Source organism: Loxodonta africana, chromosome 7 (assembly GCF_030014295.1).
Source record: "Loxodonta africana isolate mLoxAfr1 chromosome 7, mLoxAfr1.hap2, whole genome shotgun sequence".
NCBI classification, from domain to species: Eukaryota; Metazoa; Chordata; class Mammalia; order Proboscidea; family Elephantidae; genus Loxodonta; species Loxodonta africana.
In genome coordinates, this window is record NC_087348.1 from 29885369 (window position 1) to 29941189 (window position 55821).

At 36.1% G+C, this 55821-nt stretch overlaps 2 protein-coding genes and 1 pseudogene across 2 annotated transcripts; all 3 read left to right on the forward strand.

The window, feature by feature from the left end:
• Nucleotides 1-7524: 7524 nt before the first annotated feature.
• Nucleotides 7525-8559, forward strand: LOC100658277 (olfactory receptor 5T9-like). The gene has a single exon (XM_003423717.4). It carries the CDS (start codon nt 7615-7617, stop codon nt 8557-8559), a length of 945 nt encoding a protein of 314 aa, XP_003423765.4. The 5' UTR covers nt 7525-7614.
• Nucleotides 8560-28501: 19942 nt separating this feature from the next.
• LOC135231910 (olfactory receptor 8J2-like) lies at nt 28502-29487 on the forward strand. The gene is made up of 2 exons (XM_064289120.1): nt 28502-29301; nt 29340-29487. Exons 1-2 carry the CDS (start codon nt 28502-28504, stop codon nt 29485-29487), a joined length of 948 nt encoding a protein of 315 aa, XP_064145190.1.
• Nucleotides 29488-47188: 17701 nt separating this feature from the next.
• On the forward strand, nt 47189-48836 carry LOC135231911 (olfactory receptor 5T2-like; annotated as a pseudogene).
• Nucleotides 48837-55821: the final 6985 nt, after the last annotated feature.

Sequence of the window (55821 nt, forward strand, 5' to 3'; positions counted from 1 at the left end):
GAATAGCTGAAAGTGTAATCTGACCATTAGAATGTCAGTAAATCCCTATTAGTCCTTAAACTACGCCAATCCAGATTTGGCCCACTCGTGTATACATAGAAGGGCCAGATGTGACCACTGGCTGACCTCAAAAGACGATGCAGCAACAGGTGGAACAAATCAGAAGGAAAACCATTATCCAGACCTTAGTCCGAAGCAAGAGGTCCCACAAGAACCACATCACCTCCTATTTCCTGGCCACCTTCTAGAATTTTTCCTCCCCAGTATGCCTGCATGGCTGACTTCTTGCTGCACATATCACATATAAGCCCTGCTTCCCCATTTTCCCCATAACTCCGAGAGTCAAATCTGAGAAACTTCCTCTGAGCTCCTTGCTCTGTGCATTACTATAAAGTTCCTTTCTCTGTCTCAAAGACCAGTGTCCAGATCATTGGCAAGTCTGAGTGCACTGGACAAGGGCTCACCTTCCCAGGTTCATAAAAAAGTGATGCAAATCAAAATAAGTGATAGATATTTCCAGTCTCAAGAGACAAAATCAGCTATAATTTGATCCCAATAATCTTTAAGATTTTTAGGTTACTGGCTTATGTGTTTGTTTTCACTTTATTATGGGTGTGTTTGGATTCACCAGCTTGCAGTTAGAGACATTTGTTTCCCAGTAGAAAACTATTCTGTGGGTCTGACTAAAATAATAGAATAAGAGCAAAAGGGTAAACTCACATTAGAACACTTCCAATGAAATTAAAAATAAATGACTTGATAACTAAATGTAAATAAACAAACCTGTTGTTCTCAAGTGAATTCTCACTCATTGTGGTCCCATATGTGTCAAAGTAGAACTTCCCCGTAGGGTTCTCATTGACCTCTCAGAAGTAGATCACCAAGTCTTTATTCTAAGGCATTTCTGGGTACGTTCTAACCACTAACCTTTCAGATAGCAGTCAAGTGATTAACCATTCGTACCATCCAAAACTCTATTCCAGTGTAGTACATTGGAATAGACTATACAGTTTTGTTCAATGCTAAATATTTTATTAAATTAATTAAGATCAAAATGAGAACTGCAGTGTTTTCAATCTTTTAATTTGGTTTACACATACCCATTTTCTGTAAATAATCACATTGTCTCTTATATTACTTTCATATTGCTGTAACAAATTGCCACACATTTAATGACCAGAAACAATGCAAATGTATTATCTCACAGTTATGGCGATCAGAAGTCCAAAATGAGTCTCATTGCACTAAAAGCAAGGAGTCAGCTAGTGGTATTCCTTCTGGATACCCTAGAGGAGAATGTTTTCTGGCATTTTCAGCCTCTAGAGGCTGAAAATCTTCCTTGGCTACTAGCCCTTACAGTCATCTATTGTATCACTCTCACCTCTCATTCTATCTCCTTCTCATATTCTCCTACACGTCTTTTTGCCTTCTAATAACTCTTGTGATTACATCGGGCCACCTGGACAATCCTTGAATACATTATATCAGAAAATCCCTTTTGCCATGTACATAATACGTTCACAGTTTCTGGGAATTAGGATTTGGACATCTTTGAGTGTTCATGAAGTTGTCTTTCACATCACATTGGAAATTTTTGTGAAGTTAGACAATGTAAAATCTTGCATCTGTCTCATTTAATAGAGATCAGTACAATAGTCCCATTAAAATGTACACAATATATACCTGTTTTACATGATTAAGCTATGAAATTTGTTCTATACGAACTATACACAGTGACCTCTTTGAATTAAGGGTGAATGATAAAATATTTGGCTCAAAGATTGCAGAAAGCGTGTGCCCATATACACATACGCTCACATATCGTTTCTTACACTTCCCTGAGAAATTCAGAATCAAGTCGTATCTGTCAAACACACATTTTAAATGAAGTAAGGTATGAAAAGCAATCTATCTATCAACTCCGGCCTGTTTTGCTCTAAGTTCACCCCATTGGGCATTAACGCTTCCAAACATCCGGGTAATTCCTCTCTGTGTGCTGACGTGGTGCCACGGCATCTTGTGCCTGAGCAGCCACAGCAAAAGCATGGATGTGGTCAGGCAGGATAGGAGATACAAGGCAATCATGAAGCAAGTCCCCATCTGGGCAAACCTGTGAAGGTTGGGAAAGGCTTCATACAGCTGCCACTGGAGGCCACATTTTGCACCGCAGGAGAGGCTAGAACTCTCCCCCAACTCTACCAAGGCAGGGTTATCCTGATGAGACAGCACCCCAAGTGAGTAAACGTTGGCTGGAGCACACAATGAATTCCTCCAGAAGCCTGAGAATAAGAAAAGTCAATAAACTTTTCCAGATTCAGAAAAATCATAAGCATCATTATACAACCTTGCAACCTAAACCCATCTGATTGCAAGTCCTTGTTATTATGTTCGCTAGTTATTTCTTAAGAAATTTAATTGTTTTCAAGGCCTATGATCATGCATCTCATTATATTACATATATCCCAATTCTCTCTGGTTTTAAGGACTTTTCTGCTGCATCAATAACTAAAAAAGAGGAAGAGAGCAATGAACATTATTCAACATTATTTTAATTAAAAAAAAATCAAGGAATTGCAAGGTCTCATAATTTCTATCTAACACATAATAGAGATGTTCTTGTCCCGCAATGTCTAGATAAGCTTGAGGAGCCTCATCTCAGACATCTGCATATTCATAGGCAACAAAAGCACTGCATTAACAACAATTTCTTAACAACCTATTCTAATCAAAAAAGCCAATTGAGCAATAATGGTCACATTCTTCAAGATTAAAAATAGCATACTTTCTAATACATATGTATTTCAAAGATCTAATAGAATTTTGTTACTGAATAATAATGGTTATTAATGTTTACCCAATCACAGATATAATTGATTTAAGACCTGGACTCATGAGATTATGTATGTATGTATGTATGCATGTATTGCTTCTTGGTCACCAATTGATCAATAGGGCTACAAAGAGACAAGTTCTTTCTTGCTGTGGTATTTTCTATTGTAAACATTTTTTCTTATTTTTTGATCCTCTCTCATGATTATTCAATATTATATTATGTCTTCTCTATATAGCTAACATATTTTTGTATTTCTTATCAGCTGAATGATATGACTTTTAATGAACTCAAAATCTATGCCTTATTTACTTCAAATGCAATTTAATTTTAGCAACATAGAAATATCATGAATAGAGATAGATGCCTATAAACCCTTGTGGTATATTCTGGAATTGATATCACAGTTTCACTTCTTATATTTCACTATACATATTATTTTTTGCAATATAAAATTGCCGGTATGAGGACACTGGGTCTCAGAGAAGTTAAGTGCTAACCCACTATCAGAGCTATGATATAAGATTATGTCTAATATCTTAAAATTTATTATCCAATATTAAAGCATATTTTTCCCTAAGGCATCATTTTATATCAGACTCCAAAGAACTTTATTCAGTTAATAAATGTCAAGATTTGGTATATTATTCAAGAACAATGTCCTTCTTTATCATCGAGTAAATCATTATGTTGCTATTTTGAACCAGAAGAGAATTGGGGAATATTCCCCTCTGGGCACCTCCTATGGGTTTCATTAACAGCCAAGCAAGTGGATATAAAAGATCTAAATAAAACATATTTCTGGTGTAGCTAAAGCTGCATTTGCTATTCTACAGGTAAGAGGAAATATCAGATCATTTGCAGAATATTTAGGAGATAGATCTTAGACTATCAAGGTAGAATATGGTGTGAAGTCTCCAGTGTTTAAAACTTTATTTCTTCCCTATTGCATTGGTGATTATTATATATCTGTCAAAATCTGATTTATTCAAATTTCTACCCAATAATATAAAATCCATACTTCCTAGAAAAGTACAGTGAAAGTATGAGCTATAAGCTTATAGAGGTAAATAAGAGACCCCAAATTGAATGTATGCTTTAATTTTCCTGATCGAAGAAAATAGTCCAGTTCAAATAAGATCAGAAGAAAAGCCTAAATTTAATATGTCAATAGAAAGCGAGAATATTTGAATTATTCAAGTGTCTGCAGGCTTATATTTGGGTATAAATAATGAGGGAGAAATAAATAATGGACTTTATTATGCTATCTCTTAAATCTAGAAGTCATGTCAGATTATTACTTCATTCATAATATTTCTCTGGTATTGATGTCTTGAAAGATACCCAAACACTGCAGGAATTGTGTTTGGTTCTGTTTATCATGGGGGCAAGCGGCAGTTGCAGAATTAAGCCATAGTGTAACAGGAGGCAGTAGAAAACCAAAACCAAACACATTGTCAATGAGTAGATTTGGACTCATAGTGACCCTATAGAACAGAGTAGAATTGCCCCATAGAGCTTCAAAAGAGTGACTGGTGGATTTGAACTGCTGACCTTTTGTTTAACAACCAAGGTCTTTAACCACTTCCCCAGGGTTCCAAGAGGTAGTAGAGAAGGATGGAAAGTACACACACTTTTGGACCAGGGAGAGGTTGGACTGAATCTTGATTCTGGTACTTGTTAGTTGTGTGGATTGCTCTAAATACACTACAAAGTAACATGCAGAAAATTCCATTCTCACACCAAGTGCTCAACAAATGATAGCTGTTATTATTTCTCTCCTTTGCATTATAAGTCTTTCAACGTTGGGCCCAAGAGATGTAGAGTTAACTCCTTTCTCTTAAAATGGTGTATTTGGTAGTGACTTTACATTAATTTCTTAAGATTGAGTCTATTAAATTCTTCAATAATCATAATCACTTTCTCTTTACAACTATGACCCGTGTCCAGATGTGCTAACATAGACTTAGTCATACTCAGTATAACTTTTCTTTTGACATATAGCAGAAAAGTGTTTCCAGAGAAGTTTAACTCAAGTGCTTAACATTTCTTTTTTTTTTTTACGATTTTCTTTATAGAATGCCAAATTAAGCCCACTATAATGTAACAAATTTAGTTGTTGTAATCTGTGTGACTTTTATTCTTACCACTGGATCACACAATTCACAAAATTCCTACTCGCTAAAGAATAAGCTTATTTCACATTTATGAAACTTTACTAATAAAAATTGTACCTCTTTTTTTTATATATATGAAAACGCAGAAGAACATGACCAATTCCACCTTTAGAGGACTTTTTAATCATAATATGATTCCTTTGATTTGATCCTGACAAAATGTTTGAGTGCATATTGATATTATTAGTACTTAAATCTCTGAGTACATACATATTTCAGTGTTTTCATTAAAATGTGAATTTTGTGGCCCAAATTTAATTTTTAAAATAAACACATCTTATTACAAAATTTCAATTATATTTATCTGTTTCATTTATAACCAAAAATTGAAATATTTAAAGGAACTCGGTCTGCATGTGTGCATGTGTATGTGTGTTTGTGTGTGTACACGTGTTCAAATTGTGTCTGAATAACTTGGTCATTAAACTTTTTTGTCAATTTAAAGAGGAGTAAACTTTAGAGAGAAAATCTAACATCACACACAGCTTCTAATCATAGGCCTGGGTGACGAGCATGTATTTTCAGATTCTAAATCCTGTGTTATTTACCTTGTACCACTGTGAATTCAGGCACAGTGTTGAACTGATGTCAATAGTTGTATTAGAAATCACCTTTTTCCTTAGACTCCTAAAAATATTTTCTTTAAAATATGACGTGTTGATTTCATTGGTTATTCATCAATGTTTGCATTTGATTTCTATTGAATGTTTTTATCTTATTTACATAAACACTTTTGTCTCAATATCCCGTTATTAATACCCTTGTTCACCTCTGGCCCACCCATGACATTTCTCAAACTAAGAAATCTGCTTAGGAATTTCTATATCAGTGAAACAGCTTTTTTAATAAAACAATATATTTATAAACATTTTATGGTGCTATAGGCACTCAAAAAATTAAGATAATTATATAATAAATGGGTTATGACTTCAAGTCTGTTTTGTCTTAAATTTTTATTTCCAGTACAAATAACTCAATCTAAAACAGATAGTCTTCTCTGTCGAATTATTTGAGTATTTTTTACCATAACTTTATTCTTTATAAAATTCTTAACGAAATGTTTTCTCTAAATACTGACAATTTTTTGAGATAATTCTGACATCTTCCCAAGGATACTACAGATATTTGGATTTGTTCTCCTTTAGTCGCTCTAATCTAAATGTCTCTATCTCTTACCGAGAGACCCTTATCAAAGAGCTAAAACTGTAACTTTATTTGGTTATTAATTTAAATAGTTCACAGATTATTATTTGTAGCAGATTATGTACCCACAAGACTGATTCAAAATTCCTAATCAATTATACAGTAACTTAAGATGAAGTGTGGAGAGAATCAGTAAAAATAAAAATTATAATCAAATAGTTTTATAATATTTGTCCTCCAACCAGGTAACTCTTTGACTTCTATTTGTTTAGCCATGACACCATTCAGAAAATAATTTATTCTTTCTACAATTCATCATTTTCTTTCTTTTTAATCTTAAAACTTGTCTTCTATCTACATGAATGATTTTTTTAAATATTGTTTTATGAACTACTTTAATGCCTATTAATAGTTCAAAAAAAAACATACTTTGCTGTTATTTCACTGAGTCTACAATCAACACTTAAACAAGTATAAAACTTGAAAGGAATTTCCTCATAAGAAAATACTTTGAAATCGTGAATGTCATGATATTTTTTTTTTTTAATTTTTCCAATAATTTCTTACATTTTCACCAGAAATACTTGAGGGGGTAGAAAAACACGTAAATTGCAAAAATACAAATAGTCGAATATGTAGTCAAAAAAGGACAAGACAATATATTGAATTTAAGAAAGATATTTGAATGAAACATAAGCTGTCATATACTTTTTTCTTTCAGTCATAGTGAGTCTTTCCCCAAAAAGCATCTTGATAAAGTCTGTTCTGCAAAACCCAAGAACGACTAATGGAACTGGAGACTATCCAGAGAATACCTCATTAAATATTCCAATACCACTTAGTGCTACTCCATAGTACCAACTCCACTCAAAACATCTTATATTTTAAAAGGTTAAATTTCATTAAGTTATTTTTCTCTTTCAATGTTTATCCCAATCTTGAGAGATAAACATTAATATCCTCATTTTATGGGTGAGAAGATTGTAGCAAATAATTTCACACAATTGCTGAAGAGCTCTGATGTTCTACTCTAAGCCCTGTCTATTGATACGCAATCTTAAGTATTTGCATGTAAGAAGAAAATTTCTTTGAATAAATAATTGCCTTTAATAAATGACCTAGTTAACCCAATTGTTTAGGAAATGACATGATTTCAAAAATGTCTTTTAATAAATAACAGAATGTAATAAATAAACCAGTTATCCCAATTAATTTGAGAATGACATGATATCAACCAAAGACTAAATGTCTTTATCTTCCTTTTGACTCTGCAGAGAGTGGTACTGACTATTCATTGTCTTGTCATTGTCTTAGGCATCACTGCTGAGAAATCATACATTTTTGAAAAATCAGTATGAGGATGGATTTAATATTCCTTTGAGTCACAATATTGTGCATCCCTGTCTTAGAAATACAAACTGTGATTACATAAATATTTTTAAGTCTGTTCCACAAAGTGTCAGCATGAAAAATGACACAGAAGTCAGCACATTTGTACTGAAGGGCTTCACAGACAATCATGAACTTCAGGTCATCTTATTTTTTCTTTTTCTAACAATCTACCTCTTTACTGTGACAGGAAATTTAGGGTTGGTTGTTTTGGTCCTTGGGGATTCCCGGCTCCACAACCCCATGTACTATTTTCTGAGTGTGTTATCTTTCTTGGATGCCTGCTATTCCTCAGTGATTACCCCAAATATGTTAGTAGATTTTATGTCAAAGAATAAAGACATTTCATTCCTTGGATGTGCAACACAAATGTTTCTTGGTATTACTTTTGGGATCACAGAAAGTTTTCTATTGGCGGCAATGGCTTATGATCGCTATGTAGCAATCTACAACCCACTTCTCTATTCAGTTAACATGTCACCCAGAGTCTATGTGTCACTCATCACTGCTTCGTATGTTGGTGGTATTGCACATGCTACTTTACACACAGTGGCAACTTTTAGCCTCTCCTTTTGTGCATCCAATGAAATCAGACATGTCTTTTGTGATATCCCTCCACTCCTTGCTATCTCCTGCTCTGACACTAAAATCAACCAGCTTCTACTCATCTACGATGTGGGTTCTGTTGAGATATTCACCATCCTGATTGTCCTGATCTCCTATGGTTTCATTTTGTTGGCCATTCTGAGAATGCGATGTGCTGAAGGAAGGCGAAAAGTATTTTCCACCTGTGGCTCTCACCTAACTGGAGTGTCAATTTACCATGGAACAATCCTCTTCACGTATGTCAGGCCAAGTTCTAGCTTTTTTTTGGATCATGACGTGATAATGTCAATATTTTACACTGTTGTGATACCCATGCTAAATCCCATTATCTACAGTTTGAGGAACAAAGATGTAAAAGAAGCAATGAAAAAAGTGTTTGGGAGGAATCAGTTTATCAATAAAGTACACTTTTAGAACCAAAATGAAAAAAATCAAGAGTGATGGGTTATGCCTCCATATGAAGAAGATATGACAAAGATCAAATTTTTTTTCAGTTTATTAATGTCTTTCTATTCTTCTTGAAAATTTTGAAATAAAAATCATAGTCAAACCTCAACCTAGGCTGTTTTAACACCTACAGAAAAACTGGGCCATCAGTTTGCTTCTGATTATGTTCATACTGATACAGGTGTATATGTGCGGGTGCACATGGGTATATATACATATACATATACATACACATACACATAATGGTTCTCATACATATACACACACGTATGTATATAATATTTTTATATTATTGTATATTTTGTTCTTTTGCTTATAAATATCAATTGGGACATGGAAAAAACAAAACATACTTATTTAGTATGTTATCATTGTCATTATGTGCCATCGAGTCAGATCCCACTCATAGTGACCATATGTACAACAGAATGAAATACTGCCTGGTTGTGCACCATTCTCACAATCGATGTTATGTTTGAACCCATTGTTGCAGCCACTGTGTCAATCCATCTCTTTGAGGGTATTCCTCTTTTTCACTGACCTTCTACGAAGCATAACTTCCTTCCTCGGGGACTGATCCCTCTTGATAGCATGTAGTACGTATGTCAGTTGAAGACCGTTCATGCTCGTCTTAATGGCCTACGATGGTTACGAGGATATCTGCAACCTCCTGCTTTACATGGTGGTAGTATCGCCACAGATCTGTCTTCTGCTTGTTGTTGTTGTTAGATGACATCAAGACATAGCAACCCAATGTGCAAGAAACGCTAACCCTCTACTTTACCTAGCATGGTGTCTTTCTCCAGGGACTGATCCCTCCTGATAATATGTCCAAAATTTTTGAGACTGAGCCTCACCATTCTTGCTTCTAAGGAGCATTCTGGTTGTACTTTTTCAAGACAAATTTGCTCATTCTTTTGGTAAGTCATGGTACATTCAGTATTCTTTGCTAACCACACATTTCAAAGATGTCAATTCTTCTATCTTCCTAATTCATCGTGCATCTTTTGCTCCCATAGGAGGCTATTGAAAACACAATGGCTTGCATCAGGTGCACCTTAGTCTTCAAGGCAACATCTTTGCTTTTTAACACTTTAAAGAGGTCTTTGGCAGCTGATTTGCCCAACTCAATGGGTGTTTTGATTTCCTTATGAGTGTTGATTGTGAACCCAAGTAAAATGAAATCATTGGCAACTTCAGCCTTTTTTCCATTTATCATGATATTGCTTATTGGTCAGGTTGAGAGAATTTTGTTTTCTTTATGTTGAAGTGCAATCCATACCGAAGGCTGTGGTCTTTCATTTTCATCACTAAGTGCTTAAGGCTCTCTTCACTTTCAGCAAGTAAGGCTGTGCCATCTCCGTAATGAAAGTTGTTAATGAATCTTCCTAAATTTCTGATGATGCATTTTTCTTCTTATAGTCCAGGTTCTCAGATTATTTGCTCAGCACACAGACTGAATAAATATGGTGAAAGGATACAACCCTGAAGCACACCTTCCCGGACTTTAAACCATGCCCCTTGTTCTGTCCAAATGATTGCCTCTTTTTCTATGTACAGATTCCTCATGAGCACAATTAAGTCTTCCTATTTTTTGCAAAGTTATCCATAATTTCTTATGGATATGATCCACTAAGTAGAAGGCCTTTGCATACTCAATAAAACTTAGGTAAATATCATTCTGGTATTCTCTGATTTTAGCCAGGTTCCATCTGACATCAGCAATGATATCCCTGGTTCCATGTTCACATCTGAATACGGCTTGAATTTTTGGCGGTTCCCTGTCGATGTACTACTGCAGCTGCTTTTAATGATCTTTTGCAAGGTTTTACTTGAGTTTTACATTAATGGTAATGTTCGATAATCTCCACATTTGTTGGGATCACCTTTCTTTGAATAGGCATAAAATTGGGTCTCTTGCAGTCAATTGGCCAGGTAGCTGTCGTCCAAATTTCTTGTCATAAAAGAGTAAGCACATCCAGTGCTGCTTCTGTTAGTCGAAACATCAAAACTGGTATTCCGTCATGTCCTGATGCCTTGTTTTTTGCCAATGACTTCAGTGCAGCTTGGACCTGTTCCTTCAGTACCATCAGTTCTTGATCATATACTACCTCCTGAAGTGGTTGAACATTGACCAATTGTGTTTGGCATAGTGGCTTTGCATATTCCTTCCATCTTCTTTTGATACTTACTGCATCGTTAATATTTTCTCCATACAATCCTTCAATATTGCAACTCGAGGCTTGAATTTTTCAGTTATTTCAATTTGAGAAAAGCCAAGCATATTCTTCATTTTCGGTTTTCTAACTCCAGGTCTTTGCACATGTCATAATAATTCTTTACGTTTTTGGAGTCACCTTTTTAAATCTCCTGTTCAGCTCTTTCACGTCATCATTTCTTCCACTTGCTTTAGCTACTAAAAGTTCAAGGACAAGCTCAGAGTCTCTTCTGACATCCATTTAGGTCTCTTCTTTCTCTCCTGTCTTTTTAATGATCTCTGTCTTTCTTCATGTATGATGCCCCTGATGTCATTCCATCAGTTGTCTAGCCTTAGGTCATTAGTGTTCAATGTATCAGATCTATCCTTGAGATGGTCTTTAACTCACATGGGATATACTCAAGATCATATTTCAGCTTTCATGGGCTTGTTGTAATTTTCTTCTGATTTAACTTGAACTTGCATAGGAACAATTGAGGGTCTGTTCTGAAGTCTGTCCCTGGCCTTGTTCTGATTGATCACATTGAACATTCCCATTGTCATTTTCCACACATGTACTTGATTTGATTCTTGTGTATTTCACTTTGGAAGGTCCGTGTGTATAGTCACTGTTTTTGTTGTTGGAAAAAGGTATTTGCAATGAAGAGATTGCTGGTCATGCAATATTCTGTCATGTGATATCCGGCATAATGTCTATACCCAGGGTCATATTTGCCAACTACAAATCCTTCTTCTTTGTTTCCAACTTTGGAATTCCAATCACCAATAATGTTCATTGCATCCTGATTGTATGTTCCATCAATTTCAAACTGCAGAAGCTGGTAAAAATCTTCCATTTCTTCATCTTTGGCCTTAGTGGTTATTGTGTAATTTGAATAATAGTCATATTAACTTGTCTTCCTTGTAGCCATATGGATATTATCCTATCACTGACAGCGGTGTACTTCAGGCTAGATCTTGAAATGTTCTTTTTGATGATGAATGCGATGTCATTCTTCTTTAAGTTGTCATACCCAGCATGGTAGGCCATATGATTGTCTGGTTCATAATGGCCAATACCAGTACATATCAGCTCACTAATGCCTAGGATATCAATCTTTATGGGTTCCACTTCACTTTTGATGATTTCCAATTTCCCTAGATTAATACTTCCTACATTCTAGGTTCCGATTATTAATGGATGTTTGCAGTAGTTTCATCTCCTTTTGGGTATTGCTGCATCCACAGATGAGGGTCCCAAAAGCTTGACTACATCCATGTCACTAAGGTCAACTTTACTTTGAGGAGGCAGTTCTTCCCCAGTTGTATTTTGAGTGCCTTCTGACCTGGGGGGTTCATCCTCCTGAACTATATCAGACAATGTTCCGCTATTATTCAGAAGGTTTTACTGGCTAATTCTTTTGAGAAGTAGTTTACTGGGCCCTTCCTCTTAGTCTGCCTTAGCCTGGAAGCTCAGCTGAAAACTGTCCACTATGAATGTCCCTGTTGGTATTTAAATACCTGTGGCATAGCTTCTAGTATCACAGTAACACTCAAGCCCCCACAGTTTGACAAAGAGACATACACATGGGGGAATATCTCAGTAGAACCCACAGCATAGAAGAATAGAAGCTGTTTGATGTGAGTGTCAGAACAGGAGATAGCAAGGAGTGGAGGGATATCACAAAAGACATGTCTAACTTCATTGGACACACAGATTTAGAGGCTAAAAGTCGCTACTGTGTTTAACGTAGCATGCAAAGTGCCACCACCATGTGAAACAGTCATGAGTGACACATAGACTGTTAAGTGGCACATTAATTGAATACAGAAATATGTTGTAGATTGCTATGTATTGATCATATGCCATTGCCACCAAGAAAACAATTTTGTGGTTCTAAAATTGACAACAAGCAGCATATTTGCAGCACATCCAAGGAATGAAATGGCTTTATCCTCTGACAGAAAATTAACCAACATTTTGGGGGGCAAAAGCTGAAAAACAGCAGGCAACCAAGAATGATATCACACTCAGAAATAGTGCACGTGGTTGTGGAGTCAGGAACCTATCATGACTAATAAAACCAGTCCCATATCTTCCACCAGAATAAAAATACAGACTACAAGAAATGATAAAAAGAGATAAAATTATAGCTCAAGGTCATCTGTGAAGACCAGCAATGTAAACACAGTGAATTTAGTGTTGCTCTCCAAAAGAATCTTGTATGGATCCTGTCATGATGACAGCACTGGCATTTCATTTGATATTTATAGAGTCTAAATAAAATTGGGTTCTTTTGTTGGTGTAAAGAATTAACACATTTGCTGCTAATTGAAAGGCCAGTGCATCAATTCTACTCAGAGAAATCTCAGAAGAAAGAACTGATAATCTACTATAGAAAATCAGCCTTTGAAAACCCTATGGAGCACAGTACTACTCTGACACACTTGGGATCTCCTTGAGCTGGAATCTACTAGGCAACTAGATAGCAACTGGTACTTACAATACTCTGTGAAACAGAGTGCACTCAATTACATCTTCAAGTTTGTTTCTGAGAGGGGCATAATAATATCCTAGGCAACGATGGGGCTAAAAACCAAAAATCAAATCCATTGCTGTCTGTTGAATCTAACCCTTAGTGACCCCGTATGACAGATAGAACTGCCCCATAGGGTTTCCATCTCTGTCACTACATTCTGCCTTTGGGCATGTCAGAAAAATAATAGTGTCTTTTGCTTAAATTCTCTGGATATTCTTGGTGATGTAATTTTCAGGCAACCCTTGATGACCTGCTCTTGTCTGTAGAGCAAGAATGTGATTTAATGAATGAAAGTATATTTTATACCAAATCTGGTCCTGTGAGAGCAATGATCTTCTTCACTATAGGGAAATGGAGAATTTATAGAGGAGGAAATCTTCTTCAAACAGGCATTCCTGTTAGCTAATCTTTAAGGAAATCAGAGCTGTTAGTGTTTATGACAGAGTTCATGATTGACGCAAATGTTTAAAACACTTGGCTGCTAATCGAAAGTTTAGAGAATGAAGTCCACCCAAGGTTCCTCAGAAGAAAGGCCTGGTGATCTACTTCTGAAAAATCAGCCACTGAAACTTTATGGAACACAGTTCTGCTCTGACACACATGGCGTTGCCATGAGACAGAGTCGACTAGACGATAAATGGTTGGCTGTGTTTATGACTAGTTGATTTCACTTCAAGAGGCTGTAGAGACTAAGCCAATAAATAAATAAATAAATAAAAACATTGGCTTCTAGTCAATTTCGAGTCATAGTGACCACAAAGGATCGAGTAGAACTGTCCCACAGGGTTTCCAAGGAGATGTTGGTGGATTTGAACTGCTGAATTTTAGCAGCCAAGCTCTTAACCACTGTGCCATCAGGGCTCCCTATAGAGGCTAAAACCAAAATATCAAATCTATTGCCATCCAGTCGATTTTGACTTGTAGAGACTCTGCAGGAGAGAGTAGAACTGTCCCATAGGGTTTCTAAGAAAGGCTGGTAGATTTGAACTGCCAATCTTTCAGTTAACAGCTGAGCTCTTAACCACTGTGCCACCAGGGCCCCCTATAGAGGCTATGAACAAGAAAACATAGATTCTATTTTTTTTTTTTTAACAAAACATGTTCCATCAGTATGACTAAAAATATATCAGTTCATCAACTCTGATACAGTCACAAAGTCAGGAAACAAAAAGGACCAGGTATCCATCAGAACAATACTACAAACACTAGGCTTCAGAAGAAAGAATTCCATGATAGCAGCTACCACATATTATTAAGTGGATTTAAGGGGTTAGGAATTTTGTCTGCATTGCTGTACTGTCTTAGTTATCTAGTGCTGCTGTAACAGAAATACTACAAGTGGATGAACTTAACAAAGAAACTTTTTTCTCACAGCCTAGTAGGATAAAAGGGCATCAGCTCCCGGGGAAAGCTTTCTCTCTCTGTCTGCTCTGGAGGAGGGTCCCTCTTGTCAGTCTTCCCCTGGACTAGAAGCTTCTCTACACAGGAACCCCTAGTCCAAAGAATGTGCTCTGCACCTGGTGTTTCTTTCTTGGTGGTATGAGCAGCTCAGCTCCCTGTGCCCTTTGTTTCTCAGCCATCAGGCCGCACACCCACATCTGACATACTGGAGCAAGTGTTCCAAAGCTCAGTAATTTCACCAATAAATACTCGGAGGCACCCCACTCCACCAAGAAGCCTCCTGAGCACAGGCACTCAGCTCTGTCAATCTGTGGGTCAGCTCCAACACCGTGTGGCACTGGACTTCTGGTTCTGTTGCTGCCAGTTCACTGTTGCTGCCAGTCCTCTGTTGCTGCTTTTCACCATCTGCACCTTCTCTGTTGTTAATAGTTCTCCTCACTTCCTTCTGAGTCTTCTATTCATTCACAATTTCAAAACCAGTTCCACATTTTAGGTATCTGTTAGAGCATCACCCCACTCTCTCGGTCACAAATTCTGTCTTAGTTATCTAGTGCTGGTATTACAGAAATACCAAAAGTGAATGGCTTTAATACAGAGAAATTTATTTTCTCAAGTCTAGTAGGCTACGGTTCAAATTCAGAACATTAGCTCCAGGGGAATTCTTCCTCTCCCTGTTGGCTCTGTAAGAAGGTCCTCCTTGTCAATCTTTCCCTGGGCTAGGAATATCTCTGCACAGAAATCCCCATTCTGTGTCTGAAAGGACATGCCCTGCTCCTGATCCTTCTTTCTTGCTGGTGTAAGGTCCCCTCGCTCTGCTTGCTTCCCTTTCCATTTATCTCTTATAAAAGGTGGTGCAGGCCACCCTCCAGGGAAACTCTCTTTACACTGAATCAGGCATGTGACCTTAGTAAGGGTATTACAATCCCACCCTAATCCTCTTTACATAAAATTGCAATCACAAAATGCTGAACAACCACACAATACTGGAAATCATGGCCAAACTAATTTGACACATATTTTGGGGGGACACAATTCAATCCATGACATGTATGTACATAGCACTCTGAAAACTAAATAATTTAGTGTTGTTTTATAGATGAGAGAAAGAACTGAAGCCTAGCTAGACATAAACTTGACCAAGGTCACACAGATAGTTACTAGTCAAGCGAAGATTCACATCAGATTGGACCATATTAGAATCCTGTGGTGCCATGTCATTACTCTGGAATCATCGGCCCCAAAAGTAATACAAAAATAACATTCTCATATAAACGAATTAATTTTAAGATCATCTATCTTTAAGAGACATGAAATTGGAAAATGTATATATACCGAAAATGACTTCAAGAGAAAAATAAGTTTTAAAACAGTTTATATCTCACCATAAGAAAAAAAAATTAATCACAAATTAAGCATATAAACAAATGCTGGTTGAAATTTCAATTTCTTTGTTCTAATAATTTCTAGGACTTTTAAATTTGTTCCTGTGTTTAGGTGCATGGAGTCAATTTTAACTCATAGTGACTCTGAGTACAATAGAAGGAAACACTGACCACTCCTGGTCCATCCTCACAATCATTGTTTTTTGTTTTTTGTTCTTTTGCTTGTTTTAATAATTTTTATTGTGCCTTAAGTGAAAGTTTACAAATCAAGTCAGTCTCTCACACAAAAACTTATGTACATTTTGCTACATACTCCTAATTACTCTCCCCCTAATGAAACAGCCCGCTCCCTCCCTCCACTCTCTCTTTTTGTGTCCATTTTGCCAGCTTCTAAGCCCCTCTACCCTCTCATCTCCCCTCCAGGCAGGAGATGCCAACATAGTCTCAATTGTCCACCTGACCCAAGAAGCTCACTCCTCACCAACATCCCTCTCCAACCCATCGTCCAGTCCAATCCATGTCTGAAGAGTTGGCTCCGGGAATGGTTCCTGTCGGGGACCAACAGAAGATCTGGGGGCCGTGACCATCAGCATACTTCTAGTCTCAGTCGGACCATTAAGTCTGGTCTTTTTATGAGAATTTGCAGTCTGCAACCCACTGCTCTTCTGCTCCCTCAGGGGTTCTTTGTTGTGTTCCCTGTAAGGGCCGTCATCAGTTGTAGCCGGGCACCATCTAGTTCTTCTGGTCTCAGACTAATGTAATCTCTGGTTTATGTGGCCCTTTCTGTCTCTTGGGCTCGTTATTACCTTGTGTCCTTGGTGTTCTTCGTTCTCCTTTGATCCAGGTGGGTTGAGACTCGTTGATGCATCTTAGATGTTCGATGGCTAGCAGTTAAGACTCCAGAAGCTACTTTTCAAAGTGGGATGCATGATGTTTTCTTAATAGATTTTATTATGCCAATTGGCTTAGATGTCCCCTGAAACCATGGTCCCCAAACCCCTGCCCTTGCTACAGTGGCCTTCAAAGCATTCCGTTTATTCAGGAAACTTCGTTGCTTTTGGTTTAGTCCAATTGTGCTCACTTCCCCTGATTGTGTATTGTATTTCCCTTCACCTAATGTAGTTCTTATCTACTATCTAATTAGTGAATTTCCCTCTCCCATCTTCCTCCCTCCCCCGTCTCGTAACCATAAAAGAATGTTTTCTTCTCAGTTTAAACTATTTCTCAAATTCTTATAATAGTGGTCTTATACAATATTTGTCCTTTTGCAACTGACTCATTTCACTCGGCATAGTGCCTTCCAGGTTTCTCCATGTTATGAAGTGTTTCACAAATTTCTCACTGTTCTTTATCGATGCGTAGTATTCCATTATGTGAATATACCATAATTTATTTATCCATTCATTCACTGATGGGCACCTTGGTTGGTGCTAACATTTTTCTATTGTAAACAGTGCAGCGATAAACATAGGTGTGTATATATCTGTTTGTGTAAAGTCTCTTATTTCTCTAGGATATATTCCAAAGAGTGGGATTGCTGAATCGTGTGGTAGTTCTATTTCTAGCTTTTTAAGGAAGTGCCAAATCGATTTCCAAAGTGGTTGTACCATTCTACATTCCCACCAGCAGTGTAGAAGTGTTCCAATCTCTCCACACCCTCTCCAACATTTATTCTTTGTGCTTTTTGTATTAATGCTGGCCTTATTGGAGTCAGATGAAATCTCATTGTAGTTTTGTTTTGCATTTCTTTAATGGCTAATGATCATCAGCATTTCCTCATGTATCTGTTAGCTACCTGAATGACTTCTTTAGTGAAGTGTCATTCATATCTTTTGCCCATTTTTTAATTGGGTTATTTGTCTTTCTGTAGTTGAGTTTTTGCAGTATCATGTAGATTTTAGAGATCAGGCACTGATCAGAAAGGTCATAGCTAAAAAGTTTCCCAGTCTGTAAGTAGTCTTTTTATTCTTTCGGTGAAGTATTTGGATGAGCATAGGTGTTTGATTTTTAGGAGCTCCCAGTTATCTAGTTTTTCTTCTGCATTCTGAATCATGTTTTATAGTGTTTATGCCATGTGTAAGGGCTACTAACATCATCCCTATTTTTTCTTCCATGATCTTTATCTTTTTAGATTTTGTATTTAGGTCTTTGATCCATTTTGAGTTTGTTTTTGTGCATGGTGTGAGGTATGGGTCTTGTTTCATTGTTTTACAGATGGATATCCAATTATGCCAGCACCATTTGTTAAAAAGACTGTCTTTTCCCCCATTTAACTGCTTTGGGGCCTTTGTCAAATATCAGCTGCTCATACGTGGATGGATTTATGTCTGGATTCTCAATTCTGTTCCATTGGTCTCTGTATCTATAGTTGTACTAGTACAAGGCTATTTTGAGTGCTGTGGCGGTATAATAGGTTCTAAAAGCAGGTAAAGTAAGGCCTCCTACTTTGTTCTTTTTCAGTAATCCCTTACTTATCCGGGGCCGCTTTCCCTTCCATAAGAAGTTGGTGATTTGTTTGTCCATCTCATTAAAGAATGTCTTTGTAATTTGGATTGAAATTGCATTAAATGTATAGATTGGTTTTGGTAGAATAGACATTTTTATAATGTTAAGACTCCCTATCCACAAGCAAGGTATGTTTTTCCACTATGTAAGTCTCTTTTGGTTTCTGGCAGAAGTGTATTGTACTTTTCTTTGTATAGGTCTTTTACATCTCTGGTAAGATTTATTCCTAAGTATTTTATCTTCTTGGGGGCTACTGTAAATGGTATTGATTTGGTGATTTCCTCTTCAATGTTCTTTTTGTTGGTGTAGAGGAATCCAAATGATTTTTGTATGTTTATCTTGTATCCCGATACTCTGCTGAACTCTACTCTTAGTTTCAGTAGTTTTCTGGAGAATTCCTTTGGTTTTTCTGTGTATAAGATCATGTCATCTGAAAATAGAGATACTTTTACTTCTTCCTTGCCAATCTGGATGCTCTTTATTCCTCTATCTAGCCAAATTGCTCTGGCTAGGACCTCCAACACAATGTTGAATAAGAATGGCCATGAAGGGCAGCCTTGTCTGGTTCCCGATCTCAGTTGGAATGCTTTCAGGCTCTCTCCATTTAGGGTGATGTTGGCTGTGAGCTTTGTATAAATGTCCTTTATTATGTTGAGGAATTTTCCTTTTATTCCTATTTTGCTGAGAGTTTTATCATGAATGGGCGTTGAACTTTGTCAAAGGCTTTTTCTATGTCAATTGACAAAATCGTGTGTTTCTTTTCTTTTGTTTTCTTTATGTCATGGATTACATTAATTGTTTTTCTGATGTTGAACCATCCCTGCATACTTGCTATGAATCCCACTTGGTCATGGTGAATTCTTTTTTTGATATGTTGTTGAATTGTATTGGCTAGAATTTTTTGAAGATTTTTGCATCTAACTTCATGAGGTATATAGGTCTATAATTTTCTTTTTTTGTGGTGTCTTTACCGAGTTTTGGAATCAGTGATATGGTTGCGTCATAGAATGAGTTTGGGATTATTCCGTTCTTTTCAATGCTCTGAAATACCTTTAGTAGTGGTGGTGTTAACTCTTCTCTGAAAGTTTGGTAGAACTCTGCAATGAAGCTGTCTGGGCCAGGGCTTTTTTTTTTGTTGGGAGTTTTTTTATTACAATTTCAATCTCTTTTGTTATGGGTTTATTTAGTTGTTCTACCTCTGTTTCTGTTAGCTTATGTAGGTGGTTTGTTTCTAGGAATTCATGCATTTCTTCTAGGTTTTCAAATTGTTTGAGTACAATTTTTCATAGTCATCTGATATGATTCTTCTAATTTCAGTTGGGTCTGTTGTAATATCGCCCATCTCATTTCTTATTTGGGTTATTTGCTTCCTCTCCTATTTTTCTTTTCTAAGTTTGGTCAATGTTTTTTCAATTTTGTTGATTTTTTTCAAAGAACCAGTTTTTGGTCTTGTTAATTCTTTCAATTGTTTTTGTTTTGTATTTCATTTAGTTCTGTTCTAATTTTTATTATTTGTTTTCTTCTGGTGCCTGAGGGTTTCTTTTGTTGCTCTCTTTCTATTTGTTCAAATTATAGGGATAATTCTTTTATTTTGGCCCTTTCTTCTTTTTGGATGTGTGCATTTATTGATGTAAATTTGCCTCTGAGCACTGCTTTTGCTGTGTCCCAAAGGTTCTGATAGGAAGTGTTTCCATTCTCGTTAGATTCTATGAATTTCTTAATTCCATCCATAATGCCTTCTATAATCCACACTTTTTTGAGCATGGTAGTGTTCAGTTTCCAAGTGCTCGATTTCTTTTCTCTGCTTTTTCTGTTATTGATTTGCACTTTTATGGCCTTATAGTCAGAGAAGATGCTTTGTAATATTTCAGTGTTTTGTATTCTGTTAAGGCTTGCTTTATGACCTAATATGTGGTCTATTCTAGAGAATGTTCCACGTGCACTAGAAAAGAAGTATATTCGCCTGCTGTTCGGTGGAGTGTTCTGTATATATCTATGAGATCAAGTTGGTTGATTGTGGCATTTAGATCTTCTGTGTCTTTACTGACCTTCTTCTGGATGTCCTATCCTTCACCAAAAGTGGTGTGTTGAAACCTCCTGCTATCATCGTGGAGCTGTCTATGTCACTTTTTGATGCTGATAGAGTTTGTTTTATGTATCTTGCAGCCCTGTCGTTGGGTGCATAAATATTTAAGATGGTTATATATCCTTGGTGTATTGTCCCTTTAATCATTATATCGTGTCCTTCCTTATCCTTTATGATGGATTTAACTTTAAAGCCTGTTTTTTCAGAAATTAATATTGCCAGTCCTGCTCTTTCTTGATTGTTGTTTGCTTGATATATTTTTTTCCATCCTTTGAGTTTTAGTTTGTTTGTATCCCTAAATCTAAGGTGTGTCTCTTGTAGGCTGCATATAGTCAGATAGTGTTTTTTTTTAATCCATTCTGCCACTCTCTGTCTCTTTATTGGTGCATTTAATACATTTACATTCAGCATAATTATGGATAGGTATAAATTTAGTGCTATCATTTTGATGTCTTTTTTTGTGTGTTGATGGCAGTTTCTTTTTCCCACTTAATTTTATGTACAGAGTAGATTATCTTCATATATTGTCCTTTCCTCATATTTGTTGTTGTTGATTTTGTTTCTGCTGAGTTTCTATTTTTTTCTTGTATTTTATTTTGATGAGTAGGATAGTTTGTCTCCTTTGTGGTTACCTTATTATTTACCTCTATTTTTTCTAAATTTAAACCTAACTTTTATTTCTTTGTATCATTGTATCTTCCTCTCCATATGGAAGATCTATGATTACATTCCTTAAAAAATTAATGTTGTCTTCTTTTATATAATAACACCACTGTATTCTGTTTTGAGTTTTTTGTTGTTGTTGTTGTTTGTTTGTTTTTAGCCTTACTTTGTTTTTTTGATTCCTTTTTAGTCTGGGTTAACATCTGATTGCTTGCCCAGTGTTCTAGTCTTGGTTCAATACATGATATTTTTTATTTTCTAACCAAAGAACTCCCTTTAGGATTTCTTGTAGTTTTGGTTTCATTTTTATGAATTCCCTAAACTTCTGTTTATCTGGAAATGTCCTAATTTCACCTTCATATTTAGGAGACAGTTTTGATGGATATGTGATTCTTGGGAGGCAATTTTTTTCCTTCGATTTTTTAAATATGTCATCCCATTGCCTTCTTGCCTGCATGGTTTCTGCCGAGTAGTCTAAGCTTATTCTTATTGGCTGTCCTTCATAGGTGACTTTTTGTTTATCCCTAGCTGGTCTTAAAATTCTCTCTTCATCTTTCGTCTTAGCAAGTTTGATTATGCCTTGGTAACTTTCTTTTAACATCTACCTTATGTGGAGTTTGATGATCATCTTGGATAGATATCTTCTCATCTTTCAGAATATCAGGGAATTTTCTGCCAACAAATCTTCTACAACTCTCTCTGTATTTTCTGTTACCCCTCCCTGCTCTGGTACTCCAGTCACTCATAGGTCATTTCTCTTGATAGAGTCCCACATGCTTCCTAAGGTTTCTTCATTTTTTTTAATTCTTTTATCTGACTTTTCTTCAAATATATTAGTGCCAATTGATTTATCTTCAAACTCAGAAATTCTAACTTCTACTTGCTCATTTCAGCTCCTCTGACTTTTTATTGAGTTGTCTACTTCTGCAATTTTATTGTTAATCTCCTGAATTTCTGCTTGCTGTCTGTCTATGGATTTTTCTGGCTTATTACCTTTTTCATTATGTTCCTGAATAATCTTTCTAATTTCTTCAATTGCTTTATCTGTGTGTTCCTTGGTCCGTTCTGCATGTTGCCTCATTTCCTTCCTGATGTTTTGAAGGGTTTTGTATATTAACCTTTTGTATTCTGGCTCTGGTAATTCCAGGAATGCACTTTCACCTAGAAGATCCCTGGATTCTGGGTTTTTTTTTTTTTTTTTAATGTGACTTGATATTGACTTTTGTCTCTGAGCCATTTTTAAGTTATTGTATTTGTCTAAGCTTGCTTATTGTGTTGTAGCTTCTTGGTTTGTTTTGTTTTGATATACCAGAATGGGTTGCTTCAGTGAGCTAGCTTGATTATTTTCACTTTTGGAGTGCTGGCATCCTGACCCCAGATGGCTAGAGCTCTTATCAGGTATATCAGTCTAGGAGTCCATTCACTTTTTCTTGTATGAATTCAACTCAGGTGTCTGTATTTACCAGATAGTCTTAATCTAGGCAGAGTTACCGCTAAAAAAAAAATATCAGCTGTAATGATTTGTGATAGTGTTCTGTAGCATCTGGAACAAAAAAATTGAAAGACACTAAATGCCATCTACCAATGAGAGTAATGATAACTTGAGAAATTCAAATTGTATCCATGCTGATATCAATGCTGAAATATTTCTTAAGTGTTTTGAGATCTTGGTCTAATTATAACCTACCTTTGGCACATTCTTATATTCTTAGCAGTTTGGTGTACAAAGAATGGATGTAATTATGGGCCCTAATTTCTTCCATTGTGATCTAAACCCATGGAGATGGAATGATATCAGACAGAAAAAGTATAAATTGTTCCCTTTTCACAATCTAAAGAAGTGAATATGATGATATTTGATAACACAGCAATAACTTCTTGAAATTAAATATACATACACATGTGTATATATATATGCACACACGCATATATGTGTGTATGTGTACATAAATGTTGAAGCATACACACATCTACCTCTTACACAGTAGCAAGTAGGAACTTTATATAAGTAAAAAATGAAATATTGCCTGTTAAAACGTGTTTTTCATATAAAAGTAGTTCAAATTAAATAAATTTAAGAACAAATAAGTAAATAATAGTACTATAAGTATAAAAATATGGCAAAAACTTTAAAGACATTTTCTAAATATTGTAGTTTGGGAATCTAATCTCCTGAACTATATAGAATAAAGAACCCTCATTCCAGGGAGTACATGTTGCCTTAGTATGAAGAGAAATGCTTTCTGCTTTAAAACTGGCAGAATTTCATGGATGTTTTAGAAGGCACTCTATACCAGATAAGTGACACGGTGGTTAAAGGCTTGGCTGCTAACTAAAAAGTCAGCAGTGTTGAACCCACAAACCACTCTGCAGGAGAAAGATGTGGCAATCTCCTTCCATAAAGATCATAGCCTTGGAAACCCTGTGGGACAGTTCTACTCTGTCCTACAGGGTCACTATGTGTCAAAATCGACTCAACAGCAAAGATTTGGTTTAATTTTTGGTGTATGCTAGATATGAAACTTCTTAAGTGTTCCTGAAACATAAGATTCTACATTTCTGAGAAAGAGCTACAAAACTACTCAGAGTTGATAAAACTGAAATTTTGTCCCCTTTCTTGATTTTTGTATTGCCCAGGGTCATAAATTTTAGGATGAAAAGAGTCTTTGATGCCAACAGTTAGTCTCTATGTCCTGGTGGCCACTGAGAGCTCATACTTAGAAGTAATTTTTGTACTTAGTGCAAAATACCTCCAAATAAAACTTTCCATCGGGTCAATTCTGACTCAAAGCTACCCGATAGGACAGAGTAGAAGAACTACCACATATAGTTTCCAAGAAGCGCCTGGTGGATTTAAACTGCTGATCTTTTGGTTAGCAGCACTAGCTCTTAACCACACCACCAGGGTTTCCACCTCCAAATAAGTTAAATGGAAGTATACTCTTGAAATCAACTCAAAAACTCTTTAATAATTAGCTGGCAGTATCATTTCTTTCTTTCTTTTCTTTTAATATTATGCTTTAGCTGCAAGTTTACAGAGCAAATTAGTTTCTCATTAAAAAATTAATACACATATTGTTTCGTGACATTGGTTGCCAAAACCACAACAGGGCCCATTTTGTCTCATTTTGTTTAATGGGCCTGTCTAAATTTTGACTGAAGCGTGAATCTCAAGATGACTTCAGCACTGAATTAAAAGCATATACAGAAGCCGTACTCCTGGGGTTTCGCTAGTCTCTATCAGTATGCCTGGTCATTTTTTTTGTGAGTTAGAATTTTGTTCTACATTTTCTCCTGCTCTGTCTGGGACCCTCTGTTGTGATCCCTGTCAGAGCAGCTGGTGGTAGCTGAGCATCAGCTAGTTGTGCCACACTCAGTCTGGTGGAGGCTGTGCTAGTCGTAGGCCCATAAGTCCTTTGGCCTAATCTTTTCCTTGCGTCATTTCTTATGCAAACTATGACACTTTGGAAAATGAAATGGGACATTAAAATAATATTAGGTATATATTTTTCAAAAATTTATATACTGATGTATTATTATGTGAGTAGATCTATAAAATTTATGTATTCACAAAATGATTTAGAATCAAAATTATTGGTAAAAAAACTAAAATCTTTTCAGGGATGAGTGTTCAGTCAGACAAGGTGCAGGGGGAGAAAAAACAAGCGGGAGAAAATTGGGGGTAGTTCTACAGAAACTTCATTTTTCTGACATGTACACCTTGAAAAAAAGAACTCTGACTTTTCCATCAGTTGTATTTAGTAGAGGAGGGAATTAATAATAAGAATATGAAATATATACACTCTCCCTCCTCAAAACTAATTGCCCTAATGCACATTAGACAATAAGTAATTGATGTTCTTGTTGTTGATGTTCTTGCTCTTGTTAAATGAAGAATATGTTTATAAAATCTATTATATTTTGGAGTGACCGATGCACTGAATAGCATTATGTACAGCAAACTGACAGGAAATATGCTGATCAAAGTGGGTGTTGCTATAAGATTTTACATGCTAAATTTACCCTGTTATAAAAGTTAACATTCTTTTTTGTTTCATGGTAGGAGATAAGAGATATGGGATAGATGGTATAACACAAATCGGATCAGCTTATCAGATACATATTTGATGTACCTATAAATGGAAAAAAAAATGAGTCATGTGTGTGGAAGAGCCTGTTTTGTTTTGTGAAAGATATAGCTGAATACCAGGTGGTCCAGAGTTTTACATACACCAAAACCAAAAAACCAAACCCATCACAGTTGAGCCGATCCCCACCGCTAGCACGCTAAAGGACACAGTAGATCTGCGTCATAGGGTTCCCAAGATTGTAAATCTTTAGGGAAGCAGACTGCCACATCTATCTCCCGTGGAGCAGCTGGTGGCTTTGAACTGCCAACCTTTCAGTTAGCAGTGAAGCACTTAACCACTGCGCAACCAGGACTACCCATTTTGCATATACAAAATTATAATTTAATTGCTATTTCTTTTTCAACTTTAAGACTCTCTACACAGGTAGAATGTGACACTGATGTTAAAAAAAAAAAAAAAGAGCGAGATAAAAAATATTAACATCATTCAAAATAAGCTACTACTACTACTAATAAGTACAGGTGACATCTATTTTGAAATCATTAAGTGCCAAGCTTTGTGCTTACTTACCTATATATGTGCAGTATGCCAGTTAATTTGCACTACACAAAATATAAATATTTGAGCAAAAGCAAAGAGCTAGTGTTTGGTGGAATAAAGCAACAATATCAACAAGGGCAAGAGCAAAACAAACAAACCAAATTAAAAAGAAAAGAATAAGCCCTATGTTTAGCCCATGCCTTTGAAACAGGATGCTCAGCCCTATCTTAAACAGTACCTGAGTCAATATTTTTTTCCTTCTTCTTTCTTCTTTCTCTTCTTTCCCTCTCCTAGCCCATCCCTGCCTTCAAGAAAGATCCTGATGTTAGCTCCCCAAATGGTTAAGTGTTAACCAATGTTTCCTCCAAGACTGTGGAAAACAATTGATATGAACTAAGCCTGTCAAATAAGACAAAGAATGGCACCAGTCACCCCCTGGCCCTATGGAATAATGGCAGGAAAAGATCAAATGTATGAGTTAAGACCACCAAAAACAAACAGAAGGAAGAGGATGCACATTCCACAATTTCCTAAAACCCATGTCCCCATTTCCCTATGGAACTCCAGCTGGACAATATTTCCTGGAGACAAGCAAATTTAGGAGGAGATCATTCCCCTCTGTGTCCATATACCAGCATAGCTAATAAAGCTCTTACTACCCACCTCACCATTGTCTCTAGAATTGGTTGTTTGTGGCAGGTGGCTCTAACTCGCCAAAGTGCGGTAACACCTTTATCCAGTCAACGTCTATGCACGTTCTAAGAAACTTAACTTCATGGAGCCTCAGTCATCTCATCAGACATGGAAATATTTACATGCATCTCCAAAGCTCCAACACAGAATAAGAGATAATTATTTCAAAACATTTAGCTTAGTTCTAGACACACAATGAGAGGCCCTGGGTGGCACAAAAGGTTAAACACTTGGATACTAGCAGAAAAGATGGTGGTTCAAACTCACCCAAGGGAGACAGGCTTGGTGACTGGCTTCAGAAAGGTCACGGTCTTGATAACTCTGTGAAACAGGTCTGCTCTGCACATGTGGGTTCACCATGAGTCGGAATCTGCTAGATGGCAACTAACAACAGCAACGAGAAGCATGAAATGACACTAAATAAAAGCTAGCATCCGATCCTACTCATTTCTCTATAGAAGTAGAGTAAAATCATTGAACTTTAACAAATCCAAACTGTAAGTAATAAAACTTAACTATAAAAACAATGACAAACAGGCTTCAAAGTTTAAGGAAAAGGAAGATAAATTGGAAAAGGGAGAGAAGTCTGCTAAAAAGTAATAATAGAAAGTTATCTGGAAAACAAATCCAGTGACCGTTCTGGTGTATGAGGCAGAAGAAAGAAAATGTGATTAAGAAAGAAGGATGCAGCCTTGTGGCACCTACAGAAGGAACAGTATTGAGACGCAGGTCTATCTGTGCGTAGCAGAAGCAGAGTGATGTGGTAAAAACTGTTAAGGAAAAAGCCACAGTTCTGGATGTGTTTCCCACAGAGATACTGAAATACAGAAAATACCGAAGGAGATGAAGCTGGGAGGGCTGAAGAGGAGGCCTGTGTGAGTTAAGCAGAAAGATAGCTGGAGGTCATTCTGGCTCATCAACTCCAACTCTGTTAAGGCGGTTTTTTTTTTTTTTTTAAATCACTTGAAAAACTGTGGTAAAGAAAATATATATATCTCATCCAATATCACTGGACAAATATTCATGTATATATATTATGATATATATACTTATTTTCTGTTGTGTTTGGAATCATAGCAACCCCATGTACAACATACATATGTATATGGTGGACATATATATAATTCAATATTTATACTTCTATTACAATATGGAAACCCTGGTGGCGTAGTGGTTAAGTGCTACGGCTGGTAACCAAAGGGTCAGCAGTTCAAATCTTCCAGGCACTCCTTGGAAAGTCTATGGGGCAGTTCTACCCTGTCCTGTAGGGTCGCTATGAGTCGGAATCGACTTGACGGCACTGGGTTTTTTTTTTTTTTTTTAATGTAGAATATAGAAAACCCTGGTGGTATAGTGGTTAAGAGCTATGGCTGCTAACCAAAAGTTTGGCAGTTCAAATTCACCAGGCACTCCTTGGAAACTTTATGGGTCAGATCCACTCTGTCCAATAGGGTCCTATGAGTTGGAATCAACTGATGGCCACCAGTTTGGTTTCTTTTTTTGTTTGTTTCATTTGACGTACAATACATATATAATTCAATATTTAAACTATATGCAATGGTGAATATATAAATCATTTACAGAAACAATTTTAAGAATCAGCCTCAGTTGTATTCTGATGAAGTTATATTTTGGAAATTTCTGAAAATGTGGGAGAGAAGCAATTAAGATATGACATTCCTAAGTGTGAACAAAACTAAACAGATTTTAAATGAAACTGTAACAAGGAATAACCCCAGAACAGCAAAATTAATTTTACCTTTTATTAATTTATTTCCAATTCCCTGCTTAAAGAAGAAACCACACAATAAATGGCTCCAGGGAATCTCACACAGGTGACTGAGTTCATTTTCATGGGAATCACAGATCTTCCTGAGCTCCAGGTCCCCCTTTTCTTTGTCTTCCTGGTGATCTATGGGCTGACTGTGGTAGGGAACCTGGGCACCATCACCCTTACCAGTGTTGACCCCAGACTTCAAACCCCCATGTACTTTTTCCTTAGACATTTGGCTATCATTAACCTTGGCAATTCTACCATCATTGCACCTAAAATGTTGGTCAACTTCTTGGCTAAGAAGAAAACCATCTCATACTACTGTTGTGTGGCTCAACTAGGTGGATTCTTAGTTTTCATGGTGGCTGAAATTTTCATACTGGCCTCAATGGCCTATGACCTCTATGTGGCCATTTGCAACCCCCTGCTCTACATGGTGGTGGTATCTCGGCAGATCTGCCTTCTGCTAGTATCCCTCACATACCTCTTCAGTCTGACCACAGCACTGACTGTCTCTTCCTGTGTGTTCTCTATGTGGTACTGTTCTTCCAATGTAATCAACCATTTTTACTGCGATAACGTCTCTTTGCTAGCATTGTCCTGTTCTGATACTTACATTCCAGAAACAGCATCATTTACATTTTCAGGTGCCAATCTGTTTTTCTCCATGATCATTGTTATAGTATCCTACTTCAACGTTGTCCTCACCATTTTGAGGATACAGTCCTCAGAAGGGAGACAAAAAGCTTTTTCCACCTGTGCTTCTCACATGATGGCAGTCACTGTGTTCTATGGGACCCTCCTTTTCATGTATTTGCAACCAAGGACCAACCACTCGTTAAAAAAAAAAAAAATTTTTTTTTTTTTTTTAATGAATTAGATACTGATAAAATGGCCTCAGTCTTTTACACCCTAGTGATACCAATGCTGAATCTTCGCATATACAGCCTAAGGAATAAGGATGTGAAGGATGCACTGAAGAGATTCCTTAGTAACCCAAGCAAATTGCTCAATCTAATATAAATATATAACTACAGCTATCTTCTTTTAAGAGTCTTAATTTTCTCCTGACAAAACTACTGTTAAGTGAAGAGTCATTTTAAATGGTTTAAAAAAATATATTAATTTCAGTAGGAAAAATATTGATGCATTCTTTCCCAATTCAAAATACCAATCTTCCTAGATGGATAAAGGTTCCAATTATACAATGAAAACAAACTTACATATGTAATAAATAACAATTTGAAAATAAATACATACTTTAAATAAATTATAACTTATTAAAAGGTTTTGTCTGATACCCTCTAAATATGGTATCTGTTGTTGTTATGTGCCATAAAGTTGATTCGTACTCATAGTGACATTATGTACAACAGAAGGAACCACTGCCTGGCCCTGAGCCATCCTCATAATCATTGTTATGCTCTAGCCCATTGTTGCAGCCACTGTGTCAATCCATCTCCTTGAGGGTCTTCAAACTAGCTAGTGTATTTGTTTGCAAATGAGAAGAAACAGTTGCAAACCAATGGTATCTAGGTGGTGCAAATTGTTTTGCTAACCTAAAGTTTGGAGAACCAGACTCAACCAGCAGCACCAGGAAAGAAAAGGCCTTGAGATTCTCTTCCTTTAAGATTATAGCCAAGAAAATTCTACTCTGTAACACATGGGATGGCCCAGAATTGGAATGGACTTGCTGGTGTCTAACAGCAACAACATATTCTCTAAACAAGGAAAAGAAAACCTGCTAATGGGTGGTGGAGCTATATGAGAATCATTGCTTGAAAGATGATGGAAAGTCAGATCATTTTCCTTGACACACTCACCAGTTACCCAAGGACTAAGCATTTTATTATAATTTTACATTTTCTGTATTTTTATACCATATTCTCCACTAATAAACTATTGCACCATTTTCTCCATCACATGTTTTGTTAACCCATTTTTGTCTTACACTTAAAATAAATTCATAACACATGAAAGTAACATGTAGGGGAAATAACAGCTAAGCCCAAGAGTGCTTTGAAATACATGTGCCACAGCAGACTGAAATAAACATAAAATCATTCTACATTTTTCCTCCTCTCTCAAAGACATGTGGAAAAAGCAAAAAAAGTTATATTGAGCTAATCATGGTGGATAGTAAATGTTTTCCACACTATATTCTCATACTGAAATTTATCATGTAGAGTTTATTATCTTTAATATGAAACCATCAACATTAAACATCACTTTTTTCACATTTTTATTTAGTGTAATGAAAGTGTTAATAGACAAAAATGTCATCTCTTAAAAGTGGTAACAATTCTCAAGAAACCTACTGCAAAAAAAGAAAAAAAAAGCTAATAGTCATGTGAGTTTTTGGTTTTTGGTTTATGTACAATGCTACTACCCCGCAATGGCAGGAGGGAGGGTGGGTGTAGCAGGTGATGTAAGCACAGTGTCTGGAAATAAAATGAATATATGATCTTTTCAGGAAGGTCAGACATGAGGCACAACCAGGAACTCTGAGACTCACATAAATGAGCCCACTGCTAACTTTGGTCATAAACAAACAGAATAGCTGAGGGCCTGCAAGATAAAATATATGCTGGACATTTCTGATCTCAAAAGCCAAAAAGAGCTATAATTTAATCCTGTTAATCTTTAAGCTTTTCATGTTAATTGTTAATGTATTTCTTTGTTTTTACTTTATTCAGGGTTTGTTTGGCTTTGCAGCTTATAATTACAGATGTATGTTTCTCATTAGAAAACTATTTTCTTTGGGCATGGCTCCTTGTGTAGCATTGAAGCAAAAGGCTAAACTCACATTACAACATTTGCAATGCTATTTAAAATAAATGAATGAATAAATAAACAGTTGTCTTAGAGTGGTTCCCACACATTGCAACCCCATGTGTGACAGGTAAGAACTTTCCTAGAAGGCTTTCAATGATCTTTCAGAAGTAGATTGCCAAGTCTTTCTTCTAAGGCACCTCTGGATAGACTCCAACCACCAAACTTTCAGTTAGCAGTCAAGTACTTAACAATATACAACATCTAAGGACTCTACCCAATGCAATATATTGGAATATAATATACAATTTATTTCATTGCTAAACATTTTTTTAAATGAATAAATGTTAAAAATGAGTTTAGTGTTTTTTACCTTTTTTATTTGGTTCACATGTATTTCCTAAAAATAATTATGCTGTTTTTTATATTACTTTCCTATTGCTCTAACAAATTACCTCAAATGTAATGTCTAAGAACAACACAAATGTATTATCCCACAGTTTTAACAGTAAGAAGACCATAGTTAGTCTAATTGCACTGAAAGCAAGGTATTAGCTAAGTGTATTCCTTCTGGATGCCCTAGAGGAGAATGTTTCCTGCCTTTTTCACCTTCCAGTGGCTGTAAATATTCCTTGGATAGTGACCCCTTCCAGTTATCAATCCTACCACTCTCACTTTGGCTTCCATCTCTGTTTGGATTCTCCTGCATACATTTTGTCTTCTAAGAACTCCTGAGATTACATTGGGCCCACCTGGACAATCCTTGAACACCTGGTATCAGTAAAGTCCTTTTTGTCATGTAAGTAATATATTAACCCAAAAAATATATCCACAGTTTCTGGGAATTAGGATTTGGACATCTTTGAGAGTTCATGAAACAGTCTTCCACATCACGTTGGAAAGTTTTGTGAAATTAATTGCACCTATCTCATTTACTAAAGCTCAATAAAATAATCCCACTAAAATGTACACAATACATACCTGTTTTACATTACTTAGCTATAAATTTGTTCTATACAAACTATAAAGAGAGACCTCCTTGAATTAAGAATGAACAACAACAACAAAAAAATCTGGCTCAAAGATTGCAGACAGTGTTTACCCAGATAAACACACACTCACATATCATTTGTTACACTTTAGTTGAGAAATTTTGCATTAAGTCAATTAACCAACCAGGCATATTGGTCAAGCACACATTTTTAGTGAAGTAAGATATAAAAAACAATTTATCTCTCAACTCCAGTCTCTATGGTCGAAGTTCACCCCATGGGGCATTAACACCTCCAAACTTCCATGATATGCCTATCTGGGCACTAAGGCATTTTCATGGCATCCTGTGCCTGAGCAGCCGCAGTAAACCCATGCAGGGGGTCAGGCACAGCAGGGGATACATGGCGATCGTGAAGCAAGTCACCATCTGGGCAAAGGTGTGAAAGTTAGGAAAGGCTTCAAACAGCTGCCCCAGGAGCCCACAGTCTGTACTTCAGGAGAGGCTAGACTCTCAGCCAACTCCATAAGGTAGGGATGTCTGGTCAGACAGCATGGTGAGTTTATAAATCTTGGGTGGAGCACATAATGAATCCCTCCAAGAGCCTGAGAATAAGAAATAAGATATTGATATCTATGCTCTTTAAAGTTTAAATATTTTGTTTTGACATGAAGTGCTTGATCAAATAATGATTTTTATATGATATGGAATAAATATCTATTTTGACTTCATCTATAGTCCCAATTATACTATCAGTTAACATGTCACCCAGACTCTATATTCCACTCCTCATTTCTTTTTTTATGTTGGTGGTATTTTGCTCTGCTGCTTTACACATGGTAGGAACTTTTAACCTCTACATGGTAGGAACTTTTAACCTCTCCTGTTCGATCAATGAAATTAGACGTACCTTGTGTAATATCCCCCTACCGCCTTCTACTCTTCTACTTTGTGGGGTCTGTAGAGATATTCACCATCTTGATTGTGCTGATGTATGGTTTCATTTAGTTGGCCATTCTGAAGATTCATTCTGCTGATGGGAGGTGAAAAGTGTTTTCCATTTGTGGCCCTCACTTAACTGGAGTGTGAGTTTACCATGAACAACCCTCTTCATGTACGTGAGACCAAGTTCCAGCTATACTTTGGATCACCGCATGATAGTGCCTATATTTGGCACTGTTGTGACAGCCATGCTGAAAACCATTATCTGCATTGAGGAACAAAGATGTAAAAGAAACAATAAAAAATGTGTTAGGGTGAAATATACAATAAAGCATATTTTTAGCAATAACAATTAAAAAAAATCAAGAATCAAGACCTATGTCTCAATATGAAGAAGATATAACGAGAATGAAATTTTTGTTTTAGTTTATTAGTGTCTTTGTATTCTCCTTGAACATTTGAAATAAAGATGTCAACTCTCAAAGTATGCTATTTTAAAATGTGCAAAAAACTATGGCATGAATTTGCTTCTTACTATGTTCATACTGAGATATGTAAGTGTGTGTGTGTATATATGCTTATACAAAGGTTATATATGTGCATACATACATATACATGCACATATATAATGGCTCTAATATACATATATATACACAAAGACATATAGGTATATGATCTTTACTTAGAATATTGTATATTTTTGTTCTCTTCCTTATAAATATATACTTGGAAGTGGAAAAATTAGTAACACATTTATTTAGTGTGTAATTTTGGGGCAGTTCTACTCCATCCTATAGGGTCGCTATGAGTTGGAATCGACTCGAGGGCACTGGGGTAATTTAAAAAATAAAAATTTAGAAGTAAAGTTTTAATACATTTTGAAAAATGATTCGGGAGTTGTTTGAACAGAACTTGTTTTCTTTTTCTAGTGAATTTTATATGTGCAGCAAAATCAGTGGACAATATATAGCTAATAAATTAATGAGGATAAATCCACAAGCATACATCTGAGTGAATTAAAAAATTTGCAGAATAAGACACTATTATGAAAAATAATTAAAGATATCTGCAAAATTATGTTTTGATGGGTGCATGAATATATAATTAACTAAGAACAATGAGATTATCAATAAAAGTTGTGGATAAGGGTTACCTCTGGATAAGGAGACTGGGTAGATAATGATAAAAGCTGATGATTTAAATTCAACCAGAGACACCTCGAAAGACCTGCTGAAACTTTACAGCCGTTGAAAGGCGTATGGAGCATAGTTCTACTCTGACACATATGGGGCCACCCTGAGTCAAAATTGGCTGGATAGAAACTGGTATTAGGTATTAAAAAAAAAAAAATTTTTTTTTTTTTTTAGGAATACCAAAATTCAGAAGGAAGAGGTGTATCCTGCACTAAAGTAAAGAATATCTTAGAGAATGAGATACAATTTGTCATGGTTTCTTCGTCAAAGTTAAAATAATATTAAAGACTGATTACAGCATGGGAAACAAAACCCTGACGTTTAATTTCACATATTAGGATGGACATTTCATTCATTCATTTGTTCATTCATTCATTCCATCAGTCAGTGTGTTGGTTAACAAATATCTTTTGGACATCTACTTCGTCCTGGCTATTACTTTAGAAGCTGGTAATAAAAAGGTAAAATAATCAGACATATCCTTTCCTCTTATAAAAGTTATAGGCAAGAAAATGCCCCTGAGAAAGTAAGAAAGAATTGGTGATGACTTTTCATTGCAATATTTATTCATTATTTGAAGGAAGATTTCAGGCTGATGTGAAAAAATACATTTTTTACCCAAAATAATCAAATATGAAAACTTGAAATGATACCAGATATGATATATACTTTAATGATTTTAATAAAAAGTTGATATTTATCTTCTTTACAAACTTCACATTTTGAATTTGGTGAATATCATCTTGTTTTTACGTAAGTACACCAGAGCTTGACATTGGAAGGGAGGTTCTTCATCTTACATACTTTGCACATGCTGTCAGGAGGGATCAGTCCTTGGAGAAGGACATCATCCTTGGCAGAGTACAGGGGCAGCGGAAAAGAGGAAGACCCTCAACGAGGTGGACTGACACAGGGGCTGCAACAATGAGCTCAAGCATAACAATGATTGTAAGGATGGCGCAGGACTGGGCAGTGTTTCATTCTGTTGTGCATAGGGTCGCTATGAGTCGGAACCAACTCGACGGCACCTAACAACAACAATTTGATATAGTGACTCCACATATTCCTTCCATCTTCTTTTGATAGTTACTGTGTCATTTAATATTTTCTTCTTAGAATCCTTCAATATTGCAACTCGAAGACTAAATTTTTATTCTTCAGTTCTTTCAACTTGAAAAATGCCAAGTATACTCTTCTTTTTCTTGATTTTCTAACTCCAGGTCTTTGTACATGTCATCGTAATACTTTACTCTTCTGTGGACACCCTTTGAAATCTTTTGCTCGGCTCTTATACTTCACCTTTTCTTCCATTTGCTTTAGCTACTGAAAGTTCAAAACCAAGTTTCAGAGTCTCTTCTGACATCCATTTAGGTCTTTTTTTTCTCTTCTTTCTTTTTAATGACCTCTTGCTTTCTTCATGTATGATGTCCCTGATGTCATTCCGTAAGTCGTCCTGTCTTAGGTCATTAGTATTTAATGCATCAAATCTATCCTTGAGATGGTCTCTAAACTCAGATAGGATGTACTCAAGGTCGTACTTCAGCTCTCAGGGACTTGTAATTTTCTTCAGCTTTAACTTGAACTTGCATAGGAACAATTGATGGTCTGTTCTGAAGTCTGTCCTGGCCTTGTTCTGGCTGATGATACTGAGCTTTCCCATCATCCATTTCCAAAGATGTAGTTAATTTGATTCCTGTGTATTTCATCTTGGGAGGTACGTGGGCAAAGTCACTGTTTTTGTTGTTGGAAAAAGGTATTTGCAATGAAGAGGTCTCTGGCCTTGCAAAATTCTATCATGTGACCTCCGGCATCATTTCTATCCCCAAGGCTATATTTGCCAACTACCCATCCTTCTTCTTTCTTTCCAACTTTCAAATTCCAATTACCAAAAATTTTCTTGCATCCTGATTGTATGTTGCATCAATTTCAAACTATAGCAAAAAAAAAAAAATTTTTTTTTTCTTTTTGTAAAAATCTTCAATTTCTTCATTTTTGGCCTTAGTGTTTGGTGTGGAAATTTGAATAATAGTCATATTAACTTGTCTTCCTTTTTTCCTTGTAGCCGTATGGATATTATCCTATCACTGATAGCGTTGTACTTCAGGATGGATCTCGAAATGTTCTTTTTGACGATGAATGCAATGCCATTCCTCTTCAAGTTGTCATTCTGGGCATAGTAGACCATATGATTGTCTGGTTCAAAATGACCAATACCAGTAACTTTCAGCTCATTAATGCCTAGGATATTGATCTTATGGGTTTCATTTCATTTTTGTTGATTTCCAATTTTCCTAGATTCATCCTTCATACATTCGACGTTCTGATTATTAATGGATATTTTCAGCTGTTTCTTCTCCTTTTGAGCAAATGAAGGTCCCAAAAGTGTGACTCCGTTTATGTCATTAATGTTGACTCTACTTTGAGGAGGCAGCTCTTCCCCACTCATATTTTGAGTGCCTTCCAACCTGAGGGGCTCATCGAGCACAGTTATTCAGAAACTTTTAACTGGCTAATTCTTTTCAGAAGTGGTTTGCTGGGTCCTTCTTCCTAGTCTGTCTTATCCTGGAATGTTAGCTGAAACCCATCCACCATGAGTGACCCTGTTGGTATTTGAATACCAGTGGCATAGCTTCTAGCATCACAGCAACACACAAGCCCCCACAGTTCAACAAAGTGACATGCACGGGGGGGAATATCTCAATATAACCCAGGGCATAGAAGAGTATAAGGTGGTTGATGTGAGTGTCAGAATAGAAGATAGCAAGGAGTGGAGGGATACCACAAAAGACATGTCTGATTTCATTGGATGCACAGAATGAAAGGCTACAAGTCACTACTATGTGTAAAGTAGCATGCAAAATGCCACCAACATATGAAGCAGTCATGAGTGACACATGGACCGTGGGTGACATATTAACTGGATACAGAAGTAGGTTGTAGATTGCTACAGATTGATCATATGCCATCGCCACCAAGAAAACCATCTTGTGGTTCCAAAAGTAACAACCAGGAGCGTCTTTGTTACATATCCAAGGAATGAAATGGCTTTATCCTCTGACAGAAAATTAACCAACATTTTGGGGGCAAAAACTGAAAAATAGCAAAAAAAAAAAAAAATAGCAGGCATCAAAAAATCATATCGCACTCAGAAATAGTGCATGGGGTTGTGGAGTCAGGAACCCATCATGACTAATAACACCAGTCCCACATTTCCCACCAGAATAAAAACACAGATCGCAAGAAATAGTAAAAAGAGATAAAGTTATAGCTCAAAATCACCTGTGAAGAGCAGCAATGTAAACACAGTGAATTCAGTGATGTTCTCCAAATGAATCTTGTGTGGATCCCGTCATGATGACAGCACTGACATTTCAGTGGATATTTATAGGTTCCAAATACAACTGGAATCTCTTGGTGCAAAGAATCAACATATTTGCTGCTAACTGCAAGCCTAGTGGTTCATTTCTACCCAGAGGCAACTCAGAAGAAAGAACTGACAATCTACTCTAAAAAACCAGCCTTTGAAAATCTTATGAATCACAGTTCTACCTTGACACACACAAATGGTTAAAACACTTGGCTGCTAATCGAAAGTTTTAGAGTATGACATTCACTCAGAGGTGCCTCAGAAGAAAGGCCTGGTGATCTACCGCTGAAAGATCAGCCATTGAAGCCTTATGGAACACAGTGCTGCTCTGACACACATGGCATTGCCGTGAGTCAGAGTCAACTAGATGACAAATTGTTGGTTGTGTTTATGACTTGTTGATTTCCATTTGAGAGGCTATAGACATTAACCCAAAAAACAAATCAATAATAAATGTTGCCTTCTATCAATTCCGACTCATAGCAACCCTACAGGGTAGAGTAGAACTGCTCTACAGGGTTTCCAAGGAGCTTGGTGGATTTGAACTGCTGACTTTTAGCAGCCAAGCTCTTAACCACTGTGCCATCAGGGCTCCCTATAGAGGCTAAAACCAAAATATCAAAGCCATTGCCATCGACTTGATCCTGATTCATAGAGACTGTACAGGACAGAGTGGAACTATCCCATAGGATTTCTAAGAAAGGCTGGTGGATTTGAAATGCCAACCTTTTGGTTAACAGCTGAGCTCTTAACCTCTGTGCCACCAGGGCTCCCTATAGAGGCTGGAAACACAAAAACATAGATTCTAATTTTTTTCTTTTTTTTTTAAGAAAACATATTCCATCAGTTCCTCAACTCTCATATAGTCACAAAGTCAGAAAACATAAAGTACCACGTGTCCATCAGAACAATACTACAAACACTAGGCTTCAGAAGAAAGAAAGCCATGATAGTGGCTACCAGGTATTATTAAGTGGATTCAAGGGGCTAGGAATTTTGTATGCATTACTGTACTGTCTTATTTATCTAGTACTGCTGTAACAAGTGGATGTCTTTAACAGAGAGAAACTTATTTTCTCACAGTCTAGTAGGCTAGAAGCCCATATTTAGGGTGTCAGATCCAGGAGAAAGCTTTCTGTCTCTGTTGGCTTTGGAGGAACATCCTTCTTGTCAGTCTTCCCCTGGACTAGAAGATTCTCCACACAGGAATCCCCAGTCTAAAAAATGTGATCTGGTCCAGGTGCTTCTTTCTTGGTGGTATGAGCAGCTCAGCTTCCTGTGTTCCTTGGCCTCTCAGCCCCCAGGTCTCACACGCGCAAAGCTCAGTAACTTCACCCATGAATACTTGGAGGCATCTCACTCCACCAAGAAGCCTCGTGGGCACAGGCATTCAGCTTTCTCGCCTGTGGGTCAGCTCCAACTCTGTCTGGTACTGGTCTCCTTGTTCTGTTGCTGCCAGTTCACTGTTGCTACCTGTCCTCTGTTGCTATTTATCACCATCTGAGCCTTCTCCTCTGTTAACAGGTCTCTGCACTTCCTTCTAAGCCTTCCATTCATTCACAGTTTCAAATCGGTTCCACGTTGTACGTATCTGTTAGAGCATCACCCCACTCTCACAGTCCCAGATTCTGTCTTAGTTACCTAGTGTTGGTATTACAGAAATACCACAAATGAATGGCTTTAACATAGAGAAAATTATTTTTTCACAGTCTAGTAGGCTAGAAGCTCAAATTCAGGACATCAGCTCCAGGGGAAGTCTTTCTCTCTCTGTTGGCTGCAGAGGAAGGTCCTTCTTGTCAATCTTCCCCTGGGCTAGGGATTTCACTGCACAGAAATCCCCATCCAAAGGACGCCCTCTGCTCCTGTTGCTTCTTTCTTGGTGGTGTAAGGTCCCCCCAGTCACCTAATTCAGGTTTAAATATCAAGGCATATACTTTGTAGGAGATTAAAGTTTCAAACTTCTTAAAATATTTTGTGTGTGATGAAAATTTTTTCCTCCTACCTGTGGAATTGAACTGCTCACTCAATTAAAGTACGTTATGATTGTGTTTGGATTCTTAAACCTGTCTCTTGAGCTCTTCTTTTAGTTCACAGGGGATGCACCAAGGAGAAAAAAAGCTAATTGTCTTTTGAGACAGAAAAGTAACAACAACAAAAAATAAAGACAGACAGACGGATGGACCCACGGAAGAGAATGGTTCTGGAATAATGAACTACTTGATAAAAATGATTAAAAGAATCACTTTGACTTCCGGAAAATTGATCCCTCAGTGGAAAAGATTATGGCTTAGTATTGGAAAATAAACCTAACAATAGAGAACATATTCCTAGCTCTGATGCTAATTAACTATGTGTCTTTGGTTAATAAATTAAATCCCCTGATATTCAATTTCCTCCTTCTGGAAATATAATCTGCTTAATTCTCTCCAAATCCCGTGAACATGTACATTATTGAATAATGTGAAAGCAAAACATCTGTCAGAATTTGTAATGGTTTAATAAAAATAACTCTGTCTCTCATCTTAATTATAAGTGCTAGATATCTAAGTTCTATGTGTTTTAATGTTAGGGTCCTGAAAGTTTAATATAAGAGATAAGATATTAATACACATTAATTTTACTATAAACAGGTAGATAAGAAGTTAGAAAAGAGGAAACAATGTTTCATAGAGATAACTATTAATATTCTATGTGATAGAACATTAGAGATCTGGCAGAGTAAAAGATCAAAGGTTTTGAACCCTAGAGGGTCTTTCTTGTCTTCGTAATCTCATGTAATAACTTATAGATTAGAAGCAATGCTGCGTGGAGCCTAATCATACTAGATTTAGGCATTCCGTAATTCTGTGGATAGTAGTTTTTGCAGAAGCACTGTGTATAGGAAAAGCAAATCTATAATATCCAAAGGAAATATCTAGCCCAATAACAACAACATTGTCTTTTCCACGACAGAAGCTGTCCAATGTAATCAATCTGCCATCAGGTAGCTAGGTGGTTGATCGCTCAGGGGGATGGCATCATACTGGGTACTCAGGTTTGATCTCTGCTGCTTGCAGATTATGCAATCAGCAGTAGCCATAGTCAGGTTGTCTTTGGAGAGTAGAAATTCATGTTGCTGAACTCACGCATAACCTCCATGACTTCAAACATGAATGAACCCATTGGGCAATGACAGGATCTGCCGGGCAAAGAAGCTAACTGGTATACATAGAACAGGTCATCCTATTAACTTGACAATTAAAACCTTCCTTTGCTAAGGTCACTCATTGGTGAGTATTCACATGGGACACAAGCATCTTCATATTTTTTGCCCATTCAGAAAGGTCTATTCACATACCTCTTCCCCAGACATCCCTTTTACAAATTTTCCAATTACATCCCTTCCAAGTCCCTGACCATTCGACAAAACTATTGACCACAATCACAACTTTGTCCATTTTCTTTATAAGCAAACAACCTGGTCCGTGTCTGGTTGGTTTTCCGCCTTTATATTAAAAATCTATAGCCTTGACTTTAAAAACTAGCTGTTCAATAAATTAGTCTTTTCTTCAGAGAAGGTGTTACTTTCACAGAGTAAAGAGTGACAAGAAGAAAGCATGAGAGATGATTCTGGGTTACTGAGTTCCATCGATCTACAAGATGGATTGACACAGTGAATGCAATATTGGGCACTAGCATAGTAACATTTGTGAGGATGGCACGGGAGTGGGCAGTGTTTCCTTCTGCTCTGCATAGGGCATCCATGAGTCGGAGCCAACTCAATACTACCTAGCAACAACAACAATAGATCTATAGGTCTTGGCTGCCAAAGTGATATTTTGCACTTGGAAAGTGTATTTTGGTGTAGCTGTCTTTTCTGAGACCTACATCTTCAAGAGCACATCTTCTCTTTTTTGAAAAGTTCCTTTCCAGTCTTTCCTCCCTAAAGCAAAAAAAACCCAGTTTCCTCCCTATTCCATTTAAATTCTCCTCTTGGTAAAGCCTTGTCCTTTTTTGAAGGAATTGTGTGGTGCTTACTTCTGAGATCCACAATGACCCAGAGCACCATCTGAGTCTCCCGCAATCCTTTTGTGATTCTGTCTTGTGGGTTCGGGTGAGGATGGAAGAGCAGTCACTCATCTGCAGTTGGGAGCCTGAACGCTTTTCCCATTTTCCCAGTAAATTGCTCTCTACTTTCAGAGTCCGGTTATGAAGTTTCCAGGGTTAACAATAACTAAAAACCAAACCAAACCATTTGTTGTCAAATCAGTTCCAACTGGTCCTATTAATACTTCCCTCTTTGTTTACCCTGTGCCTGCTGCTGTGTGCACCTTAATACCTTAAAATTCTTAAGCTGGCATTAATGGAGGTCTTTTGTGGTTTAGTTTTATCAAAGTTACTTTTTTTTTTTTTTTCTTTTTATTTTCTCTTTGTGCTTGTTGTTTGTAAGCGATTTTTAAGAAAGTGCTCTAGGGGAGATTCTGAGTTTATTAGTGAGAAATTTCTTTAATTACTTTCTGCTTACTAAAAATTTCCTTTTAGCACTTTGGTTGTTGTTGTTGCTGACTGATTTTATAGCAAAGGTTTTCCTCAGATGTCATAACCTCTGTTGTCTATGCATTCTAAAAGTGAAAAGTGAAAGGAATTCTCAATGTCAGGCTGCATCATTTTATTCAGCTTTTGGTTCCTGTGTCACCTCATCATAGAGGCTCACACTACATCCTCTTAAAAACACATCTGATCCCCACGACGCCTTCCTTATCCCTTGTCGTGGCTTTGCTTCCCTTCACAGTGCTTATAGTCTGTCCTTGTTTATTGGTTGTGTTTCTCTGCCACACAGTAATCTATCAAAAAAACTGTTCAATAAACACATGGATGGTTATGCAAGTTATTTCTCTGCTCCACACTTCAGTTTTCACTAGATTTGCTGCTTCCAACTTGGTTGTCCATCAGAAACATCTGGAGAATTGTAGAAAATTTAAGTTTCTGTTGGTCCTGCTTGTGTACCAGGGTTAGACTTCTCTTTGTGTTGCCACGTGGGTGCATGTGAGTGTGTGTGTGCGCATATGCACTTAGTGTTGTGTATTAGTGTTTAGTGTGTGTGTATGAATGTATGTGGGTGACAGTAATGGAAGAAATTTTTTTGGTGAGCTATTAAGGTTTTTCTTCTTGCTTTGTCTCAGATTCATCTAAATCTTTTTTAGTATTTATTTTGTTTGCTGTTTCATAACAGAGCATTTACTCAAATGTCATAATTTGTATTGTCTGTGTTATTATTTCATCTGAGCAAACTATACATTAGTATTTTGTATTCTGGAATCACAAAATATACGCCTTATGAAGTATTCCAGATTCTTAAATATTGGATATCTCCTTCTCTATGTAACTATTACATTTTTGTACTTTTTATCACTTGAATTGTTTTCCTTACAATAAATTCAAAATCGATGCCTTATTTACTTCAAACACTTTATAATTAGAATAGTTTAGAAGTATAATGAATATGGATGATTATTCAACAATTGATATATTACTGTTTTACCTCATTACATTTTAGTATATTTATTGATTTGTTGCAATATAAAGTGGGTATGAGGACACTGGGTCTCACAGAAGCTAAGTGCTAACCCATAAAATTTTATCTAATATTCCCCAATCTATTATATAATGTTAAAGTGTATTTTTCCCTAAGGCATTATTTTAAATCAGAATTCAAAGAACTTTATTCATTTAACAAATGTCAAGATTTTTTCATATTATTCAAAAACTATTTACTTCTTTATGATTGAGCAAATCATTATGTTGCTATTTTGAACCCAAAGTTAATTGTGGAGTATTCCCCTCTGGGCATCTCCTATGGGCTTCTTTAGCAGCAGGGTAAGTAGATATAAAAGATCTAAATAAAATCAATCATAGTGTACCTAACCTGTGTTTGCTATTGTGTAGGTAAGAGAAAATATCAGATCATTTGCAGAATATTTAGGAGAAAGTGTCTAAAATATCACGGTAGAATATGCGGTGATATCTGCAGTATTACAAAACAACCTTTGGTTCTTCCATATTGCATTGGCATTTTTATATATCCATCAAAATCTGATATGTGCAGAATTCTACCCACAACCTTAAAACCCATACTTCTCAGAAAAGAGCAGAAAAAATAGAAATATTAAATATTAATTATATGCTTGTAGACACAAGCAAGAGTCTCCAAAGTAGATGTGTGCTTTTATTTTCCTGATGGAAGAAGACGGTATAGCTCAAAGTAAGAACAATGGGAAGAAAGGTCTGAACTTAATATAGCAAAGAAAGCAAGAATATTTGAACTGTTTAACTTCACGGGGGCTTATATTTGGATATAAATAATGAGGGGTAGATAAATAATTTAGATTTATTTTGTTAGCTGCTAAATCTAGAAGTCAATTCAGGTTATCATCTCATAATATTTCTCTGACATTGATGACTTGAAAGATACCCAAACACTGCAAGAATGGTGTTTTGTTTTATTTATCATGTGGGAAGGGACAGTTGCAGAACGAAGCCATAGTGTAATAGGAGGCGGTATAGAAGGATGGAAAGAACGTACACTTTGAGATCAGGGAGAGCTGGGATTGAACCTTGGCTCTGGTACTTATTGTTTTGAGGAGTGCTATTTTTTTTTTCATAAAGATATGATAAAGTAATGTGTAGGAAGTTCTATTCTTGCAGCAAGAGCTCAAAAAATGATAGCTGTTATTATTTCTCTCCTTTGTATTGCTACTGTTTCAGTGTTGGGCCTAAGATATCTAGAGTTACCCTCTTTCTCACGACATTGTATTTATGGAAAAGACTTTATGTTAATTTCTTAAGATTGATCCTTCTAAATTATTTAATAATCATAAACAGTTTCTCTTTACAACTTTGATGCTTTTCCAGATGTACTAATACTGACTTAGTCGTAGTCAGTATAACTTTTCATTTGACTCATAGCAGAAAAGCTGGTTTCGAGAGAAGTTTAATTCTAGTGCTTAACATTTTTTTTTTTTACATTTTCTTTATAGAAAGCCAAATTAACCTCACTGTAATTGAAGAAACGGCAATGTTGTAATCTGTGTGATTTTATTGTTATCAGTGGATTACACAACTCATGAAATTCCTTTACTCTCTAAAGAATAAACTTATTTCACACTGATGAAACTTTGCTGATAAAAATTATACTATTTCTGTGATATGAAAAGGCAGAAGAAAATGACTAAATCCACTTTTATAGCCCCCTTTAATCATAATACAATTTATTTGGTTTGATACTGACAAAATAATGTTTGAGTGCATATTGATTATCACAAAACAGATATTAAATATGCTTAAGTTTCTGGGTACACACATTTCAATGTTTTGGCTAAAATATTGTTACCCAAATTTGATTTACAAGAAGAAACACATCTGATAAAAAAATTTCTATCATATTTATGTTTCATTGATAACCCAAATTTGAAATATTTAAAAGAAATTGCTCTGCATGTTTAATTACTGTTCCTGGTTCTATGTGTGCATGTATGTGTTTGTTTGTGTGTATGTGTGCACACGTCTGAATTGTGCATGAATGGCTGCTTCATTGAACCCTTTTGCCAGTGTAAAGAGGAGTAAACTTCAGAGGGAAAATCTAACACCACACACACCTTCTAATCACAGAACTGAACAATGAACATATATTTGCAGATTCTAAATCCTGGGTCAAGTATTCTGCACCATCGTAAATTTAGGCACATCATTGAACTGAGGTCAAAGTTCGCATTAAAAAAAAACCATCTTTTTCTTTAGACTTGTAATCATATTTTTAAAAATATAATGAATTGATTTCATTCTTCAGTCACCAAAGTTTCTATTTTATTTCTGTTGAAACTGTATTTGTCTTATCAACATAATCACTTTTTCTCAATATCCCTTCAGTCATTATCCATGTTCTCCTCTCCCCCGCCAGTGGCATTTTTTCAAAATAAGAAGTATATTAAAGAATTCCCGAATTAAGCCAGTAAAACATTTTTAAAAAAATTAAACGATATATTTAAAAGCATTTTATAGTGCTGTAGTCACTCAAAAATATAAGATTAATTAAAGTAGATGGTTTTGGACTTCCAATCTGTTTTGTCTTAAATTATTTTGTCCAATAAAGAAAATTCAGTCTAAAATATATTGTCTTCTCTAACAAATCATTCAAGTATTTTTTTCCTCTAACTTTATTCATTACAAAATTCCTACAGAAATATTTTCTCTAAATATTTAAAATTCTTCTAGGTAATTCTGATCTTATCTTTCCCAAGATACTATAGGCATTTGGGTTTGTTCTCTGTTATATCACTCTAATCTAAACGATTCTCTTACTGAGAGATCCATATATATATTCAAACTGGAGCTTGACTTGGGTCACTAATTAAAGTAGTTTACAGATTATAATTTCTAGCAGATTATGTACCCATAAGACTGACTCAGATTTCCTAATCAGTAAATTAGAGTAATTTAAGATAAAGTGGGGGGAGAACATGTAAAAATATATATATAAAAAAAATATAATTAAAATAGCATTATATATTCTCCAAAAATTGCTATTTCATGAGCTAATAATTTGAATTCCAGAGTAGGTAACTCTTTAGCTTCTGATTTGTTTATCCATGGGACCATTCAGAAGATAGTTAATCTATTGATTCCACAATTCATCTCTTTCATTGTTTTTAATCTTAAATCTTATATCTACATTCAAAGGTACTTTTTAAAAATATTTTTTGTATATTACTTTAATAATAAAAGTTACTTAATTGTTATTTCAGTAAGTCCACAATCAACAACACATAAACAAGTGTAAAATTTTTAACGAAAATACCTTGGAAGAAAATACTTTGAAATCATGAAAGCCAGAATTTTTTTAACATCTTCAATAATTTCCTACATTTTCACCAGTAATATTTGAGGGAGTAGAAAAACATATCGATTGTCAAAAACAACAGTGGCTAAATATATAGCCAAAAAAGGACAACACAATACCATGAATTTGGGAAACATGTTTGAATGAAACATAGGATGTCATGTAATTTTGAATTCAGTCATGGTGAATCTTTCCCCCAAAAGACAAGTTGATAATTTCCATTCAGTGAAATTCAAAAATTAGTAATGGAACTAGAAAATATTCAGAGATTGGCTTATTAGATGTCACAATACCGGAGGGTGATACTTTATAAGACCAACTCCAATCAGCATATTCTATATTTTAAATTGTTTTAAAGATTAAATTTCATTAATTTATTTTTCTCTTTTAATGTTCATCCCAATATTGTAAAATAAAATTACATATTCTCATTCTGCAGGTGAGAAGATTCTAGCAAATAATTTTACACAATTACTGAAAGAGCTACAACTCTGGTATTAGATTCTAATGCTCGGTCCATTGATATATTATCTCAAGAGTCTGGATGAGAGAAAGAAATTTCTTTGAATAAACGGCTAGTGTAAATGGCTAGTTTTAATGAATAAACCAGTTAACTCAATTATTTTGGTAATGACTGATATTAACCAATGAGGAAATGTCTTTATTTTCTATTTAATTCTGCAGAGAGTGGTCTGACCCTTTTATTCACTATCTGGTCATTGTCTTATGAGTTGCTACTGGGAAATCATGCATTTCTGAAAAATTAGTATGAGGACATAGCTAACATTCCTTTAAGTCATGATATTATGCATCCAAGCCATAAAAATAAAAATTGTGATTTCATGTATATTTTCAAGTTTGTTCCATGAAGTGACAACATGAAAAATGACACAGAAGTCACCACATTTGTATTGAAGGGCTTCACAGACAATCTTGAACTGCAAGTAGTCTTATTTTTTTCTATTTCTAGCAATCTACCTCTTTACTCTGATAGGAAATTTAGGACTGGTTGCATTGGACATTGAGGATTCCCGGCTCCACATTCCCATGTACTATTTTCTGAGTGTGTTATCTTTCTTGGATGTCTTTAGTTCCTCATCTATTTCTCCAAATATGTTAGTTGATTTTATGTCAAAGACTAAAGCCATTTCATTCCTTGGATGTGCAACACAAATGTTTCTTGTTATTACTTTTGGGACCACAGAATGCTTCCTCTTGGCAGCCATGGCTTATGATCGCTATGTAGCCATCTACAAACCACTTCTCTATTCAGTTAACATGTCACCCAGAATCTATGTGACACTCATCATTGCTTCTTCTGTTGGTGGTATTGCACATGCTACTTTACAAACAATAGCAACTTTTAGCCTCTCCTTCTGTGCATCCAATGAAATCAGACAAGTCTTTTGTGATATCCCTCCACTCCTTGCTATTTCCTGTTCCGACACTCACATTAACCAGCTTCTAAACTTACTCTTCTACGTTGTGGGTTCTATGGAGATATTCAGTGTCCTGATTGTCCTGATCTGCTATGGTTTAATTTCGTTGGCCATTCTGAAGATGCATTCTGCTAAAGGGAGGAGAAAAGTGTTTTCCACCTGTGGCTCCCACCTAACTGGAGTGTCAATTTACCATGGAACAATCCTCTTCATGTATGTGAGGCCAAGTTCCAGCTATGCTTTAGACCATGACATGATAGTGTCTATATTCTACACCATTGTGATTCCCATGCTGAATCCCCTCATCTACAGTTTGAGGAACAAAGATGTAAAAAAAGCAATTAAAAAAGCATTTGGGAGAATAAAGCATATCTTTAGCACTAAAAATTAAACTAAAAAAATAAAGAATCATGGACTGTGTCTCAATAGGAAGATATGAAAAAAATGAAATTTCAGTTTTAGTTTATTAGTGTATTTCTACTCTTCTTGAATATTTTGAAATAAAGATTGTAGTCAACCCATAACCTATGCTATTTTAACACATACTGAAAAACTGTGCCATCAATTTGTTTCTTACTACGTTCATGCTGATATATGTATGTATGTGTAGGGGTGTATGGGTATATACACACATACATACAATGATACTGACATGTACATATGCACATATATGTGTATATGATCTGTACTTAGAATATTGTATCTCGTTTATCTCTTGCTTATATTTTAGGAAATGAAAAAATAATAAAACAATTATTTAGTAGAGTTTATTTTCAGACATTAGAAAATTTGAGAAATAGAGTTTTAATTATTTTTAAAATATGAATCTGGAGTATTTTGACTAGCACTTTCTCCATTTTCTAATGAATTCTATAAAAAAGGATCCAGCAAAATCAGTGAACGCTATATAGCTAAATAAATCAACATGGATAAGTCCACCAATATACACCTGAATAAAAAAAAAAAAAAATTGCAGAATAAAACATTATGTGTTATATAAAGTAACTAAAGATACCTTCAAAATTATGATATATTTTGGTAATGAGTGCATAAATATATAGTAACTAATAACACAAAGCTTATCAATGAAGAATAGTATATTAGAGTAACCTCTGGTTTAGAAGACACTCTTTGCATAACAGTAAAAGTTTGAATGTTTGAATCCACCCAGATGGCCTTCAGAAGAGGTACTGAAATATCACAGCAGTTGAAAACCATAAGGAGGGCATTTTTACTCACACACACGTAGGACCACCATTAGTCAGAAGTGGCTGGCTGGAGACTTGTGTTAGATATTATGAAGACCAAAATTAAGAAGGCATAGTTGTGTCATGCACTAAAGGAGTAAACATTTTAGAGAATGAGTTGAAAGTTGTTGTGATTTCTTTGCCAAAGTTCAAATTACATTACAGATTGATTGCAACACTGGAAACAAAATTCTGATGTTTGATTTCAGATTTTAGGATGGCTATTGCATTCATTTGTTCATCCCATCAGTCAATGAGTTAGTTCAAAAATATCTTTGGGCACATACTCTATCCTGTGTATTATTTTAGAAGTATGTAATAAAAGGTAAAATATTTGGACATACCCCATTCCCTTATAAAGGTTGCAGGCTAGAAAATGTCACAGAGAAAGAAAAAATTATTATTTATATTTAATTGCAAGATTTGTACATTATTTGAAAGACTATTGCAGGCTGATGTGAAAAAATACATTTTTCACTCAAATCAGTTGAATAAAAAAGCTAGAAATGATACCAGCTATGATTCATAATCTGATAATAATAATAAGAAATTGATATTCAGACTCTACAAAGTCCACATTTTCAATTTGGTATATATCATCTTTTTTTTTATATATATATATAATTTTTATTGTTCTTTAAGTGAAAGTTTACAAATCAAGTCAGTCTCTCACACAAAAACCCGTATACACCTTGCTACACACTCCCAATTACTCTCCCCCTAATGAAACAGCCCTCTCTCTCCCTCCACTCTCTCCTTTCCTGTCCATTTTGCCAGCTTCTAACCACCTCCACCCTCTCATCTCCCCTCTAGGCAGGGGATGCCAACATAGTCTCACCTGTCCACCTCATCTAAGAAGCTCACTCCTCACCAGCATCCCTGTCCAACCCATTATCCATTCCAAGCCATATCTTAAGAGTTGGCTTCGGGAATGATTCCTGTCTTGGGCTAACAAAAGGTCTGGGGGCCACGACCCCTGGGGTCCTTCCTGTCTCAGCCAGACCATTAAGTCTGGTCTTTTTATGAGAATTTGGGATCTGCATCCCACTGTTCTCCTGCTCCCTCAGGGGTTCTCTGTTGTGCTCCCTGTCAGGGCAGTCATTGGTTGTAGCCAGGCACCATCTAGTTCTTCTGTTCTCAGGATGATGTAGTCTCTGGTTCATGTGGCCCTTTGTGTCTCTTGGGCTCATAATCGCCTTGTGTCCTTGGTTTTCTTCTCTCTCCTTTGATCCAGATGAGTTGAGACCAATTGACGCATCTTAGGTGGCTGCACACTACCATTTAAGACTCCAGACCCCACTCTTCAAAGTGGGATGCATAATGTTTTCTTAATAGATTTTATTATGCCAATTGACTTAGATGTCCCCTGAAACCATGGCCCCAAACCTCTGCCCCTAATACGCTGACCTTTGAAACATTCAGTTTATTCAAGAAACTTCTTTGCTTTTGGTTTGTTCCAATTGTGCTGACCTCCCCTGTATTGTCTGCTGTCTTTCCCTTCTTGTAAAGTAGTTCTTACCTACTATATAATTAGTGAATACCCCCTCCTACCCTCCCTCCCTCCCCCTCTCTTAACCAGAAAAGAATGTTTTCTTCTCAGTTTAAGCTATTTCTCAAGGTCTTATAATAGTGGTCTTATACAATATATGTCCTTGTGCAACTGACTAATTTCACTCAGCATAATGCCTTCCAGGTTCCTCCTCATCTGTTTTTTTTTTTTTTTTTTTTTAAAGTAAATGCACCAGGGCTTATTCTTGATTCTACAAGGGAAGCTTTATGTTAAGTTCTATCCCCAATTTCATATTAAAATTTTCCATTGGGCCAGAATCTTGTGCTTTCCAAGTCTATGATTTTCTTAATCCAAGGGCCAGGGCACTACCCAGATCATATAAAGGTGTATTAAAAGAAAAAAAAAATGATGGAATCATTGCATGTGTTTGTAATTTGGTATGATCACTTAAGCAAGTCCCTAGGCTATCTCCACACTTTCACTGCTTGGGTAAAATTTTGAGTGGAGACTTGCCTAATGAGCCTTCAATTTGTCTTTCTTTCCCTGGGGAATCAGACTTTTATCTGGGAATCCTAGCCCTCATGTTCAGGGATTGAGGCCTAGAAACAAACATATTTTAGTGAGAAGGTCTTCAGGGACTTCAGACCTTTGTAAAACTGTCTAGCATGCTTCATGGAGTAAACTTAGGAGTGAATCTCAGCCAATCTCCCTGCACAGGTAGGTTAAACCGAATGTTTTCCCTCTTACTAGGTCTAGATGTGACAACTAAGTATCTTGAAAGCTCTATCGATTCGAATCAAACTCAGAACTGTAATGATTCCTTCTCTGTCCTCTTTCCCAAGTGACTACAATCTTTGCTCACTGATTGCTAAGTGGTAGTGACAGCCGTGTAACGCTTTAAGTAACAGTCAAGCATTCCTACTGACAAATGAGACTGAGCATGGTTAAGTTTAAAATAAAGAGGTAAAAACCAGTGAGCAGCTTTGATTATCTGAAAGAATGGAGAAGATTTAGCATATTGCTTCTTACATATGATGAATTTGATGTTTTTGTGGAAGCGAGTATTTTCCAGATGGTCTTAATCCAGCCAGAGTTACTGCTAAAAAATATCAGCTGAAAGCATTTGTGGTAGTTTCCTGTAGCATTTGGAATAAAAACATTGAAAGATACTAATCCTGATCTTCTACCAACGAGATCAATGATAACTTGAGAATTTCATATTGTCTCCATGCACATGTCAATGTAGAAAAATTTCTTGAGCATTTTGAAACTGTAGTTTAAGTATACCCTACCTTTGGCACGTTCTTATATTATCAGTCTGGTGCACAAAGAATGAAAGTAATTATGTGCCCTTAATTTCTTCCATTGTGATAGAAAACCATGGAGATGCAATAATATGCAAAAGAAAAAGCATACACTTGATTCTTATTCCCAATCTAAAGACGTGAATATGATGATATTTGATAACACAGCAAAAACTTTTTGAAAATAAATACGTATAGGTATATATATCTATATGTATGTACGTGGACACACATATATATGTGTATGTATATATAAATGTTTAAGCCTATGCACATCTACATATCTTACACAATAGCAAGTAGGAATTTTATATAAGCAGTAATGAAATATTGCCTATTAAAACCTACTGCTCATATAAATTAGTTCATATTAAAGGAATTTAAGAAAAAAATAAGTAAATGATAGTACTATGAGTATAAAGATATGGCAAAATTTTTGAAGGCACTATCCATTTTAATTTTGGGGATCCAATCTCCCGAACAATACAGAATAACAAATGGTCATTCCATAGGGTCAGTATGGGTGAAAATTTACCCAAGAGCAATGGTTTTGGTTTATACCAGATAGGAATTTCTTAAGTGTTCCTGAAATATAAGATTCTATGTTTCTAAAAAAAGAGCTACAAAATTACTTGAAGTCAATAAAATTGAAATATTGTCCCCTTCTTGATTTTTGCATTGCCCAGGGTGACAAACCTTAGGATGAAAAGATTCCTTGGTCCCAAGAGACTCTATGTCCTGGTGGCCACTGAGAGCTCATACTAAGAAGTAATTTTCGTACTTAATGCAACACACCTCCAAATAAAAATTGTTGTTGAGTTGATTCCAACTCATAGTGACCCTATAGGACATAGTAGAACTGCCATATAGGGTTTCTAAGAAGCACCTGGTGTTTTCGAACTGCTGACCTTTTAGTTAGAAGCTGTAGGTTTTACCTACTACGTCACCAGGGTTTCCACCTCCAAATAAGTAAATGGAAATATACTCTTGAAATCAACTCAAAAACTCTTTAATATTTAGCTGGCAGTATCATTTCTTTCTTTCTTTCTTTTTTTGTGCTTTAGATGCATGTGTACAGAACAAATTAGTTTCTTACTAAACATTAACACACATATTGTTTTGTGACATTGTTTGCCAACACCATGACGGGAAAATACTCTCCTTTTCTCGACCTTGGGTCCCATTACCAGCTTTCCTGCCCCTTCCTGTTTTTTCGTCCTTGTCCCTGGGCTGGTGTGCTCATTTAGTCTCAGTTTGTTATATGGGCTTGTCTAAATTTTGGCTGAAGCGTGAACCTCAGCAGTGACTTAAACAATGAGTCTCTGTCAGACCAGTAAGTCTGGCCATTTTTTATGAGTTAGAATTTTGTCCTACATTTTCTCCAGCTCTGTCTGGATCCTCTATTGAGATCCCTGTCAGAGCAGCTGGTGATGATAGCTGGACATCAACTGGTGCTGGACATAGTCTGCTGTAAGCTGCGGTGGTTGTAGGTCCATTAGTCATTTGGACTAATCTTCTCCTTGTGTCATTTCTTATCCAAACTATGACACTTTTGAAAGTGAAAGGAGACGTTAAAATAATATTAGATACAGTTTTTCAGAAGCTTGTCTACTGACATATTATGTAAGTAGGTCTATAAAATAAATGTATTCAAAAATGATTTAAAATAAAAAGTATTGGTAGAGAACTGAAATAACTCTTTTCACAGATGAGTGTTAAATCAGACAAGGTGCAGGAGAAAAAAAATCAGGAGAAAATGTGGTTGTTCTACAGAAACTTTATTTTTCTGACATGTACTCATTGAAAAAAGAACCCTGACTTTTCCATCAATTGTATTTCAGTAGAGGAGGGAATGAACAATATGAACAATAAGAATATTAAATATATACAAACACTCTCCCTCCTCAAAGCTAACTTCACTAATGTACAGCAATCAGTACATGATATTCTTGTTGTTGATAGCTCTTGTTATATTAAGGATATGTTTATAAAATATATTATATTTGGGAGTAAACAATGCAGTAAGTAACATTGTGTATAGAAATCTCACAGGAAATATTTTGATCAAAGTGAGTGTTGCTCTGAGGTCTTACAGGCTAAACTCACCTTGTTATGAAATTTGACATTCTTTTTGGTTTCATGGTAGTAGGCAAGAGATATGGAATAGTTGGTGCAACAAAATCAGATCAGCTTATTAGAAACATACTTTATGTATCTTTAAATGGAAAAAGAAAGAAACTTGGGAGAAGCAGGTGTGTGGAAGAGCGTGTTTTGTTTTGTGAAAGCTACAGCTGAATATCAGGTGGCCCAGTGTTTTGCAAATACCGAAAAAAAAAAAAAAATTGCAGTTGAGCTGAATCCCGACTCCCAGTGGCCCTACAGGACACAGGAGAACGGCCTCCTAGGGTTCCCAAGGTTGAAAATCTTTCCAGAAGCAGACTGCCACATCTATCTCCCACAGAGCAGCTGGTGGCTTTGAGCTGCCAACCTTTCAGTTAGCAGTGGAGCACTTAATCACTGTGCCACGAGGACCACCCATTTTGCATACACAAAATTAGAATTTAATTGCTATTTCTTTTTCAACTACAAGTCCCTCCAATCAGGTAGAATGTGACACTGATGCCAAAATTACAAAAACAAAAGGAGAGAAAAATACGAAACTCATTCATAGCATGCTAGTAATGACAATGATAGTTTTTTTACAGGTAACAACTATTTTGAAATCATTATGTGCCAAGCTTTGTGTTTACTAACCTCTGCATGCACATTATGCCAGTTAATTCGTACTATACAAGAATAGAAATATTTGATCAAAAGCAAAGAGCTAGTGCTTAGAGGAATAAAATGAGAACAATATCAAAAAGAGCAAACCAAATTAATAAAAAAGAACAAACCATAAGTTTAACCCATGCCTTTACCCAGCCAATATCTATGCAGACTCTGAGGGACTTCACTGATCCTCTGTTGTCTCATCAGACATGGAAATATTTATATTCATCTCCTAAAACTCTAATGCAGAATAAGAGATAATTATTTCAAAACATTTGGCGTAGTTCCAGGCACATAGTGAGAGCCCCTGGGTGGCACGAAAAGTTAAGCACTTGGATACTGGCTGAAATGATGGCGATTCAAGCCCACTCAGAGGAAACAGGCTTCTCATGTGGCTTCAAAAAGGTCACAGTTGATAACCCAGTGGGGTAGTTCTGCTCTCACACGTGGGGTCACCATAACTAGGAATCTGCTAGATGTCAACTCACGACAGCAATGAGAAGCACACAGTGAACATTAAATAAATGGTAGCTTTCTATCCTCCCTGGTAAAATGATTGAACTTTATCAAATCTAAACTGTAAGTAATAAACCTTAACTGTAATGACCACCACAAAACAGGCGTCAAAGAACTTAAGGAAAAGGAGGATAAACTAGAAAAGGAAGGAAAGTCTGCTAAAAAGAAATAATAGTCATCAGGAAAACAAATCTAGTGATAGTTCTGAGGTATGTGGCAGAAGAAAGAAAATGTGATTAAGAAAGAAGGATGCAGTCTTCCTGCAACTACAGAAGGAACAGAAATGAGATGCAGGTCTACCTGTGCGTAGCAGAAACAGAGAGATCTGGTAAAAATTGTTAAGGAAAAAGCCACAGTTCTGGATGAGTTTCCCACAGAGACACTGAAATATATAAAATACATAAGGATGATGAAGCAGCCTGGGCTGGAGAG

Bases quoted from the DNA above. Each gene is read 5' to 3' on its own strand.
- LOC100658277 (XM_003423717.4), top strand. From the start codon at position 7,615: ATGAAAAATGACACAGAAGTCAGCACATTTGTACTGAAGGGCTTCACA.
- LOC135231910 (XM_064289120.1), top strand. From the start codon at position 28,502: ATGGCTCCAGGGAATCTCACACAGGTGACTGAGTTCATTTTCATGGGA. The intron at 29,302-29,339 runs GTTAAAAAAAAA...TTTTTTTAATGA, and splicing joins CAACCAAGGACCAACCACTC to ATTAGATACTGATAAAATGG.